Source organism: Trichomycterus rosablanca, chromosome 26 (genome assembly GCF_030014385.1).
Source record: "Trichomycterus rosablanca isolate fTriRos1 chromosome 26, fTriRos1.hap1, whole genome shotgun sequence".
Taxonomy (NCBI): domain Eukaryota; kingdom Metazoa; phylum Chordata; class Actinopteri; order Siluriformes; family Trichomycteridae; genus Trichomycterus; species Trichomycterus rosablanca.
In genome coordinates this window covers 2,593,624-2,662,533 of record NC_086013.1, presented here as the reverse complement: position 1 = coordinate 2,662,533, position 68,910 = coordinate 2,593,624, and the positions used below count along the sequence as shown (strand labels likewise).

Sequence of the window (68,910 nt, the reverse complement as noted above, 5' to 3'; positions counted from 1 at the left end):
GTCCCCCAGAGTCACTGTATCAATCGGCGCTGGTATTGGTGGTTAATCAGCCGTGAGAGTGTGAGAAGGGTCCATCTGGACACGGCCTCGGGGGCCGGGGGGCCGAGTGACTGGCACATGTCGGTGAATGGTGGGTGTGTGAGGGGCAGTGCCCAGCCAGCTGATACAACCCCCAGCTGATTAATGGGGGTCAATTCGTCAAACCGTTGTTTAACAGTCTGAGTTTTTACGACCTTAGAAATTTCAGGGGCAGAAAAATATTCTATCCTAAAAAGAGGACGTCGAATACGATAATGATGCTGTAGAAAATGCAAGACTTGATTGCGAGCAGTTCCAGTTAATCCTGTTAAGTTCCAGTTAAGTCTGGTCTTCTGGTCCATATGAGATGAGCCTGGGCTCAGAGAACTCTGCAAATTGAAGTTTGGCTTTCTCTTTGCATAAACGTAGCTCAGCACCTTAATGGGGAACCCTAAAGAATGTTGTGTATAGTAGAAGACCAGTTACACTGGGGGTGTTTCGGCAAGAAACTGAAACAGCACGCGCACTGGAAATCCCACTGGACACTTTATCCAACGTTTGCTGTAATGAGTGTCTGAACGCTTCTGGTAACCGCTTTGAGCTCCTGTTCTAATTGTAGAATTGTAGAAGTCAAAGGGGACTTAAATTCATCCCTCAATATCACAACTTTTATACAGGTTTTTCTTTTGTTGAAGTGTCTACACATTTTTGGCCCCCTCTGTATCTATCACCTTGATTTTTTCCCAAAAGTCACATCATCTGTATCTGAAATCGTTAAAAAATGCACGATGCAACATAAAGAAAGGTTTGGGTGGCAAAGTGAGGGCGTGTGTCCCGAGACACATGCTGTCGTCGCCTCCTGCTTCAATCAACCCCACAAAAACACCACACACACACTCATGCTGACACATTGTAAGGACTGTTAGTTCCACACAAAGCATCTCAGCTGGCCGCCGCTCCCCTCTCGACAAAGGTCTGACCCCCGTGTGCCCAGGCGTGATTGTGTGTTTTCCTTCACCGCGTCTCCTCCTCCTCCTCCCCGCAGTCTGGCTTTCTCCTCCTGTTCTGCTGGAGGCAGGGCTCAGGCCTCGGGGCTACAGGTCCGCGCTCGCCTCTCCCGGTCAATTAAATTCAGATTGAGGATAAATGATCTGAAAATTATGTCCCCCATAAGTGAGTGAGTGGAGTGTAGTTAGAGACTAGCCGGTCACAGCCGGAGGACGCGGCGTCTGCCGTCGCTCGGTCTGCGGGGATTCGTGAAATAAAACTATCATCGAGGTTGATGAGACAGATCTTTCACAGAGAGCCTTTGGACACTTTTTATTCAGTAATACTGAATTGATTCCTTTTGGTCAGTCAAAGAAAGACACAGACACGCAGTGCAACACAGATTGACATCTACAGTACATCAGTTTCCTTCATGTACTTCCCAAAAAACAGACCAGCACCTCTGATGGTGACCAGCATTTATGTTTTAAAGACATTTTTGCTGCTCACTGACCAGAATCTCTTGTGTTTTAAACACATGCTGGTTTTTGTTGGTAATTGACCAGGTTTTCTTGTGTTTTGAACACTAATGTTGGGGTTTGTTGGCCACCATACAAGATTTGTTGTGTTTTGAGCACTTACGTTGGGTTTTGTTGGCCACCATACAAGATTTGTTGTGTTTTGAGCACTTACGTTGGGTTTTGTTGGCCACCATACAAGATTTGTTGTGTTTTGAACACTTACGTTGGGTTTTGTTGGCCACCATACGAGCTTTGTTGTGTTTTGAACACTTATGTTGGGTTTTGCTGGTCACCATACAAGCTTTGTTGTGTTTTGAACACATATGTTGGTTTTTTGCTGGTCACCATACAAGATTTGTTGTGTTTTGAACACATATGTTGGTTTTTTGCTGGCCACCATACAAGATTTGTTGTGTTTTGAACACTTATGTTGGGTTTTGCTGGCCACCATATGAGCTTTGTTGTGTTTTGAACACTTATGTTGGGTTTTGCTGGCCACCATACAAGATTTGTGGTGTTTTGAACACTTTTGTTGTTTTTTTGCTGGTCATATACTAGAATTTGTTGTGTTTTGAACACTTATGTTGGGTTTTGCTGGTCACCATACAAGCTTTGTTGTGTTTTGAACACATTTGTGTTTTTTTTGCACCAATCAGGGCAAAATATGGAAACCTGTGGGCAGATTTTGTTTACAGTATCTATGACATTATTCACCGCACACATGCTGCCAGCGATAAGAACCACAATTCGAGATTAAATGAGAGGATAATTTGCTTGTTTCTTATAAAATGTGGTCTCATTCTGATGTAGCATGCAAGTGCTAGCCGTTAGCCACATAGTGTTTTTGCCATTTCGGTGCGTATCTGCATATTTCTCCATCTTTGACTGACCATGCGGAGAGAGCCAGAAAGTGAGTGAAAGGCATGTAACGGCTCTCGCCCCTGAGGGTACGATGACACTAAAGAGGTACATGGGGGAAGGGGAAGGGGGAACTCCCTCTGCGCCGTTCTGTCCTTTTACAACCCGGCAAAATAGCCTTTTAATTTCACCCAACGTCTGGGCCGTCTGCAGAGGTGCACGCATCAATCTCCATCATCAACATGCTCCGGGCGCTGGTTCTCCAGGGACCGCGCCCTCTCTCAGTCGTTTACTTTCTCTCTCACTCACCCTCGGTCGCTCTTTCACACTCAGCGCTGCACTCCATAATATTTATGTTTATGTCGCCTACTTTCTCTTCACGGCATGTTGGAACTTTCTTTATTGCCTTTTCTTTACATCTACAGTACCAAAACTTCTACTTCTAGTACCAAAGCATCCTTTTCCACTAACAAAGCTTCCAATTCCAGTACTAGAGCTTTCAGATCCAGTACCAAAGAAATAGAGTCTAATGCAAAACCTTTTTAGTTACAGTATATAAGTATTAATACAGCAACTTCAAACAAATCTAAACATTCCAACACCAAAACATTCAGTATCTAAACTTTAGTTCCAGTACTAGAGCTTTCAGATCCAGTACTAGAGCTTTTACTTCCAGTACCAAAGAGTCTAATGCAAAACCTTTTTAGTTCCAGTATCTAAGTTTCCAACTTTTTCTAGTATTAATACAGCAACTTCAAACGAATCTGAACATTCCAACACCAAAACATTTATTGTCTAAACTTTCAGATCCAGTTCTAAAGCTTTCAGATCCAATAGCAAAGAAAATAGGTTTCTTAATCAAACAGCACTGGATGAATAGCTAATATCTTGACACATCCAGGTTGAAGACATTTACCATACTATTTACCATACATTTACCATAATTTTAAAAGAGAGTATGTCTTTAATCAGTTTCCTCTGGAATGGAACCAGCGCTGTACTGAACAAAGGTGTTGCACTGGACTCACAGGACGTATGAACCCAGACATTCAACGGCAAGACAACGGCGACTCGACTCGGCCACATAATTGAATGAGATAAATCCATGAGCCATCGGCAGGCTAAGACAGGCCGTGTCAATACGGATTACGGTTTAAGCTTCTGCTCTTCTGTGGGGTTGCTCCTAGCATGCGCTAGCTCCTACATGACAAGACAACACAGGGGCTGTAGAATGGAAATCTGTGCTATCTGTAATGTTCAAGGACCAGAGATATCACGATAGAAGTAATTCATTTTTACTAGGTGAATAAATACAAATCTCTGTGCCTAAAAGTGTTTTAAACGTGGCAATCAGTGATAAACTATATACAGTCAATAACTGAATGACTGTAACACTTCTTTGTCCATAGAAACTTTCATTAATTTGACTTATTTGATAAGCTTATTCGGATTTTTCCGATAAAATGCTGGGTAAAAATCTACATAAAGCAAGTTAAAAGAAATAATTTTATTCTAACGTGTTATTTAACTTTGTGGAATAAGGAAAATGGAGTGCACGGCACAGCTAATGACTCCTCTGTACTCATACTAATAATACTCATACTAAGCTTATTTTATTTATGCATTTTTTCCCTTTTTTCTCCCAATTTAGCGAAGCCAGTTTGTCTTCCGCTGCTGGAGTCCCAGATCGCATCCGAGGACGTTATGTTTGGATGCGTGTGCAGTCCACCAACGTCTTATTTGCCCGTACCTCAATGCATTTGCACGTGAGGTCAGTTCAGTGCACGGAGAGTCACACACCGTAAGGAATTATGACATCACAAAATTTCTGCACCACTTGCTGTGTGTATATTTTAACCTGTCAGATTCAAATGTAGCTCATCTGCTGAAGACTATCCTACTCGAGATGCTCCGTACCGTACAGCATAAACCCAAATCCTGTCACCTAAAGCTATTTTATTAAAATTCTATTTCCCTCAGAGATGTGTTACTCATACAGATCAGTAAAGACGTGCCCAGTGGACCGTAATGGACGATGAATTCTTCCTTAAACCGAACGACCCGCGCATATGCCTCTGCCCAGAGCTCGATGGGTTTGTTTGTTAAATGTTAATCAATTGTGTTTTCAGCAAATGAGATCGGCCCCGCTGGGTTTTTCATCTCATCTCGTTAGGAGCAATTAGCAGCAATTAACACATGCTAATGGGATAAAGTGGGATCCAAAAACAAACAGTGGGAGCTCCCGTTTGATTACAGTGCATCGAATGAGAGCGGCAGATGTACAGCGGTGAATATAACGGTGAGTACGGGACGTTTCACCAAACATTCACTGAATTTGTGCACAAGTCATGCAAATAAGTGCATATTTAATGCATATATACACAAATCTGCTGGGTTTAATTGTTAAAGCATTTTAATAAACAGAAACTGGCTCCCGGTGCATCTCAGGTCCCCAAGTTTTTGACAGAGAATGCTAATCTAGGCCATAAGTGGCCTAATGAAAGTGTATCTCTCATGAAATCCTAACTGATCTCCCACAGACGTGTCGTTTCCGATCTAAGAAGCTGCTGGAATGATTTTTTGATGCATTGAAATGTGTTTACATAAAGGCGCTATTACTTTATATGGAAAAAATAATGGACACCATGTATTTATTTCCGACTGCAGTGCTTTGCATATCCACGCAATGTGATCTGGGATGTAGCTGTAGCCGTAATAAACTTTGTGACCCATAAAACTATAAGGAAAACTACTCAAGTCCATCATTTCAATAGCATGCATGTCAAGTGTATGGCGCAGCAATAGTCGTAACCCTCCATCCGTCCATCTATCTCGCGTTGTGTCTGTGCGGCTCTGCGACCCCCTGCTTATGTATATTAGCCATACATTTCATCTGCTCCTCACATTCGGGACATAAAACCCCGATGGACGCCGGTGATCCGTCCATCTATCACTCTCCAGAAAGGAATAAAGCCTCGCCTCCTGTCTGATCTATGGGCTATAAAATGAACCCGGTCCTTCGTCTCGCTATGGCCTGTACGAAACCGGAGCGGACTGGGTTGACAAAGTCGTTTTTCACTCCCGTGATCTCATTTTTACGTGTGTATGGGTCATGCAAACCTGCAGGTTGAAGGAAAACAGTTTATTGTCGTGATTCTGCAGCATTTAAGCAATTTCCATAGTCAGTTGGAAATACTGTCAGACTGTCAAAAATGAAATAAGACTGGAAGAGTAAGAGCAGACCAAGGGTGTCCAAAGTTCAGCCTGTTGCTGGTTTCTTTTGTTTTTAATAAGCATATACATACAGAAATTAACATTATTAAGTTTAAATTTGAACCATGGCATCTTACTTCCTTGTTAGTGATTAGGATTGATTTCTTTGGTGGCTTCTCTGTGCCCATATATGCAGGGCTGGTTTAACTGCACACAATTAAAAAGTATACTGTAGAACTGTGGCCAATTTTCTGAAAGGAATAAAAGTACTCAAAGAAGCACCAAAACTCTGAGTCCATCAGGGTTCCTGAGCTTAACGAGGAACCACTGTTCACTGTTCAAATGTCATTCGATTTTTTAGAGTTGGAAGACGGAAGAAGAACTTCTTACCCTGCCAAATAAAAAACCTAAAAATAAGTGAGCTTTATTCATTTTACAGCACAGCATATTTACACTCATCCACATTGTCACCGGTCCAGTCAAACGTGAGGCTTGCATGGGTCAGGCGGTCTAAACTGCAGCTGCAGCACGACGGGTGCAGCTCTAATCCCCCGAAATCTATCGTGCATTGATATTCACTGATATCTCCAGTGAACAGGACGGGTGCAGCTGATAGTATACAGCTGCGTGCCTTCTGTTCGCCCCCGTCCGCTATCTGCACTCGCTGCTGTGGACACATTTTCTTCATGCTGAGATCATGCTGAGATAAAGTATATACGGGACTGCATGGCCTGATCATTACTGATTCCCTGAAGAGTAATCCTGGAGAGACGCTGCATCCGTCCACGCTGGAAACGCTGTGGGTTTGCTTTTCCCACTGTAATCCACCCATCATCAGATGCATGAATATATAGATAAACAAATGGAGCATGTGTGTGAATGTAAACCTGAATTGTTTATCTGTATGAATCAGCTGTTTGTCTGACACACCAAAAGCAAGACTTATGACCAGAAGAATATTAACCTCATGGTCAAGTGGGTCATTGGTGATCCAGGGATGTTTTCCTGCTACATGAACTGACACACTTGACCATGATGACTGGCATCATGGATTCACATTAATACCAAGGCATTCTGAAATGTAATGTTCTTCCTTCTGCTGTGAAATTGAACCTTGGTAATAATTAGACTTACCAGCAAGACAATGCTCCCCAGCATCACACACTTCAAAGCCTGCGGGAATCAGTCCTGGAATATCCTGGAGTCGCCGTCTTATATCTTCAGATTTAAATCCAATCGAAAATCTTTGGCAGGATTTAAAGACTCTATTGAACCTCAGTGAGCTGAAAGAGTGTGAGTTGAATACTGGTGCACATGGACATTCAAACTCAACTCAATTTTGAAACTTGCTTGGATGCATCAATAATTTGCACATTAGCATAATACATTTTAAGGTCAGGGGGGTGAATAGTTCTAAAACCATTCATTTACTGTCTGTTTTACCTCCAGTTTATCCTATTTAGGTTCGCGGTGGGTCCAATTCACTAGGAAAAAGGTAGGAAACGCCCCCAGACGGGTCGCCAGTCCATCACAAGGCACATACACTCATACCTAGGGTAATTGTATCTCCAGTTAACCTGACTGCATGTCTTTGGACTGTGGGAGGAAACCCTGACAGACATGGGGAGAACATGCAAACTCCACTCAGAAAGGACCTGGCCCGCTCCACCTGGGAATCGAACCCAAGACCTTCTTGCGGTAAAGCCACCTTTATTAAAACCGGAGAATTGCTTTGCTTCATTCATTCATTCTCAGCACTGCAGTGACAATGACATGGTGGTGGTGTGTTAGTGTGTGTTGTGCTGGTATGAGTGGATCAGACACAGCAGCGCTGCTGGAGTTTTTAAATACCATGTCCAGTCACTGTTCACTCTATTAGACAACTACCTAGTTGGTCCACCTTGTAGATGTAAAGTCAGAGACGATCGCTCATCTATTGCTGCTGTTTGAGTCGATCATCTTCTAGACCTTCATCAGTGGTCACAGGATGCTGCCCACGGGGCGCTGTTGGCTGGATATTTTTGGATGGTGGACTATTTTCAGTCCAGCAGTGACAGTAAAAACTCCATCAGCTCTGCTGTGTCTGATCCACTCATACCAGCACAACACACACTAACACACCACCACCATGCCATTGTCACTGCAGTGCTGTGAATGATGAATTTATGAACAACATATAAACATATGAGCGTTTGGATTCCATCCCTGGTCACCTAGACATCTCAGTAATCTTTGTTTCAGTCCTTATTGTTACTCACACGAGTCCAAACCTCTTGACTCTGGACCAGGATGAGACTCTTCTCCTTTAGACCGCTGGGATCTGGTTGGCCAGGGTCTTCGTGACGTCATACAACGATGGTGGGCGGTGTTGTAGAAACTAGCCGGGTTTTCCCGGGCACACATGCCAGTGTGTATCCTGCTGACATCCAGCCAGGGTGGAAAGTGATCTGGTAAAGGGAAAGGGAATCGAACCACTGATAAACTGTCCGGACTGTTCTTGCACTTGTGCGCTGCTGGTTTGGAAATTCTTTGCGCATTTTTGGGGCGCGGCTTGGGCGCATTTATACAACAACGCACATTACTGGAGGAAATGATGCCCTGCTAAAGTTGTGTGTGTTTTCTGTTTGGATAATTTGGTTGATAATTCACTTTGATGAAACCAGGCGCGCTGGAGATGCCATGTCGGATGTCATAACTCTTCTTAAGGACTTCTGATTTACTTGGCCTGAAGAACCGGCTCTTTTTTATTACCTGGGTATACCTGCTTTTTGGACTCTCGGGGTGTAAACATGATCCAGTGTGCTGGATGTGAAAGGCCCATCCTGGACAGGTTCCTCCTAAACGTGCTGGATCGAGCGTGGCACGCAAAGTGCGTCCAGTGCTGCGACTGCAAGTGCAATTTAACGGAGAAATGCTTCTCCAGAGAGGGCAGGCTGTACTGCAAAACAGACTTTTTTAGGTAAGAAGTGCAACAGAAAACGGGGGAATTTGTGCATTAAAATCTTATTGACTTTGTTCTGTGTATTTATAATAAAATTCACTGTGGTATAGTCTGATTAGAAAAGGTGTAGATACGTTTTATTTGAGTGAAAGGTTCATTGTGAAAAATAAAACTCACTTTATCTTACCTTAAGATTGTAGGAAATTATACTGAAAAATATTGTTCTGGTTATTTTTTCTCTTGGGGAAAAAACTATTTTATTGAAGTATTTATTTTACCATTTTGATTGGTAGCACACATATTTTCAACCATCATTATTATGTTTTTTTATTTGCAAATAATTATTCATTAATTTATTTTGGATTTAAACAGGCACACAAATATCCACCCAACCGAAAATCTTCTATAATATGTTGTTATAACCATTCTAGGCTTTATCTTTGGTTTCTTACATGGTCATACATGGTTGTTTATTCATTTTTGTTTGCACTACAAATTTATAAAACAAATTTTATATATATATATATATATATATATATATATATATATATATATATATATATATATATATATATATATATATATATATATATATATATATATTAATATTTGTGTTGTGGGAAATGGTTTTATAAAAGTAATTAATTTTGGTACCAAAAAACAAGACTAATATTTAATAAGAGGTAAAATTTAGTGTCGTTTGTATCATAGGAATCCTTTTCAGTGATTTTTGGCTTATTATTATTATTATTATTATTATTATTATGCACCACTCAAAAGAAAAATGTACTATACTACGTATATAAAACACCAAATATAAACAGGTCTTTAAAAAACTAAAAAGAACAATGCAAAAATTTATATTAATAATAATAATCATTATTATTTATCATTATTATTTTAAAATTAATAGACAAAGCATCAAAAATATCCTGATATTATACTGTAACCAATCCCAAAACACATTTTAGCCTTTTAGAAAACAGAGTCGAAAATTAATTGAAATAAAACATAATAATATATATTATTAATATAAACATAATAATATATATAATAATAATATTAATAATAATAACAACGATAATACTATACTACTACTACTACTAATAATAATAATAATAATGATAATACTAATATTAATAATTATAATAATAATAACAATAATACTAATACTACTACTAATAACAATAATAGTAATAATAATAATAATTATAATTATGATAATATTAATAATAATAATAATAATAATAATAATAGTAATAATAATAATAATAATAATATCTAGGAGTATCAGTGCAAATAGATGCTCGTAAAATCCCAGTGTCATCCAAACAAAACATGAATATTTAGAGTTATAGGATTAAGATAAATTAAAATCTTAATCTGATTTATGGGGTTAAACTGAGCAGTTTAGTTTTACTCTATTTTTTTTGTTTTAGACCCGCTGCTTGTATTAGGAAAAAAAACCCAAAGTGTTTGTTTCTCTCCTGCATTAATCTGCTATTTCTTTATAAACATTCATCCTGTTGTTTCTTGTCTTTAATCGCGTCTGTTCTGCAGAATTCCTGATAAAAGGATTAAAAGAATAACAAAGACTAAATACTTTTCACAAAAAACAATGAGAGTCACAGGATTTTTACTTAAACGAATTCATCAACACTGAGGAAAAATCCTCCTGTATTTTTTCTATATGCGCATCTTCAGAATAAAAGAGCACAATCTGCGCGTATTGGCGCAAAAGAATCGAATGAACCGAATATACAATTAAGAAATGCGCACTGCAGATTTAAATGTAATTGTTTTAAAATAAAAAAGCATATTTATATTCCTAAAATAGGACGTAATTTATTTGTGGTCGTAGTACATAATACAATTGAGAAGAAGCGCAATTTGTTGAAGAATTGTTTTATTTGCGCGTAAAAAAGATCTCGTCTCATTTTTCCACATTTATGCAATGTAACCCGTGCTGATGATTTCACTGCATGTATTTACACATTTTTCTTGAGTCATTTAAATTCTAAAAATGCACAAATTGATTGAAGAAAGTGAAATAATTTAAATCATGCAGTTATTTCAGTTCTGCCTGCAATAGATCATCTTTGGATAATGATTCTTGTGCAAGGTTTTTTTGCCCAATTATAAATAAGTCACTACAATTCTCAGCATGCACAAATACATGTTTATGTCTTTGGTATGCAGGAAATAATTCGTTTTTATTATTATTATTATTATTAGTTTTGTGTTGATTTATGAAATGCATGCAATGCAACCGTGCAGAAATGATGTGTGATGATGGCACTGCATGCATTCTGCACAGTCAGTCAAAGGGACAGAGATTGTTTTAGGTGCCAAAAGAGATACTGAACATAGAGACACTGAAATATCAATTGCAAAAAATATATATGATCAAAAGCACGAAAATGGGATTGTTTCATATATAAAAATGCATACTATGCATTCCCATATGATGGAAATTCTCAGCATGCACAAACGATTTGTGAAAGTAAAATAATTTTCATGTCTTCATTCATTCATTTATTCAGTGCAATATTGTAAATAACCAAGCAAACGATTACATTGCAGGCGTTTGTTAGATTGAATCAGGTGCTCAAATCTAAAATGTCAAGTGCAAACATTTTGTTATGCAGGAAATAATTCGTTTTTATTTTTAGTCGTCCATGTATTTACTGTGTTCTGTTAGTTTTGTGTTGATTTATGAAATGCATGCAATGCAGCCGTGCAGAAATGATGTGTGATGATGGCACGCATGCATTCTGCACAGAGATTGTTTTAGGTGCTAAAAGAGATCGAGTCACTGAAATACCAATTGCAAAAATATATGATTAAAAGCATGAGAATAAGATTGTTTGTTTAAAATATATAAAATTATTTAGGCATTCCCATATAATGGAAAGTCTGCAGGAATCACAAATGCATGCAGTGCACCCCATGCTGATGTGTTATGATCAATCATTTAATTGCATTTTCTCTGTGTGCAGACGATATGGCACTAAATGTGGAGGCTGTTCTCAGGTCATCTCCCCCAATGATCTGGTTCGGAAGGCCAGGAGCAAAGTGTTTCACCTCAACTGCTTCACCTGCATCATGTGTAATAAACAGCTTTCCACGGGAGAAGAGCTCTACATCATGGATGAATATAAATTCATGTGCAAGGAGGATTATCTGAACAGCAGCAATGGAAAGGATGCAAACCTGCTCTCAAGTATGCATGCACTTTTTGCAGTAATATACATTCTGATTAATAACACATGCTTCCAACTGTTAAAGCTAAAATCGTAGGCCTGTGCACACGTCTAGACATCATTTAACAGGTTTTAACAAATCCAGTGGCCTGCACATAGATCTGATTTCAGCCCCATTAAAGATAGGTCAATTGTAACTTTCACTGTGAGCCAGGTCTTCTTGCCTTTTGGCTGAAAAGGCACAAATTCCCACAGATGCATTTGAAAAGAACCTCCCAGAACCTCCCAAAGATGTGTTTATAGGGGGAGGAAAGCATTCCATATTATATTAATGTCTATAGATTTTGAAAAGCAGAGAAAAGCAATGATTTCTTGATTCAATGATTTCTGATTCTGATTGTTTTGTTTGGTACTTTTTGTACTAATAAGTTAGTAAGGCTGTTTATTTTTTATGTATTTACTACTATAGTTATTGTATTGTTACACCATCAAGTGAGGAGAGTCGGTTTTTATATATCATTTATTCATTTATTTTCAGTCATTTGTGTTTGTATTGGTGCGGTGTGTTACACTGTGCAGTGAGGAGAGTCTGATTAATATGTATTCATTGATTTTGTTTTTGTACCAGTTACACCGTGCAGTGAGGGGAGTCTCTCTCCGGCCTCTCAGGAGCAGCAGGATGACGGAGGGAAGGACTCTGAAACCGGGCAGCTCTCAGATAAAGAGACCTGCAGTAATGAGAATGAGGAGCAGAGCGGTGGATCGAAGCGCAGAGGCCCTCGCACCACCATCAAAGCCAAACAGCTCGAGACCCTCAAAGCCGCCTTCGCTGCCACACCCAAACCCACGCGCCACATCCGGGAACAACTCGCCCAGGAGACCGGACTCAACATGCGTGTCATCCAGGTAAGAGAGCAACGGAGGTCAAAGTATCTGCTGGTTTTGCAGACTTTAACTAAGGTCACATGTGCAGTTGGTAGTTCAACTCCTGCACTTTACTACTGATCCTTCAGCTTTCAAAATAAATTATAAATTAAATGAATCAGTAAGGGGTTCCCAAAACCTTCAGCCATTCGGTTTGGGTGGCACGGTGGCTCAGTGGGTAGCACAGTCCCCTCACAGCAAGAAGGTCCTGGGTTAGATCCCCAGCTGTGTGGAGTTTGCATGTTCTCCCCGTGTCTGTCTGGGTTTCCTCCGGGAGCTCCGGTTTCCTCCAACAGCCCAAAGCAGTGCAACTAAGGTGAATTGGAGATAAAAAATTGTCCATGACTGTGTTTGAACTGTTAAATCTTGTGTAACTACCTGTTCTGTCATGAATGGAACCAAAGTGTGTAAAACATGACGTTCAAATCCTAATAAAATAATAAATAAACTGTAAAGCTAAGAGTCGATTCCAAAAAGAGTCGATTCCAGGCATTTCCTGTCATAGAGAATGAAGAATCGACTCTGAAGCTTGTGAATCGATTCGCTACTTTGATTCGGATCAAATGTGCAAAATAAACGTATTATTGACTAAGTGAAAGTTCGCTTTTTAAAAATAATGGGAACAAAGTGTGTAATATGTGAATTTTACTTTTTAAAAACTGCTTATTTACAGGCCTATGCACAGTTATTATTAGGCATAGCAACTTTTCCAATATTTGTTTAGCCATGCTTACTCTTAAACGATTAATAATATATATACTGGGATCCAGTCATATTGGGGCAACAACTAAAGATTAGACACAAAGAAATAAGAATAAAATAGAAGTTAGGTGTGATAAAAATCTATATAAAATGGGTATGAGATGCAGGACCATAGTGTTATGAAGAACCCACACAACCTGGTGTATAAGCTAAGCTAATAAACCATAAAAGCTAATGACATTTCTCTGAAACTGATATAACGTCCAGCGTTTGTCCAATCAACCAAGTTGCTCTATTATACGTATAAATGTATTTTTATAGCACAATATTGGTGCTAATGGTGCAGTAAGACGAACCTACGGGATTAAAATAACTTATGGTCATAACACAATAATGAGAAGTGTGATTCATCAAAACAACAGCTCATTTTTACACACGGATGTGCTAATCACAGCCATATTGGTTTTGTTATTCTTGGACACGCTGTGAATGGCACAATGAGGCAATAAATAAGTAATATGCAAGTTTCCCTAATAAACGGCTAAATATATCAAACGCACGACAATAACAAACGCTTACATTTTTACTTTAGCTTAGCATCATCCATACAACTGATGTAAAAGATGAAACTGCATGTTTTATGTTTGTGTGTGTGTTGTTTTTCTTGTTGCTGTTGTTTTTCTTTTTATATGATGCCATGAAACTTAGTCAACCACCCTCCCTTAGGCACAGCCAATTGTGCAATTGTACTGTACTATGTATGAAGTTTGGGTGCTGATCATATTCCCGAACAGCCCGGTAGCATACTGTTTTTATGTAGCATGTATTCCTGATCTGAACTTGTGCCCTATCGTTGCGTTTTAGGTGTGGTTCCAGAACCGACGCTCGAAGGAGAGAAGGATGAAGCAGCTGAGCGCACTCGGTGCCAGGCGGCATGTGTTGTTCCGCAGTGGGAGGAGGATACGGGCTCTGGGGGAACGAGTGGAACCCGCCGAGCTCATGATGGCTAACGGTCACTTCTCGTATTACGGAGGTGAGATGAAACCTGCACACATGCACTCAGTTGCAATGTAAAGAATTTTTACCATTGCTCAGGGGTCCAGGTTTTGTTTGGTTCCCTTTGGTTAAGGTTTCTGAATGGCCCGGTGCTGTTAAGTAAACTCGAACCGTTTGCTTCCCTCCAGATTATCAAGGTGAATACTACGGACCAGGAAGCAACTACGACTACTTTCCTCATGGCCCTCCGTCCTCACAAGCTCAGACTCCTGGTGACCTGGGCTACGTTCCCTCGTCGGGCCCGGCCGGTACTCCTCTGGGCAACATGGACCATCACCTCTCAGGGCACGCAGAAAGTTACAGCGAGATGGGGCCCGGGGACTCGCCCAGCCCAGAGCACAGTATCTCAGTGGACATGACCGGCACGTTCACCTCCATCACTTCGCTCGGGGCCGGCGGGTACAGCAGTCAGCTCTCTCAGCCGTCGTCGGAAATGAGTGAAGGCACCGTGTGGTAGCCAGGAAGCGGTCAGACGCGACCGAACAGCCTCAGGTTTACTACGGCCTGGAAACGGACCTGATCACAGACTTTTTAATAGGCTGATCTGTCTCTGTATTTATTTATTTATGTATTTATGTATTTATTACTGTATTTATCTATTTATGTCACATGTCTGGACACAGTATTTATAATTATTTATTTATATTCATCTTTGTTTACATGCTAAACACTTTTGTCTAAAAATGAAGCGTTCATTTAAAATGTTAAAAATGGAAGAATAATCTTGTGTATCTGGTGTAAACACATTTATTCACTTATTCACCACTTACAGTAATGATGGAATATTTTTAGAGAAAATTTCTCTAGTAAAACCTCTAAATATAAAGACGCTGAGTCCTTCCTTCTTTATTATTGTTCTTTCTTTCTTTCTTTACTTCTTTCCTCTTTTTTTTCTTTCTGTCTGTCTGTCTTTAATCACCACTGCTTTATTCTGATCAGGGTCACGGTTGGTCTGATTCATTGGGTGAAAACTAGGAAACACACTGGATAGGTTGCCAGTCCATTACAGGGCAAACACACACACACAAAGTCCAGTTATTAGTAGCTTCATTTCATCTGGCTGCATTTCTTTGGAGTTATGGGAGGAAACCAGATCACCCGGAGGAAAACCATGTGGAATGGACTCTACCTACCGTGCCACTATGCCACCTCATAAAAGGACAGGATAAACGATTCCAAAAAATGCATTTCATAAATCAGTTATTTATCATCTGTAAGCACTTCTTCTTGATCAGGGTTGTGATGACCAGGTAGAATGCAGAAGCACATCCTGAAAAGGCCAATGCAGGACACCACACTCTTTTAATTAGTTATTTACTTCTAGGATTAGTTAAGCTAGTCAATTTACTAACCAGGCCACAGTCAACCCCGGATACTAAGACCTTCTGTCTGGCACCAATATAAAGGCTGTGCCACTATGCCACCTGGTTTAAGATTGAGTTAAAAAATAGCACTGTACTTCTTTTATAGGCTTTTATTATTTAGGGCAATAACATACTTTATTTAAAATAATTAAATAATAAATATATAAGTTAAACAAACATACAAATCAATGTGAATAAAATAAATAAGAAAATTTAGTTTAACAAATGTGGGACATAAATAAAATAAGCCAAAATGTGACCCAAAATGTTTATAAAATTTTTAGATTTATTTGTTCGTGTGACTTCAACTTAACAATTATTTAATCATTTATTTGTTCAATTAAATTAAACTCGGTCTGTTATTATGAGCGCTACACCGTACATACAAATCTCAGCCCTCATCAGATGAGGCTACTCCTGTCGCTCAGTTATGAGGTATTACAGAAGGTCGCCAGTTGATGACGCAGGCAGCCGGAACGCATTGAAGGAAACATGGCAGCGTCCATATCGCAGCAGCTAGCGGATTTATTGAATCCTTTACCGAATTTCGCGGATCCGGAGGACGATCAGAATGAAGGTGAGTTAAATGTCGCTCTGAGCCGCCCTGCTGTCAGTTTAATGTCGGTGTTATAACCAGGAACTATACTATTTTAATGTTAATCGGTGGTCACGTTGATAGTGCATGGTTAGCAGGCTGTATCCCAAAACACAATGTGTTCCCTACATATATGCACTACTTGGTGCGTCAAGAAACGACTAATGTATTAGATTTAGTGCCCTATTTATAGTGTTTGAAGCTATTTGAGACACAACGCAAGCTGTAGTTGTTGATAACAGATTTTATAGTACTTCTTTTGTTTGTTTTATATCTGACGTGTTAATACTGCGTTATCAAAACAAACGTTCACATTTAAAGCGTGTATTTGTTATTTAATTTCATTTATATGTTTGAAAAAGCGAAGTATATAACTGTCAGGAACTCGTCCAATCTGACAAGAGCTTGAACCTTCTAATTTACTCATTATGAACTCATTTTATTCCACTTTAAACCAGTTATCAGCCTCTGGTTTGTACCAAACAATCTTTTGGGCTCAAGGGTGACAAGCGTGGGCTTCTTTTTTTGCCTTGCAGCCTTTAAACATAAAGTAAAGCTCTTTTGGCTGTGGACAGTGACACCCATTCATGCTCCAGCAGGAGACCACTGTTCCATGTACTCTGTACCTACAGACAGCTGTTTGTATGAAAGATCTGGTGACCTGAAGTGTGTTTTTGCTCTTGTGCTGTAACTGTCTCTTCTCTCTTTTTTGCAGAAACGAAAGCCAAACTCGTAGACAAATTTGATGAAGGTGGTGATGAAGCTCTTCAGCCTGGAGCTCTGCGAAAACAAAACGCCACATTCCTGGCGGATACAGATAAACGGTACCGTGGCAAAGTGACTTCACGCAAGGAGCTACGCATCGAGTTAGAGGGCTCTGGTATGAAAAAACCCATCTTTATCTCTTCTGTACTTTATTTACTATTAGTGGAGCTCTGTGAAGTATGTTTAGATTTTTTTTATCCTAATTTTTTATCTTTTAGACTTTTATTGTTTTTTATTTGAGATATATGTATTTGTTTTTTTCTTTTTAGATGATTACGAGGATGAAGAAGAAATAGGAAATGAACTGGATAAACTGATGGGCGGCGAGGAAGATGACGGCGAAGACGATGGAAGCGACGACGCTGAGGATGAAGAAGATGACGACGATGAAGACGATCTCTCGGAAGACGCCGACGACGGCTCACAGGTCTCCAGCTTGATCTCGAAGATGAAGAGTGCTGACCTGACGTTCCCTAAAGACACCGACTTTACCAAACTCACCGAGGGGATGGATGACCTGGGAGAAAGCGAGGACGACGACAATGACGATGAGGAGGAGGAGGAAGACAGCAATGATGAAGTAGAGTCTGAAGAAGGCTCGGGAGAGGAGGAGGACGATGACGACTCCGGGGGTGTCATGACCTTCTCAAAGGAAAAGGTGGAGGAAGTGGTTGAGAAGGGCAAAGCCGTGAAAAATCAGCTCGGTAAGTCGACTAATCAAATATGGCTTAGAATGATGCGTTTTCTGATGTTCATAGAGCACTGCGGACCTGACCAGGCTTTTTACTCTTGACTTTTGCGACCCCGCAGCTCTTTGGGACCTGTTACTGGAAGGACGAATCAAAATGCAGAAAGCCCTGCTGACAGCCAATCAGCTTCCGCAACCGGACACCTTTCCAGAGTTCAGGAGTAGAGGAGGTGCGGAGTTCGCCGGGGCGCTGAAGAACAGTAAGTGGATCGCACGAAACCTGACCTCACAGCGTCTGCTCTTTCAACTGAATGGGCACAAATTCCCACGGGTGCATTTCAAAATCTTTATAGGTGTTATAGGTAGCAGGGAATTCCTATCACACCATGGTCAGGTGTCCATATACTTACGGTTACATTATGTTAAATAAATTTTTTATTAATACAGTCAACCCCCTTTTCTTCAGGGAAGGATTTCCAAGATTTTGAAGTGTGACTGTGGGAATATGTGCCCACATTAAATTCTTTATTTCTGGCTTTCCATAGCATTACAGATGTTATAGGTAGCAGGGAATTCCTATCACACTAGGATGGGCAGGATTTTGGGAGGTCAGGTGTCCATAAACTTATGATTATTTTGTATTAATACATTTTTTCTTTGATTCACCGGCCGTCCAGGCGAATTTGCAGCCCGTCAGAATCCTCCGAGCGTCTCTGATCTGAGGCCACACTCTCCGGATCCTTCGCACCGTGGACAATTAATCCATCGGCGGGCTTCCTTTCAGAGACCGGCTGCTCCTCATTTGCATATTTATTGCCTCGCTCGTCTCTCTCCTTTTCTCCGGCGAATGATTGATGGGGGGCCGTCCTCCCGAACGGCGAGCTGAAGGAGGGGGCGGCGGCTTTCGTCGGGCTCGTGTACTTTTGATTAGCGGTGAAGATGATGGAATCCGTGCTCCCGCACCCATCTCCTCTTTCTATCCCTTTACCCATAATAATGGATTACAGGATTGTTTTCTTCTGATGCAAATTAATAACTGTTGACACAGGGACGCGCCGGCGGATCTCTCCCGCGCGATTGCGGGGGATGAATTTGTCAGATTGGCAGCCGCCGAGGGAGGCCGTCCAGACAGGCCAAGTTTCCCCTGACTTGTTCCTTTTGTTTTGAGATTCGCCCTGACGTTTGGTGTTTTTCTGTCCCCCCGGGTTTAAGCGTGCGAGAGGGGTTGAATAGACCGAGCCGACGTTTGAATGAATATTCAGGAGTGGGTTCCTGCTCGGCGAGATGGAAAGTGCGTATCGGAAAGAGACAAAATGTAAATAAAGACGCTGTAGACCAACGGCGGTATTCAAACGCTACTGGTTAACCGTATATGCTGCTAGAAACATTCAGGAGCAACAACAGCTCAGCTAAGTGTTATTCCACATACATGCAGCTACATGCAAGCCTAAGATCAGCTTGTGTAACACCTAGTGTTGGTACCAGCATTTATCGGTATAAAGCACACCACCAGTGGCCTCTGGAGCAGTCTCTGTTTTTGAGGATTCGTGTGGTTAGTTCTGTTTGATCATGATCGTTGCGTCTGTGTTGAACAGGTCACAAAGCCCTGAAAGCTCTGCAGAGATCTTTAGTGGAGCTGCAGGATCTGCTGCTGTATCAGAACCCTGAAACAAGAAGCATCACACTGAACAAAACACCCGGAAAAGAGAGGTAGCGCCCGACTCTGCTCCTGACGTCCAGTTGTATTTTCTCTTCCTTCTCATTCTTTGTTCATTTTAGTTTTTGACATTTTACATTTTACTGTCTATTTCTATTTCCCTCTATTCCATGTCTTTATAATTATATTTTTCTTTATTAGTATCCTTTTATAATTCTTTATTAATGTTTTATTATTATTTTCTGTCTTTGTTTCTTTTGTGCTTTGTTCATTTTATTCTGTTTGTTCTTTATTCCTTTCTTTTGTTCTTTCTTTTTTCTTAATTTTATGTTTCTTCTTTTATTTTATTTTCTTCTTTCATTTTCTTTCTTTTCTTTTTTTCTTTTTTTTCTTTTTAGTGTTTCTCTTTATTTTTTCCATTGTTGTTCTTTCTAGGAATTTTTAAAAAATATTTTCTTAATAATTTCAGCGGTTAAACAGAATTAAATGTGTTCATTTCTTTACGCAGTAAATCAGAACAAGATGAAGAGATAAACAGTGACGATGCGATTGAGGAAGACGACGATGAAGAAAGGCCGGTGGGTAAAAACGCGCCCCCTAAGCGGAAGCTGGACGTGGCTCAGTACCCCGAATTCATGGCCAAGCGCTTTGCAGCATTTCAGCCATATCGAGACGCCACCCTGCAGAAATGGTACGACAAGACACGGCTCACCACCGGCAAAACCAACAAGGTACGAGCGGCACGTCCAACAGTCACATCAGGGGTCAGGGGTCAGATATTATTCAGTGTATTGTATATCCGCTGATGTTTCATCCATCCATGTACATCAGTCTGACTAGATTCCTTTATCTATTTACATCCATTTGTTTATGAATTCACATCCTAATCCATCCATGTTCATTCTCTACCTTCACATGATTTTTATTCACTTCTTTATTTAATTTTAAATGTATTTATTTCTTGATTTTCTCTCTGTGTATCTTTCAGGGTTTCGGCTCATTCGAGAGGAACATCCTGACTCAGGTGGAGCAGGTTCTGATGGATAAGGAGCGACTGTTGAGACGAACACAGACGCGCAGATCTGATTACAGAGTTCTGGGTAAACCAGAGACGACCGCCGTCACCGCACAGTCCAGCACCACAGAGCCTGAGGTACCGGCTACTCCTAAACCAAATCGTTTAACGTTATATACCTGTATATATCTGTAATCTTGCTGAACGGTTGCTGTACTGCTTGTTTTGCATATAGGCAACTGACCAAGCTCTGAAAGCTAATGTTCACCTGAAGGATCTGGATGAGGAGATCTTCGACGACGATGACTTCTATCATCAGGTATGACCGTCTTCCAGTTTCCTTTATCTTCTCTCTCGCTAGTGAGAAATGAAATACAGGAGTGGACGTTACGGCTGGATGAAGGGGAGCTGGTTATAACGACGTAAAAATTCACTATTTGGGAAAAAAAGTATTGGGACGTCCCTTCTAATCAGTGAATTTATGTGTTTCAGCCACAGCAATTGCTACCAGGTGTGATAAATAGGAATAAAGGAAATGCTGTGCTTCCAAAACTGTAGCAACAATTTAGGGAAGGTCCTGTTCTGTTCCAGCATGAAGAAAAGCTCAGTTTAAAGAAATCTCAGCTCTACTGAACAGCTTTGGAATGAATCAGTGCCCAGCCATGCAAATGCTGCCGTCGTTTGACTAAATGGGCTCAAATTCCTACAGATATACTTTATAATCTTGTGAGAAGCCATATCAGAGAAGATTATTTGTTTTTGTCCAACAAGCTAATGGTCAGGTGTCCAAATACTTTTGGTTATATTCTGTATAATGACGCTGTCCAAACTGGTTGACCCCTGAGTGGTCGTTGGTATTAAAAATGTTGTTTTTTCTGTTACAGCTTCTTCGAGAGCTGATCGAGCGCAAGACCAGCGCAGCCGATCCTAACGACCAAGTCGCCATGGGCAGGTATGGACAGAAAGCGGGTGTGCATACGTGGGCGGGCATATTTGTTTTTTGCTGCCCATCTAAATTGTGTCTCTCTTTACAGGCAGTGGCTGGCCATCCAGAAGCTCCGTAGCAAGATCAAGAGGAAAGTGGACACCAAAGCCAGCAAGGGCCGGAAAGTCAGGTACACCCTGTTTTATAATAATAATAATAATAATTTAATAATTCTTGCTTAAAGTGTCGTATTAGGTGACCCGTGTTGCAAATTCGAATGGGAACCACATTGCTAAACGGGTTCACGGACCTGGGTTCGATTCTTTTCTCTGGTCATTCTGTCTCTTAGGGTGTTGGGTTTCATCTGGGTAACATGCAGATAAATGATGTGCCTGGATTAGTGTGTCCAGTGTGTATTAAGTCCTTTTTCTTGCTGTTTTGTGTTATTTTGAGAGTGTTTATGTGACACTGATTCATCTCTGTATGTTTGTGTGTCTTAGATTCCACATCCACAGTAAGCTGGTGAATTTTATGGCACCTATTGACCGCAGTACCATGAGCGACGAAGCCCGGTGAGTTTTACTCTTATCCAGACTGACTTACAGAAAAGCTTCCACAGTTTTCATACTCCAGCATTAGTAAGCACTTGTTGTGTTGGTTCTTAGCTTAAGTGCCTAATAAAGAGGTGATGAGGGTTTTTAATCGTCTTTTGAAGACATTGAGAGACTCAGATGTTCAGACAGACAGAGGACGTTGGTTCCACCACTTGGGTGCGAGTACAGAGAAGAGCTTTGATGCTCGTGTTCCCTGAGTACTGGATGGAGGATCAAGTCGAGCGAGACTAGTGGCTTGGAGGTTGCGTGGCAGGATCCAGTTTTGGCTTTGTAGCTGATGGAAGCTGTGTTGTACTGCCCACAGTCAAACCAGCTTTACGTCATCACAGGTTCAGACTACAGTCTGACTTTAATGCACCGTTTGCATTGTAGTGATATTTGGATGGTTGTGTGTGTGTGTGTGTGTTTAATTGATGCCATTGCTCAGTCTGCTTCTGTCTTTCTCCATCCTGCTGCCTGTCAGCTAACCCTAATCCCCCCTCAAACAGAGCACAGCGCCGGAAAATCAAACAGCTCGCCCCTTCTCTGTAGATATACATTCATTAAGAAACACACACACACACACACACAGTTTTCAGATTCGGGCTTTAATTTGTGTTTTTTTTATTTTATTGTGGTGGCACAAAGAAAGCAATTTAACTCCTCGTGTCTTTTAACTTTCGGGCCTTTGTTGGTGTCTCTTCTCTCTGACAGGTGAAAAATAAAAGATAAAAATAAGAAACAGTAATAAATAAGTTGACAAATCTTGTAAGAAATGGTTTTGTCTGGTCTGGAGGAGCTCATAAACATGTGCATGGTGTTTGTGTTTGGTTTACTTTTGGATACTCACAGAATTAGACCACATGTACACTATAGGGTCAAAAGTATGTGGACACACTTTCTTTCAGTGAACACCCGTTGTTAACAGGTGTACGAGCTAAATGCTTTGTCGTATGGTTTGAACAAGCGCTTTCCTGTTCCAGCATGACTGTCCCTGCGCACAAAACAAGGTCACGAGGTCACAATACACAAAACTTGACTGGCCTGGACAGAGCCCTGACCTCAACCCGCTTGAACACCCTTGAGAGCCAGGCCTGAACTGGCACAAATTTCCATGTACATGTTCTTGTGGCAATAGAGTGGAGGCTGTTATAGCTCACTGGCCACTTTATTAGGAACACCATACTGATACTGGGTAGTCTTTCGCTCCCAGAACAGCCTCAGTTCTTTGTGGAATGGACTTTATGCTGACCGGATGGACAAATGATCCAAGAATCCATGAAAAGAAATCTTCACCTTAAAGCTTGACTGAAGTAGTAGCGAATAAGATGCATTTTAACCCTACAAGACTGTACCTACTGTCAAGTAATACTATAGTAGTATTGTATAAGAGTATGGTAGTGTTATTTTCAAAGGTAGTTTTTTTCTGCCAGTGGAACTGCTAGATGGCAATAATTTAAAACAATAGAGAGAGATTTCCAGTGGAACCCAAAAACAAAAGTCCTGATTGAAACCCTTTAGAGTTGTACCATAGACTTCTTAATGGCTATAAAAAGCTGTTGACTCTATGATTAAAGATTTTTGGGCAAAAGTTTGTCTACTAGTTGTTTAGTCCCAAAATATCCTAAGCCATATTATACATGTACCTGTGTATGCAAACCTTTGATTGCATCTCTGTATGAGCAGTCCAGACACCTTTGGGAACCATCGGTTGCTGAGGGTGAGTCTGATCTGACAGGGTGAGGAGAGTAAAGGTGTTAGTAAAGAAAAAAGAGAAGATGGAGGGATTGGAGGCGAGTTAAGACGGGGATTAGGAGAGGAGGATGGATGTGGGAGCTGAGAGGATTTACAGAGGATGAAGCTACTGATGGATCTGGCCTGGTGGTCACGGTCACACTGCACACATTGTCAAACAGAGAAGAAGGTGGTGGTGGTGGTGTGGGGGGGGGTAGACGAGGAGCGACGGGCGCCTGACGAATCCTCTAGCTTTATCTCCATTCGATCAAAACAGAACAGGGTTCCTCTGTCATGCCATTTACATTGATGGCAGAGATGAGGCCACTAGATCACCCGTATCTGATTTTCTCGACCGTGGGTCTAACGCTTCCCGTGTTTCGTACTACACAGTAAAGATTTTATTTTTGATTAGTAATGCCCCCCTTCTTATTGCATTTCTTATTAACGATTGATTTGGAATCGAAATAATTAAATCATTTTTTAAGGCTCAAGGCCATCCAACTCCCATATCACTCTTGTTAAGAAGTACCTTTTATTGACTAAACCAAATAACAAATTGGAACACAGCCATGCTCTTCTTTAGCGGACACATCAATCCAAAGCTTACATTTTCTATAGGAACACTATACCTTAACCTAAGGATAAAATATTTCCAATAATTGTTAATAACTATTTTTATTAATCTTTACAGAATTTGTGATTAATGACTATTTATCCCTACTTGTACCTTATGTTTAAGGCTCATGCACTGAGACTTAAGAAAAGGAAACTACAAACATTATAGTAGAAGTTCAAGTTCTTCATCTGCCTTAAATTTGACTGCACTGTGGTGGCAACTCAATTAAGTACTACCAATACTTCAACAAAACAAAATTGTTATATTTATTCACCCTTGGCATTGATGCTTTTGTTCCAGGTTAAAAGCTTTGACATCCCCAGTCTTGATTTGACAAATGTTTTGAATTGCAGTTACGTTTGTATGGAAACCTTGTGTGTGTGTGTGTGTGTGTGTGTGTGTGCCGTTTTTCTGTTTGCCACCTGAAAAACAGTAACACACAGCATGACCTTTTACGTTCGCTCACACTCTCGCCGGCCCGCTCTCATTTACATAGCTATCAATGAACTACAGTAATAATAATGATGTATGGTGCTGGCATCAGCTCGCTGACCACTGACCTTTCCAGAAGTGGGAATCTGGCTGACCTTTTCCACACATACACACGCGCGTTCACACTTTTTCAGTTTCTCCCCCATTGCCGTATCAGAACAGTGGCTGCGTAGCCCCCGACACGGACCACTGGCCCCATGAATGTTAATGCGGCGCTATAGTGGAGGAGGGGTGTGCGCACACACACTGTAGGTATTCCATAGGGGCTTGAGATTAACACTCAGTGTTTAGTGTTAATGCTGAAAGGTGGTGCATTTCGGATGGAGTCTGGATGTTACTTTCTTTGCATATTCTCTCTCGTTGTTTGCCGTGCCCCGTCTGAATAAGAATGTAAGCATTATATGATAATCAAGGGCGCCGTAATCCTCCCCACCGCTGGTGCATCTCAAGCAGGGAAAAGGGATTAAATGGCCTGGCCCGAGACCCCTGGGACATTAACTCCCACCTGTATGTGTCTGTGAGGATGAAGAGATGTAGCTAGCAAGTGATGAGGAACGTACAGTGTTTTGAGTGGTCTTGGGTAGTAGTTTAAATGGTACCTAAAGGAAAACAACCCAGAGTCGGGGATGGGCACATAGGGGCATATGTATACATAAGTGTAATGTGAAGAGATTATACAGCTCAACAGCTATATAACAGTATCTGAATTTATCTGTTTGCTTTTTGGCCCATTGGTAATTGACGTTTATACACCATTTGGCCAAAAGTATATGAACACAAGAGGATACAGACACATAAACCCATTGGTAATTGATGTTTTTGGCCAAAAGTATACGAACACAAGAAAGTACAGACACATAAACCTATTGGTTGTTGATGTTTATACACCAGTTGGCCAAAAGTACATGAACACGAGGATGCACACACAAATCCATTGGTAATTGATGTTCATACACCAACTGGCCAAAAGTATATGAACACAGGAGGATACGGACACAAATCAATTGGTAATTAATGTTAATGTGCCATTTGGCCAAAAGTATATAAACATATGAGGATCAGGACATTCAAAGATGTCATATAAAGACGTTTTGATCAATTTTTTTCGAATTATCAATCTAATTCCAATATTATTTGGACCTATACTGATGCTAATCTGATTATGATGCCCTCACATTACTATTCTGTTTATGCTAATTTCTGTCCTGTATTCCTGCAAATAATCTCTTTTTTTATTGAGAAATGTCAGTAAATCTGATATTTACACAGGATATAAGCAATATATGTGTTGTAATATGTCTTAGATTTGTTTAGTTTTATGGCAAATTATGTTTTTAGTTTAATTATGTTAAACGGTGTGGCGGTTCAACCAGGGCTAATCAGTGGCACACTGCCACCTAGTGGCTGTGTTCGGTGTTTGGAACACAGCCATTCAAAATACACACATTACACCAAGAACCGTATGTGTGTGTGTGTGTGTGTGTGTGTGTGTGTGTGTGTGTGTGCGCGTGTGTGCGCGCTTTAAGATTAGCCATTTGAGCTTTGGTCACTCATTCGAAGCATCTTAAATTCTAATGACGCCTGCCCTTATTATGATTAGATTAATACATCATTCAGATTAAGACTGGATCAAAGACAAGAAGTGTAGTCTTAACTCAGTAAGGAATTTTGTGTGTGTGTGTGTGTGTGTGTGGGGGGGTCAAGTATTTGGACACCTGACATTGAGCTTGCTGGACGATCAAGTAGTATTAAAACAGAGTGACCTTAATGTGACGTGTTCAGCTAGAACAACAGCCACTATTCTGAGAGGCTTCTCACAAGACTGGGAATTTGTGGCCATTCGGTTGAAAAGAGCATTTGTATGGCTGGGCACTGATGTTGGTCAAGAAATCCTCACTTGATGTCCCAGTTCCAGTTAAATACAAGTCTGTTTTTTTTTCTTTCATTCTACTGTCCCAACCTTTTTTGGAACTGGGTTTGTATGTGGACCCTCATCTGTATCAGTGCTCCCTTTTAGCATTTTTATCGAGTGTTTCATTTTATTTTTATTCACAGGACGTTGATCAATCGCAGAGCATCGGCGACACCCCCGTTTAGACAGCAATCGCATTATTTATGACTTTTTTTTACATCTAAATATTTAAGGCAGACAAACAGAAGGGGCTCAGGGTCCACAACACTAATTAAAAGTAAAAATCGACAACTTATCACTGTACAATAATGCAATTCTTATTGATGTATTTATTTTTTACACTGTGTACAGGTCGGAGCTGTATCGATCTCTGTTTGTATCTTATCCCGGCTGCTGATACCCATCAGAACCCAGGAGGGACGAATCCTGGATCAACATACCAAGTCCTTCCGTACATCGCAGTGCGAGTGCTGCACATCTGCTGCAAGCCAAAACAATCTGGACTCACAGATTATTGGTTGTTGTTAATGATCGAAAGGATTTGTCATCTCCTTCTGTCGTCTCCTGTCTTCTGTATTTTTTAATCCTGATGCTCAGAATGTCACATTTGAATCTGAATTTTTAATATAAAGTGCCTATTTGTCACCATCTACGAGATCTCGACCCTTCTTGATACTACAGGTCTAGTTCTGACCGCGCAATCTGAACGTAAATCTGATTAATCACGGGTAGTGACATCTCTGTGCCCGTATTATGAGGCTTAGTTAGGCAGCCCAGATTAAACTGAGAGACCAGAATAATGATGTGAAGTCTAGAAAGCTCTAAACTGAATCCCAACAGTGGATTATACATTTAAATTTTCAACATTTAGCAGACGCCTTTATCCGAAGCGACTTACATTGCAGTTACAGTGTACAGTCTGAGCAATTGAGGGTTAAGGGCCTTGCTCGAGGGCCCAACAGCAGCAACCTGGCAGTGGTGGGGCTTGAACCAGCGATCTTTGGATTGCTAGTCCAGTACCTTAACTACTAGGCTTCGTCCTGCCCATGAATAGAATTAAAGAATTTAAACTAGGAAAGTCAGCACGACTTATTATTGTTACAAATTACAAATTATTGTCAGTTAGTACAATGAACACTATGTGGCCAAAAGTATGTGGACACCTCACAATAAGCTTGTAGGGCATCAAGTTCAAAAACAAATGCTATAAAAACAGTGTTTTATATGTGTGATCCTTTCAGATATAGCAACAGCTACTATACTGACAAGGCTTCTCATGGCTGTGGGAATTTGTGCCCTTTTAGTCAAATAGGATTTGTATGGCTGGGCACTTATTTTGGTCAAGGAAAGCATCAAATCCAAAGCTGTTGAGTGAGGCACAGTCACGCTGAAACAAAACAGGACCTTCCATAAACTGTTGCTGCAATATTATAAGCATGTAATTTCCCTCATATAACTGATTTATTACACCTGTTAGTAACTGTAGTGGCTGAAAGTGTCCCAATACTTTGGTCTGTATAGTTTATACAGTGTATTATTGTAGTGTAATAGAAATGTCACACAAAATCATAAATTAATTCGATTTTATTGAGTTACGTTTCATAGCAAGACAAGTTTGCTATTGTAAACACACATTCTGTGTTCAGATCAGTCATCTAGCCGCTCGCTAGTCTTTTCAGTAACACGTTTAAAGATTTACGTTCAACCAACAAGGGACTGAAACAAACAACACAAAAAAAACCGCCTCCAACCGTTCACTTCTTTTTTTTTTACTAAATCATGTAGTGTGTTTTTAATAAAAATAAACAATTAATGACCTGAAATTTGGTCCTACAGTTCGAGCGAGCACTGTGAGAATTTCTACACTATTAGAAGCGTTTGTTACAGTTTAGCTGAACCTTCCTTCATGAAACCGCTCGTGAGTGCTCGTAACCATTATGTCTGATAATATGCGAGTACCAGGCATGACCGTTCTGATTTATTATCATCATTTATTTAATAACTTTGTCATTTCCAATTCCCACTAAAATTAATCTGCTGCTCTCACCACTATCTTTGGATTCTCAAAGAAAACCATACAGCAGACTGAGAGTCACGCTATGCCCTATGTGTTTCTCCACCACTTGATCAGACAGCAGGAGGCGCTGTTGCGGAGGAAAAGAGGAGAAATGATATCCGTTCCTCCCTCCCTGGCACGGCCAAAGGTGTCTACCGAGCTTCAAGACAGTGACTCAAACTGACTGTAACTAAAGTGAGCCCCACATTTTAAGTACGACTGCTAGTAACGTAATGTAGGAAGTTGCGTACTGCAGGTTAGAAAATGTTAATCCTGTGTGCGTAACTAGTAGTGTTACCAAGCGTGGATTTTATCGACACTAGAACCCGGTGTGTGTGGTGCATAGTGACACCTTCTGGCTAAAGATGTGAAATTCAAACGTTCCTGCACTTATATGTACTCAATCAGCAAGCTTAGCACTGAAGCTACAAGACTAATTTAGCCAGAGTAACGTCACCTTGATATTTCTAATTTTTGGGTGGGGGTTGGGGGGGTATTTCCTAAATATATACATAACAACACCTGGGTCAAAAATATACACACAGCTGCTTCTACATTTGTTTAACGCGACACACGGTCGGCTAATTTCACATCGTAATAATGGTTGCCTTTAGCTGGCGACTACACCCATTAAAAAGTACATGCTGTAAAAGTACAAGGTTTATTACTAGCCGTGTTCTGATTGTACTGGCCATAATAGTAGTACTCGCTAGTTGCTAACAGCTGCTACAGCTTGCTTAGCATCATCATCAATTTCTTCCCTGATCAGAATGTGGCTGAACACGAACCCTCCGCTATTAAGTGCTATTTCATGAAGTGCGCTTAGCATTACGAAGCTAAGCTAATGCTAACGCTAACATCACACACACAACAAAGGTCAGGCTCGGCTCGTCTTTACTGAGCATGTGCGTGTTTTTCGGAACCGAGAGAGAGAAAACGATAGCCAGCGCGACGGCCGATCAGTCCAGAATCACAGCCGGTGGATCCGTTGGCCTCGGTGCTCCTTCGGGCGGTTCCTCTCGGGCCCTGGCCGGGCGTGGCGCGATCAGGAAGAATTGGGGGCGTCCATGGTGGAGAGGATGCGCACCACTTCGGCTCGCTGGGTGGGGGAGATGTGCTGCGTCATGTGCACGATGGAGTCCATGGCCACCTCTGGGTTCGCCTGGACCAGACTGGACGAGAAAAAGAACCAAATTTTAGACCTACAGCACCGTATGGTCAAAAGTATGTGGACAGCCAGTTTCGAAACCATTTAACCCTGCCCAAATGGAGTGTGTGAGCATTTGTGAGGTCAGGCACTGGCTTGTGATGGACAGTCCAAAGGTTTTCAGTGTGGTCAAGGTGGAAACGTTTACATTTATGGGCAATTAGTGGACGCTTCTATTCAAAGATACAATTGTGACAGAAAACTGGACAGTCCAAAGGTTTTCAGTGGGGTCAAGGTGGAAACGTTTATTAGTGGACGCTTCTATTCAAAGTAAATTACAATTGTGGCAAAAAACTGGACAGACCAAAGGTTTTCAGTGGGGTCAAGGTGGAAACGGTTACATTTATACCAATTAGTGGACGATTCTATTCAAAGATACTTAAAATTGTGGCAAAAAACTGGACAGTCCAACAGTTTTCAGTAGGGTCAGGATCAAAACGATTACATTTATGCCAATAAGTGGACGATTCTATTCAAAGAAACTTACAATTGTTACAGAAAACTGGACAGTCCAAAGGTTTTCAGTGGGGTCAAGGTGGAAACGTTTACATTTATGGCAAAGTAGCTTACAATTGTGACAGAAAACAACGGTGGCGACTTTTAAACATAACGACCGTGGGATTTACCTGCGGATCTGTTTGAGGATGTGATCTCTGCAGATGTACTTGATGTTCTCGTCGATGACCGACCGCGCCCCTTCCTCCTCCGTCAGCTGCCTCTCCAACCAATCCACCACGTCCTCGTTACTGTCCCACAGATACGCCTGATCCAGACGGACAGAAAAAGCATCTAAATACGCAAAATCTGCTTCAAGCGTTCATGTTCCTGTATGAAAGTACAGTTAAGCTGTTGCAGGATGTTGTACGCAAATAAGGGACAACAGGCTACCACAGAACGGCTGGTTCTAAAGTCTTACACTTAAGCTTTAGAAGAAGTGCTAAAACTGTGAATGTGACTAGAGTAGTATAAAGGAAGTCCCACAGTTCTGTTCTTTGTTCTTCTACTAACATACTGCTGTAAGAACCTAAAATTGTGTTTTAATACAGTAATTCTTCTTTAATCCAGTCTGTTGGCCCAGTTTTACTTCTTTCCTTCTTTTTTTCTCTCACTATATTTCTTCCATGACATCCTCCACCTAAACAGAGGAATCTGTTTGCTCATCAACAGTTCTACTTTTCTGAAATGCTGCTCTTTCTGAATTAGCGCCCTTCAGATAAACCCGGACCGGTACAGGACGGAGCCGGAGCCGGGAAGATTTGTGGCAGCTTTTATTAATCGTGTTTAATCCGTTTGCTTTTAATTAACGAACGGCGTGTTGCCGTGCTATCGGGCCGCGCCAGGGAGCAGATTAATCGCGGCTTTAGATGGACCGGCGTGATCGGACCCGGCGCATTAGCGCTACAGCCACCGCCCACTTTCACCCATCCCGGGTCAGGATGGCACGGTGCCAAAGGCCTGTTGTTCCGCTCTAAACAATATTGAATTTATTTATTTAATTAATTAAAAAATATCTAATTTAGTTACACTGATGGCCCAAAACATTATGACCACCCTTATAAATATGCATGGCAGATTATATATGATATTTTTTATATATTTATTTTATTTTCATGTTTTATTATCGCTCTTTTCTGGTCAGGGTAGCAGTGGGTCTGGTTACCCTGTAATCACCAGGCACAATGCAGTAATACACCCCAGACAGGACGCCAGTCCCTCAACTGGGGATTCAAACCCTAGATCCCAGCTGTGGTGGGTTAGCTTAATTTAAATTTGGGACACCCGAGCATCCTTTACCTTATTTATTATGAAAATATTCAAAATACATTATTTTATTATTATTTAATTTTTATTATTATTTATTTCGGTTTATACGAGTCACGCTAGCCCACGAAGCCCTGCGATGGATTGGCGCCCTGTCCAGGGTATTCCTGCCTTACCCCCAGTGTAACCGGACCCACAGTCGCAACCCTGACCAGAATAAACCAGTGGATGAAAATTAAAAATAAACAAAATACACGCTAATATTCATTTAGGAAAATTGTAATTTTTCATTAACTCAGGTCCCAAACAGTTAAAGAACGTTAATAAACATGCTCCTGTCCCAAATGTTTTGAAAGTAGTCATCAGATTTAGATGATGTGTATATAAACTAGTATATAAACCAACAAAATAAAATGCAGGACAAAACGTATCAGCAAATCATTGCTGTCCAGTAAAAGGACATTTTTTGGGGGACGTGGATGTACAAGTTCACGCACCTTGACGGCTCCTTCAGCCTCCACGAACCAGCGGCGCAGCATGGCCTGAACCTGGCCATCGGTCAGCTCGCTGTTGGCCAACTGGATCTTCTTCATCACCGTGTTCTCCAGCAGGAGGCGCCGCAGTCGCCAGTAGAAGAACTGCCGCGACGTGCTCCACTCCAACACGTCCTGCCCGGGCACAGCAAACCAGCGTCAGCGAAACGTAAAATAATAAACTTCGTACCAGGACGAGAGGCGGTTCTCACCGTGATCACGCCCTTCTCCTGCATGCGCCCCGGCGTATCGTGCAGATCGGCGAACTGGACCGCGACTTGGTGGTAGATGGGTAACAGGAACTCCTCACGCTCCTTCAGTTTGGTCTCCAGCTCTTTATGCTCTGATGGACTCAGCTCTGGTGTGCCTACACACACACACACGTATGAAGACCAGCACACACAACAAGGGACGTGAGGTCAGGCAAATAAAAAAACTGAGATGTCCAGACTGACCCAGCCTCTCAGCCAAGCTCATGTAAATCGGATCCACCCGTCTCATGGTCTTCACCAGGTCTTTCTTCCTAAATTTAATCTCCACTGTTCCCTCTGGCTCCAGCACTCCACCCCTGAATAACATTCACACACACACACACACACACACACACACACACACACACACACACACAGAGTGAGAGTGCAGGAGTTGTGCTGAAATCTGACAGAAATTCTACACTAATAGTGACACACACATATACAGACACACAAACACACACAGACACATAGACACATACATATACACACATACAGTCAAGATACACACAGACACACAAACACATATACCCACACAGGCACATTCAGACACATATATGCACACACACGCTCAGACACACACACACACATACACACACACATATTTATATATATATACAGTGTATCACAAAAGTGAGTACACCCCTCACATTTCTGCAGATATTTAAGTATATCTTTTCATGGGACAACACTGACAAAATGACACTTTGACACAATGAAAAGTAGTCTGTGTGCAGCTTATATAACAGTGTAAATTTATTCTTCCCTCAAAATAACTCAATATACAGCCATTAATGTCTAAACTACCGGCAACAAAAGTGAGTACACCCCTTAGTGAAAGTTCCTGAAGTGTCAATATTTTGTGTGGCCACCATTATTTCCCAGAACTGCCTTAACTCTCCTGGGCATGGAGTTTACCAGAGCTTCACAGGTTGCCACTGGAATGCTTTTCCACTCCTCCATGACGACATCACGGAGCTGGCGGATATTCGAGACTTTGCGCTCCTCCACCTTCCGCTTGAGGATGCCCCAAAGATGTTCTATTGGGTTTAGGTCTGGAGACATGCTTGGCCAGTCCATCACCTTTACCCTCAGCCTCTTCAATAAAGCAGTGGTCGTCTTAGAGGTGTGTTTGGGGTCATTATCATGCTGGAACACTGCCCTGCGACCCAGTTTCCGGAGGGAGGGGATCATGCTCTGCTTCAGTATTTCACAGTACATATTGGAGTTCATGTGTCCCTCAATGAAATGTAACTCCCCAACACCTGCTGCACTCATGCAGCCCCAGACCATGGCATTCCCACCACCATGCTTGACTGTAGGTATGACACACTTATCTTTGTACTCCTCACCTGATTGCCGCCACACATGCTTGAGACCATCTGAACCAAACAAATTAATCTTGGTCTCATCAGACCATAGGACATGGTTCCAGTAATCCATGTCCTTTGTTGACATGTCTTCAGCAAACTGTTTGCAGGCTTTCTTGTGTAGAGACTTCAGAAGAGGCTTCCTTCTGGGGTGACAGCCATGCAGACCAATTTGATGTAGTGTGCGGCGTATGGTCTGAGCACTGACAGGCTGACCCCCCACCTTTTCAATCTCTGCAGCAATGCTGACAGCACTCCTGCGCCTATCTTTCAAAGACAGCAGTTGGATGTGACGCTGAGCACGTGCACTCAGCTTCTTTGGACGACCAACGCGAGGTCTGTTCTGAGTGGACCCTGCTCTTTTAAAACGCTGGATGATCTTGGCCACTGTGCTGCAGCTCAGTTTCAGGGTGTTGGCAATCTTCTTGTAGCCTTGGCCATCTTCATGTAGCGCAACAATTCGTCTTTTAAGATCCTCAGAGAGTTCTTTGCCATGAGGTGCCATGTTGGAACTTTCAGTGACCAGTATGAGAGAGTGTGAGAGCTGTACTACTAAATTGAACACACCTGCTCCCTATGCACACCTGAGACCTAGTAACACTAACAAATCACATGACATTTTGGAGGGAAAATGACAAGCAGTGCTCAATTTGGACATTTAGGGGTGTAGTCTCTTAGGGGTGTACTCACTTTTGTTGCCGGTGGTTTAGACATTAATGGCTGTATATTGAGTTATTTTGAGGGAAGAATAAATTTACACTGTTATATAAGCTGCACACAGACTACTTTTCATTGTGTCAAAGTGTCATTTTGTCAGTGTTGTCCCATGAAAAGATATACTTAAATATCTGCAGAAATGTGAGGGGTGTACTCACTTTTGTGATACACTGTATATATACACACAAAGTCACAGACACACAAAGAAACATGCAAACACAGACACACACACATTCATAAACACATATACAAACACACACACACACACACAGATCTTACCGGCTGTCCTTGTCAGCATACATCTCCATGTGACGTGGGTTGATGGTGGGATCAATCACTACCCACGATCCACCACGGAGCTCAGCCTGTGGCGGGATGTAGACCAGTACGGGCTGCCTGTACTCCCTCAGTCCGTCCACAATGTACGCCCCAAACTTCAGCACCTGGTCGTACATGTCTGAGAACAAAGCATCAACCATTTTCATTGATCGTATTATCCTGGTCAGGGTTGCTTCAGCCACCTCCACCACCATAATTTTCCCTCTGAAATGAACTCAATTTCTGGACTGGAAAACCCCTCTTTTTTCCACTCACCCTTCATGCCTCCAGAGAAGCCTCTCCAGTTGGCGAACACCATGAGAGGAAGTCCCTCCCGGTTCAGGTCTTTAATGGCCTGAGCGGTTTTAAATGCAGAGTCGGGGAACCACACCTGACCCGCCTGCTGGATGATCTGCAGAGAAACACCAATACACTCATACACACTCATAACTGTCACTTCACATCTGTGTGTGTGTGTGTGTGTGTTTTGTGCTTTTCATTTGTTTATGTACCAACACTATGGGGGCATTTGGGAATATTGGGACAGGGCCGTGTCCTCAAGTGTGTTCGTGTGTGTGTGTGTGTGTGTGTGTGTCCTACCTTGGCTTCTGAATCCAGATTGGCCGGATCCGCCGGGATGGACAGCTCAACTGTTCTTGTCTCCACGGCAACCACTCCGACCGGGATCCCACCCAGCCTACGGACCCAACACACACCAGCGGAATGAATTATACACACACATATAAATACACAACTGTAAACATGCACACAATGGCAGCAGGAAGTGTAGGTGCTGCACAGCTCTGGGATTGATGATTGGTACTCATTGCTTGTTAGGTACTCCAGGTTCCTCATTTTTATCATTCGTTTTATTCTGGTCGAGGTTGCTTAAGCCACCCCCCCATGTCAGAGAAAGCCAATCATGTCTGTGTAGACGCCAGGCTGGACGATAGCACCACTGAGATTCGAACCCAGATCTCAGTGGTGATGGGCTAGTGTAATAGACACATCTGCGGCACAAACAGAGCTGAATCTCAATCTCACCTGGCTCTGCCCACTACCACACTCTGTGCCCAGGGCTGCATGATCTCCAGAAATGAACCCTGGTCAAAGAAACCACGGATCCACGCTCCTTTAGGGTCTGCAAAAGAGAGAGAAACGTCGTTGTTTTTCACCGCAGATATAAAAGACTGCGGCTATTCCCTTGGCTACCAAAAATGTGCAATTTACAGCGTCCGTTATGCCTCATGTACTGACTGGTTGGCAGAAAACATGGTAATAAGGACAGTAACAGTACTGATAGTTTTGGGAACGGGGTGTGTTTGTGCTTACTGGGATTGGGTCGTCCTGCCAGCATCCAGCGGGGGTCGTAGGGAGCTTTAGTGGGCACGAACTCCACTGGCCGATCGATGGGGTCCTTGGCTGTTAGAAGAGGCACAGGACTCGAGATGTTCTAAAACAAAACAACTTGTTAAATTAATCATATACACACACACACACACAAACACACACACTATATGACCTAAAGTATATAGACACTCCTTTTAATGAAGGAATTCTGGTGTTCAGCCACACCCATGGGTCCTTGATGAGTTTAGTGTAGAGGAACTGAACTGTCCTGAATTCAACCCCGTTATACACTTTTGGGATGTATTGGAACATCAATTGTGAGCCAAGCCTCCTTGTCCAACAAAAGTGCCTGACCTCTTGACCTCACAAATGACATTTAGTCTGAATGAGCACAAATCCCCACAGACACACTTTAAAATGCCATTAAAATCCTTCCCAGAACGGTTTAGGCTGTTCTAAGTGCAAATGAAACCACCTCTATATTAATGCCCTCTGTTCATGTCGGTTCATGGTCGGGTGTCCACATACTTTTTGACATAATTCTGCTGAAAAAGCCTGACCAATCAGAATCAAACCTTAAGCTGTAATTCATTTCAAACACACGAGGAGGAGAGATCTCACCTTGGGCATGTAGGAAAGCCACTGCAGGAGTGTGTACACGCCCTCAAAGTCATCGCACACGGTGGTGTGTGTTACACCGTTATTGTGCATGATCTGTGTCCCTCCCAGCTGGTTATTAGAGGTGTAAACTTCACGACCCAGCACCTGATGGGAAAACAACACAGACACAATCACATTTACTAGCCTTGATTTTACTGACCTCTACAAAGAAAGCACTGCATTGCAATTCAGCAGTGGAAACTGGATATGACTAAATTGTGGGATTTTGTGCATCTATATGATGGGTGTAGCTTATAAATGATTCAATAAATGCACGCATCGGATATGTGTACCTAATAAAGTGCTCAGTAAGTGGGCATCATAAAGAAACTCCAAAGAAAACTTCAGGCATGCTGGGAAAATGAGTATTTTTCAGAGGGAAGTGGGTATGTTTAATTTGTCAGCAAACAGTTGCTGTAATGGCCAAGTATAATAACGTTCCTATTTTGATTACTAATGGCAAAATCTTAATTTACATAACAAATATACCAGACTAGTAATCAGAAGGTTGCCAGGTCAAGCCCCACCAATTCCCCCATCGGTCAGTCTGAAGACCCCTGTCTGATCAGAAGCGGTTCCAGCAGAGTCAAGCACACTGACCTTGTTGAGAGCGCCGGCCCCTGTGAGGATGATGTGCGAGTTGTCCACCTGGATGGTTCTCTGACCCAGACGCACCAGGTAAGCACCGATACCGATAGCCCTGCAGGTCACCTGTATGAGGACGGACAAACACACTTGCTGGAATGAAAAGGATATGGAACATTAAACAGAACACAAGGCTCTAAAACACGCTCATTGGGTCAATTTCTTAATGGAAATACTGGAAGCAAGACTGGAACACCCTGGACAGGGTGCAGATTCACTGTAGGGTTTCTGTCACCCACCCCTCAGACACAGCCAATCGTGTCTGTATAGATGCCCAGCCGGCTGATAGCGCCGCTGAGATTTGAACCCGGATGCACTAGTGTGTGTGTGTGTGTGTGTGTGTGTGTGTGTGTGTGTTACCAGGTTCATGGTGATGATCTCTTCATAGGCGAGCGACGATTCTCCGGCGATCATCCCTGATCCTCGCAGGTTCTCCACGCCCAGACCGTCCTCCTTCCCGATAATATCCGTGATCTTGTACCTGCACATCGACACGTAAAACAGTCATAACACTCGAATATATATACAGTGTATCACAAAAGTGAGTACACCCCTCACATTTCTGCAGATATTTAAGTATATCTTTTCATGGGACAACACTGACAAAATGACACTTTGACACAATGAAAAGTAGTCTGTGTGCAGCTTATATAACAGTGTAAATTTATTCTTCCCTCAAAATAACTCAATATACAGCCATTAATGTCTAAACCACCGGCAACAAAAGTGAGTACACCCCTTAGTGAAACTTCCTGAAGTGTCAATATTTTGTGTGGCCACCATTATTTCCCAGAACTGCCTTAACTCTCCTGGGCATGGAGTTTACCAGAGCTTCACAGGTTGCCACTGGAATGCTTTTCCACTCCTCCATGACGACATCACGGAGCTGGCGGATATTCGAGACTTTGCGCTCCTCCACCTTCCGCTTGAGGATGCCCCAAAGATGTTCTATTGGGTTTAGGTCTGGAGACATGCTTGGCCAGTCCATCACCTTTACCCTCAGCCTCTTCAATAAAGCAGTGGTCGTCTTAGAGGTGTGTTTGGGGTCATTATCATGCTGGAACACTGCCCTGCGACCCAGTTTCCGGAGGGAGGGGATCATGCTCTGCTTCAGTATTTCACAGTACATATTGGAGTTCATGTGTCCCTCAATGAAATGTAACTCCCCAACACCTGCTGCACTCATGTAGCCCCAGACCATGGCATTCCCACCACCATGCTTGACTGTAGGCATGACACACTTATCTTTGTACTCCTCACCTGATTGCCGCCACACATGCTTGAGACCATCTGAACCAAACAAATTAATCTTGGTCTCATCAGACCATAGGACATGGTTCCAGTAATCCATGTCCTTTGTTGACATGTCTTCAGCAAACTGTTTGCGGGCTTTCTTGTGTAGAGACTTCAGAAGAGGCTTCCTTCTGGGGTGACAGCCATGCAGACCAATTTGATGTAGTGTGCGGCGTATGGTCTGAGCACTGACAGGCTGACCCCCCACCTTTTCAATCTCTGCAGCAATGCTGACAGCACTCCTGCGCCTATCTTTCAAAGACAGCAGTTGGATGTGACGCTGAGCACGTGCACTCAGCTTCTTTGGACGACCAACGCGAGGTCTGTTCTGAGTGGACCCTGCTCTTTTAAAACGCTGGATGATCTTGGCCACTGTGCTGCAGCTCAGTTTCAGGGTGTTGGCAATCTTCTTGTAGCCTTGGCCATCTTCATGTAGCGCAACAATTCGTCTTTTAAGATCCTCAGAGAGTTCTTTGCCATGAGGTGCCATGTTGGAACTTTCAGTGACCAGTATGAGAGAGTGTGAGAGCTGTACTACTAAATTGAACACACCTGCTCCCTATGCACACCTGAGACCTAGTAACACTAACGAGTCACATGACATTTTGGAGGGAAAATGACAAGCAGTGCTCAATTTGGACATTTAGGGGTGTAGTCTCTTAGGGGTGTACTCACTTTTGTTGCCGGTGGTTTAGACATTAATGGCTGTATATTGAGTTATTTTGAGGGAAGAATAAATTTACACTGTTATATAAGCTGCACACAGAGTACTTTTCATTGTGTCAAAGTGTCATTTTGTCAGTGTTGTCCCATGAAAAGATATACTTAAATATCTGCAGAAATGTGAGGGGTGTACTCACTTTTGTGATACACTGTATATATATATATATATATCGCCATGGAAACAAATCAAATAAGGTGACACTATTGAGGTGTGTGTGTGTGTGTAAGTGTTGGTTCCACAATCGCCGGTTTCTTTGCTAACCTGGATTCCCCTTCGTCCTCGATGTGTTCGCAGTGCACCGAGTTGAGCGCTGACACCTTCTTGTAGTCCTGAGGTGTGAGGTAAAGGTACTTAAAGCCCTGCAAGATAAAAACCAAACCAGAATGTGTGTAAGAACGTTTCTGACATTTACAATTGCGGCAGTTTTCAAAAAAGACTGAATAAGCCTTGCTCAGGGGTCCAACAGTGGCAACTGTTGTGCTTTAAACCATCACCCTGACCTCAGCCCAACTGAACAGCTTTGGAATGAACCGGAACATCAACTGAGGCTTTCTTGACCAACATCAGCGCCCAACTACACTCTACAAATGCTCTTTTGATTCAATGGGCACAAATTCACACAGAGGTCACTCTGCTTTGAAATGCTCCAACAAGTCCAACAAGCTCATGGTCAGGCGTCCAAATACTTTCGACAATATGTACATTGATAAATGAAAAGAAGCTTCGGTGTGCCAACAGTTGCGTAAATCAGCCATATCTCACCTTGTAGGGGTCGGCCGGGTCCTGCCAGGCCACGTGGAACATGTGTCTGATCTCCTCCGCCAGCCCGATACGGGCGCCGCTGTTGGCGGCGATGTAGATGCGCGGGATGCCGGCGTCGCGCGCCATCTCCGACGCCTGCTGAAACAGCACGTCCTCCTGCGGCCCGAACGAGCCGATCTTGTGCGTGATGTCGTTGCTGATCACGATGATGTCGCGTCCCGCCGGGTACTCAGGGGTCCGGAGGGTCATTCGCCACGCCACCATGCCAATCTGGAATGAACGTGATTAAACGTTGGCATAGATGCCCAAGATATGACAGCAATTAAATAACGAATCGTAGCAGGCCGTGTTCTGACCTCGTTGCCGCCGGGCAGACGGTTCATCTGCACCAGCTGCCCCTGCTGATCCAGCACCAGCTCGGTGGAGGTCAGAAGCTCGGAGGGCAGCGGGCACTTGGGCAGGTGGGCATACGCATCCATGGACTGCCACAGCTTTTTTAAAGACTGCATAAACAGAAGAAACACACTTGGTTACTATACCTTCATTTTTTCATTTTAATTAAATGTTTTATCCTGTTCAGGGTCGTGGTGGGTCGTCCATGCACACAAAGTAGGAACACCCCAAGTATTGAGACACCCCTTCTAACTATTAAATTCATATGTTTTAGCCACATAGACTGAGGCTTTCTTGACCAACATCAGGGCCCAGCTATGCTATACAAATGCTCTTTTGACTGAATGGGCACAAATTCCCACAGACAGGCTGTTGCAGTACCTGTCGGAACATCTCGGGCAGGTCGTAGACGTAGGTGGTGCCGAGGCTCTGGGCCTGGAAGCGCTTTGACTGCAGCAGATCTTTGGTGACGTACGGAGTGTTGATGAGCATGCCGTGCAGAGGACCTTGCTTATCTCCGTAGGCCTGGAACATGATCTGAAAGAAACAGCCAGGAGTGTCACACAAGCTCTTGTGTAATAAAAAAAAATGCACATTTTATACACACACGGCGATCAGTCAGTCCTGGAATATCCTGCTGAACCAAACAAGAAAATTATTAAGATATTCTGCTAGCACACCAGCGCTGGGGTCTGAGCTCTCCGAGTTTAAATATCAGCTCTGCTACCGGTCAGCAAAAAAAATCAATCAAGTTAAATTATATACAATAAAATAATAGTAAATTATACATACAGTGGGGTTCAAAAGTCTAATACGGCTTTAAATGTATTAAATGAATTAATTAAAATGAATCTTTAAATGAATCAGAATTAAATGAATTTGTAATTGAATCAGAATTAAACGGATCCTTAAATGAATCAGAATTAAATGAATCAAAATTAAATAGATCTTTAAATGAATCAGAATTTAACGAATCCTTAAATGAATCAGAATTAAATGGATCTTTAAATGAATCAGAATGAAAAGGATCTTTAAATGAATCAGAATTAAATGGATCTTTAAATGAATCAGAATTAAATGAATCTTTAAACGAATCAGAATTAAATGAATTTGTAATTGAATCAGAATTAAATGAATCAGAATGAAAAGGATCTTTAAATGAATCAAAATGAAATAGATCTTTAAATTAATCAGAATTAAATGGATCTTTAAATGGATCTTTGAATTAATCAAAATGAAATGGATCTTTAAGTGAATCAGAATGAATTGGATCTTTAAATGAATCAGAATGAAATAGATCTTTAAATGAATCAGAATTTAACAGATCTTTAAATGAATCAAAATTAAATGAATCAGAATTAAATGAATCTTTAAATGAATCAGTTTAATCGGAATAATCCGATGATCCATGTTATCGCAGCGTGATTTTATGCTTGATGGGGTTTTGATCAGGTGACTGTCCCTGACCGTCCTTGCTATTCTTTAGTCTTTAGGTACTTGTGATCTCAGACTTTTGGTCTCCTTAGTACGTAACACCTAACCAGCATCCGGATCTGGGACAAATTTGGCCCTGACGTGTCATTAGTGCTGCCGTGTGTGTGAGTGTGTGTGATCGTGTGTTGCGAGAGAAGTGCGAGCCCCACCTGCCGGTCATTGGGCCCCACCTGTCCCGTGCGCGAGTCCGTGACCTCCTTGTACAGGCTGATGTCCAGGTAGTAGCCGCTCTCGTTGGTGAGGAACAGGCGGATGGGGATCTGTTTTCCGGTGGGCGTGAGTCGGATGTTGATTTTCAGCTCGGCCTGCAGCACGCGCAGCTTCCACAGCCGGCTGCCGTAACGCATCACCATGGAGCGCACCGACTCCTCGATCTGCCACACACACACACAGTCAGTCAGTCTCAGGGAACAGCATCACTATACTTACTTATTCTGCAGGACTCTGAACTGAACGAGCTCTGACCTTGGAGGGGTCCATGATGACGGTGGGGACGAAGTTGAGGAAGATGTGGTTGCAGTCGGTGCGCACTGTGGTGTTGTTAAACGCCACCTCCAGCTCGTCCATGGCCTCCAGCAGGAGCCGCTCGGCCTCGTTGTGCAGGTACTCGAAAGAGGCTTCCTATAGGTAACACATGATAGAACTTAATGGTGTTGTAGAGCCTCGATAGTGCAACGCAAACCCGACGAAACAGCATCTTGGACTCACTCACAGAAGATGAAATGCAGCAAGAACCACTATAACTAGGCCCTACAAAATCCGGTCCCAAGTACTCACCTTGGTGACGAGGTCCGAGTGGCGGATGATGGCCCGGACGAAGAAGCGGTAGTCGGTGACCTCCGCGCCCACTTCCACGCGGGCGGCGCCAAGGTACAGGTGCATCTTGTGGTTGGCGCACGGTATGGCGGTGAGAGCAAAGTTGCGCATGCGGTTCAGCTCTAGCTGGAAGGCCAGCGCCGGCTCCAAGTGCCTGTAGATCCGGTCCTCCTCAAACTGGACACATCATAACAATAGAAAGTTCAAAGTTCAAGTCCATTGTTTGTGCACGTTCACGTTGTGTGTGTGTGTGTGTTTTATTTCATTACCAAGGGGGGCAATAATTCTAGAGGGGGTTCAAACCAGAAACTGAATCAGAGGGGAGTGAAATTGGTTTCACTCCTACACCCACTCAACCCCCGATCAGCGCTAATAGCAGGCTAGATTTAGCAAATGTACGTAATCACAGCTAGCTAATGGACGCCATCCCTCTCAAATGAGCAAAAGAATTAAAAAGTTCATTAAAGTAATGAGCTCTGGTGGAACCATTTTAGAAAACCATCAGAGAGACGAGCCGTTATCGATCGTGATCGAGAGCCCGTCGGAGGAAGGATGAAGACGTCGCCCTGATTATTTCTGTCAGAAGGAAGAACGGCGTTGAAGATAAAAGTTCAACTTTGCTGATAAACGAGCTACGCAGGGGAAGCAAGAACACGTTGTGTTTACAGAATTATTCATCCTTTCTTTAGCAACATAACAGCACTGAGTCTTCACCTATAATCCCCCACTTACATTACAGAATTCTACCAGATCGTCCAGCTCCTCGGTTCTCTCTTGTGGACTCATGTTTTGGTCATCGGGCCGTTTTGTGTGGAACTGGACGACCCGGACGTTGTCCTGCAGACAGATCCGACCCACGGTTTAAGTAAAATCTGGCATGAGACGCTCGGTATTCACAAGGTTTGTAGTTTCGTGTCTCTCTCTGTATGCGGTTCGGCTCTCTGTAATACTCCATCACTGGCAGGTAACGGCGGCTGTTAGTCACAATTGCTATAGGTCAATCAGCAAAGGTCAGCCATCTAGCTGGCACGATAGGCAGTGCCTGCAGCAGACAATAATTGGCCAAAGTGTCTGCTGGGTGGGATGACCGGACTACATGTGTGGGGTCTTCAAACGCTAATTGGAATGCAAGGACCCTAATTAGCAGATAGAGGCGTCTGTACAGAAAGTATGGGTGAAAAGAACACCTCTGAGGAACAGGTCTGAGGAGGCATGAGCAGCAAATATACCGTCCTCAAATGCAATCAGGGATCCCCAGCAGCAGAAGACAGATTGACTATGTTAAATCTAGAGAAAAAGAACACCATCTAGGTCTGTGCTCAACAGTGTAAATGTGTTTTATAGCATCGATTTTATACACCTAGGAGCAATTAGTGTGGCTGAAAACCTTCAGGAGGAACCTGTTCACCATAAAAATAAGTATTTAGATAAAGGGGAATATTTACTCACCTTGTCTCTTGCACGGAATGTGAAAAATTTGGGGAATTCCCTCTGTATGAGGGCAAAAAACAAAACAAAAGAATAATAAATTCCACCATACAGCCAGAAATGATCTCTACCCATTTACTATGTTGACATCTTGACATGTTGATTTTGCATCTGATACGATTTGATTTCAAGCTGCAGCCACATACTAAACGAATAATCATTAATAAAAACGTGTCCTGTACTGAAAATCATCCAGAAATACTCACATGAAACCTCTGGTCCACCTCACAGTTGATCTGTTTCCTGAAATCCTGTTAGTATTGGCGTGGAGAGGCGCAAGAGAGTTGGAGACAGAGACAGAAACATGCAGTGGAACAGCCAAATCTGAGTCGGATCAAGATCTGATTCCTCACTGAACATCATTTTCTAAATTATTATTAAAATTATTATAATTATCATTATTGGATTATTTTAGTTAAGCCGGGGGAGGGATCTGAGCAACGGGACTGTTAATTAAAAATAACAAACACATGCTACATCTAAATAATGATAATAATAATAGTAAACATACCTTCTGAGCCACCAGGAAGGTGAGCCGGCGGATGCCGTGTTCAAACAGAACGGATTTCTGAGGAACGGAGACAGAGTTTTGATTAAACGCAGAGGAAACATGATCATTTTTGATTTAGATCTTGTTCGGGCTGAACACTCGTACCTTGGACTGGGTGAAGTCCCTGAACATGGCCGCCAGACCGTCGTCGTCGATGTCGCTGTCTGTCTTTATAGCCACGTTCAGGATGTGGATGGGTTCGGCCTGAACACTCTGCATACACAATGAATATCATTACTGTATAAAGCAGGGCGAACTCTGGATCAGGCCGAAATTATCTGGACACCACTTCTACTGATGAGTTTAATTGCTGTAGGTATACTCGTTATAAACAGGTGTATACAATTACTGACTGGTTACACTGACTAGTTAAGTGTATTGAGACCAACAGCGTTGGGAAGGGCCGTTTATGTTCCACCAGTGCACAAAGTGACCATAAAAAACACTAAACACCATTGGGATGAATCGGAACACCGATCTAGAATAAATGGTCACAAATTCCTAAAAACTTTTTAATTGTTATCACAGTGGGAGCCAAATCCATATTAATGCCCATGCTTTTGGAAGAGGTTAACCAACAAGCTGATAGTCGAGTGTCCACATAGTATTGGAAAATATGTATTATTTTATGTATTATCGTTTTACCCAGGATGCACCTGGAAACTACACTCACCTTGTTGTCCTCCTCTCCGTACAGCACCGGGTTCCCCCCCTCCGGGAACGAGGGGCTGGCGGGGGGAGAGTCTGAGAAGCAGCTCAGCACCTCGCTTACGTTTCTGCGTGTAAAAAAACAAATGCAAACACACATTTAAAGTGGACACCTGGCAACCCAACAACAAGACTGCGCTGCTTTACTACTGTTTTTGTGAGGTGGAACAAATGACACACAAAACCAGTCACATACAGAACATTTAATGTCTGAACAGTAATTTTTAGTCTGTATTTAATCTCACATGCCCGTTTCATTCATAGACTCAAAGTTTTGTGGGTACAGAATTCAGTGACTTAAGTAAATAAAATGGGCAAATACTGACCTGGTGAACTCCTGGAAGGAGCGGAAGGACACCATGGCTCCCATACGCTGGCATGGCGGGGTGAAGGAGGTATCCAGCAGAACGTCACTCACGCTGGCCACGTGCAACATTCCGTAATGGTTCAGGTTCGAGGAGAAGGACATTCTGTAAGCCCAACACACACACACACACACACACACACACACACACACACACACACACACAGTCAACAAAGGTTGCGACGGGCTTAGTACAAGCTCTTCACCCACGGAGGATTTAACGAATCGGCACTGCATCATCAAGAGCTGCTCAGTGTGACGTGCATAAAGTCCCAAAGCCTCTTCAAACATGGTTTATAATCATTAATAATTAATGAAAGAAATCATAAAATTATGTATTTATTTATTCATTTCATTGACTGCTAGTGCCGGCTTATTTCCTCAGATTCTGTCAGATTTCCAACAAAAGACGTCAAATAATTAGCGAGTCTTTATAATAAAGACGTTTGCCTGGGCTTTATGTATTCGAAACATGGAACAGCTGATGAGGAGGCATTTCAGATGAAGAATGATGTTTCGTTCTTTTCAATTCACCAGTAAAATAAACGTTCTCTCTTTAACCAGAAGAGTTTCTAGTTAAATAAAACAAAACAAAAAACACCTACAGCCGGGTTTACACTGTGCGATTTTTAAGAGCATGATTTGCCACAAAATATGAGATTATTGTGAGCGCTCAGGTGTACAATGTGATTGATAAGAGCTCGAGGTTTGGAGTTTAAATCTCAGTGGCGCTGTTGACCTGGCTGGGCAACAAACAGATGGTCGACAGCTATGCTGGCTGGACGAGGCGGCTGCAGTAGTGGTGGATGACTCACAGAGGGCACAGCGTGACTCTCCGTACACCGGAGAGGCGGCCGTCGAATGCACGTGGGTCAGAGGGGGTTCGGGATAGTCCGACGCTTGTACCCAAAGCGACTTGCAATTGTGGCTGAATACATTTTGAACAATTTGGGTTAAGGGTCTTGCTCAGGGGTCCAACAGTGGCAACTTCGTGGTGAACCAGCAACCTTATTTTTACTAGTCCAGTACCTTAACCATTAAGCTACCACTACTCTCCAATTCATGTTGTGTGTCCCAAGACCACTAATTGTTACCTGCAGCCAATGAAAATTCTTTATGACCCTTAATGGTGGTGTAGATGGTTGCACAGTGTAAAGCCGGAGAAAGAAACCACTCACCACAGCCGAGAGGATCCACCGAACGACTTTAATTTCACCCCCTTGTTAAAGAAAAAATATTTCACCCAAATTCTGATACCAGTAATGGATTAGATTAATAACGGATAACTACTGTTAATAAGCCCAGTGTTTACTAACACACTATACAGTCTTATGCAAAAAAAGATTTATTTTTATGGCACATTTTGTCATTTATATTCTTTTTTTTTAGTTGTGTTGAATTCAAACAGAAATTGTGCATTAAATTTAGAAAACAAAACAAAAACTGTAGTAAAATCTGATTATTATTCGCATAAGTCTGTACGTGAGCACCTCTGCCTGCCCGAATCTGTTAAACACTACCTGTCCTGAGCGTCACTAGCCGCCCTGACCAGGGTCGGGGTAGCCGTATCGCTAGCGACGCTAGCTCTAATTTTGTAGTCCAGTAGCGGCAGAGACAGTTTCCTGAGAGAACATTGGCACACGGTCACACTTCGGCGGGCACCAAGTGCCAATTAAAACCCAATAATTAGACACTTCATTCTGAGCCAGCGTGACGTCTGGACTGTATTAGGGCTCGCTAAATTAGCTTAGCGCTCAGCGAGCGTTTACACAAACACGATTGTAAGGGGGGCAATAAGCCATGCTAATGCTAATTAGCTTTGGATTAATAAAAAACACTCTACACAATGCAGCTCGGTTAAATTACACACTATAAGTGATGGATTTAAAACATTAACACACACACAGATAAACACACACATACATTATAAAAGGTAACAAAAGTTTACATACACTTGAGGGACGTGTCTGTCACAGACTTGCATTTTCAACTATTTCTGTCCTGTTTCTTAATAAATAAATGTTAATTTCTCCCCAAAAATCTATATTTATATGTATTTATTTATGTATACAGTATATATGAGCGTTTTAAAAACATAACAAAACATGCTGGGTCAAAAATACACATACAGCACACACCCATATGTCCTCCTTTTACTTCGATTAGCTTCTCTGAATAGCCATAAAGCTTTCTGCTCATTCTACTTTGCAGAATTGGTATCAATAAACTTGTGATCAATAAGCTTTGTTGGTTATCGGGAACAGACTTGACTCTTCAGTACAGTCCACATTTTCTCTACATGGGTTTAGCCCTTCCAAAAACAGTTCTGACATGCTGTCCAAACACCAAATTACATCCAAGATTCAACCTCCTAACAGAGGGTTAAATTGTGCTAATTATTATTGTTTTATTTTCTAATCTTATTGTATTGCATTTTTCCTCTTTTCCCTCCCAATCTAGTCATATCCAATTCCCCAGGTGTAACCTCCACCACTTCTTCAGACCCCCACACCCCCTGCGACATGCACACAGCCACTAACCGCTTCGTTTTACCTGCCAGAGTAACTATCCTTTACCATACTTGAGTGAATCGCAGTGCCAGCCAGTGTTGTCCGGTAATGTATTGATGATCGGGAATATTGGGTTTTCACACTGCAATGCTTTTTGGCTTAGTTTAATGGGTGCAGCCAAACTAGCCCTGTTTATGTAAGCAGAGAAAAATGGTCAGCAGTAATCAACTGTAATTACTAATTAATAATAAGTTGAGGTGTGTATATTTTTGACCCTGAATGATTTTTATATTTACAATATGTTTCAAATTATATGTAAGTTCCTGCAGCTTCTACAGGCCATTTTTCTGTAAATGTACTGAACAAATTGAGATTAAATTCACTTTTTGCCAAATGTGTTCAATTTTGCAAATAAACAGTAAATATGAGTTAAATTTTAGCATAGGAATTTGACCAGGGCATCCTAACTTTCGTCTGGGTTTTGGGTTTGGACACTGTATGTAAACTTTTGACCTCACTGTCACTTAGTCTGACCATGCTGCTTGTCGAGGCCTAAACTACTCAGCACAGACTAGAGAAAGTGTTAGACAGTAGAAAGAATTTGTACTGTACCTGTTTAGGGTGGGGATGTTCCCTCTGCAATCAAATAACATTGATTACTGATCGGTTAGTGTCAGGCCAGGAGGGGCAGGAAGCGGTCTCCAGTGCTACACAGTGAGGGTTTGATACTGACTGACTGATACTAATGTGATCGCTAGCTAAACGTCACCTAGACATTTTAATAACGCATTTAGATATTAAATGTGTCAATATCAAATACAAAGTCTGACTTGTACAGAAAAATCCATGACCGGAGACCGCTTCCTCCCGAGCACACACATGCAACAGAGCACGAATTTAAATGTGACAGAGTGAAGCATGCAAATAAATAAACAATCATCTGAGAACGAGCTTCGTGCAGCGCAGACAAACATAATCTGAGGAGGCAATTTTGCATAGGAGAGTCAATCAAAAAAAATATATACTGTACATAAATATAAATATGTAGACGGTAGAACACAGAAGTATGACTTTATGTCCATATATGGGCATTACTGTGCATAATTAAAATATACGTTTCTATACATGCGATTGGTCAGCATTAGTTTATATAAGTAACATTTTAAATAAGACTTTTCACAAAGACAAGTTCATGCTAATTTAACCTCAATGGCTAACAAAAACAAACCTGACTAATTTCTAATTAAACAATGTAATAAATATTTATTCATCTTTATAATACTCTATGCTAATAATAGAATTATTAATAATACTAAATTAGAAATGTAATTATTTTATATCATTCTTTATGACACTTAATAACTCCTAACATAAACAAACATGACCAAATTCTAAATAAAAATGCAATTATTACTTATTAAATTTTATAATATTCAATGCTAATAATGTCATGGTGGCTAGCATCAACAACCCCGACTGAATTCTAATGGGAAAATGTAATTAATATTTATTAATCTTTGTACAACTTAATGCTAATAATATCTTAATGGCTAACATGAGCTATCCTAACAAGATTTGTCAGACTGTTTTTATTGTCATATTAATAAATGTGCATAATCTTCATTATTAATTGTAATTTTATGCTATCTGGCTAGCTAGCTGAAGCTGGGATGATGTAAAGTTGGGTGGAACAGAATTGGTATTTAAAAGACCACAAAGTAGATCTTGGGCACCTGTTGGGATGAGACGTGGGCAGCATGAATTGGAACTCCACGATGCACGTGTTGTCCTTCAGCTGCCGGTGCTGCACACTGTTAAGTTCATAAGCGATATAGGCTCGCCGTACGTACACCTGACAGAGGAAATAATGATTGTTTATCTTTTTTATGGTTTTTCAGCATTATTACTAATAGGTTTTGTGGTTACGAGAGAGTCCCCACGTACCTCTAAAGCGGCCATCCGGACCACCTGGTTGCTGTGGTAGAAGAAGTTGGGCAGCACGTCGAAGATGGACGTCTCAGACAAAATGAGTTTCTGGATTATCAAGGTAAAAAGGAGATGGAAAGAAATAAGACAATTAGAAAGTAGATTAATCAACCCTCAAGATTCTGCTCATGGAATTAATTAATTGATTAATTAACGACTTAAAGAGAGGGCTAATGAGATCATTTTCTAATAGGTGTGGCAATTAATCAAAAAATTCATTAATAACTGATTTTCTGCATCTGTTCCCCCAATTTAGTCGTATTTAATTCTGACAGTATTCTGACTGTATTTTATGGCTGGGCGCTGATGTTGGTCAAAAATGCCTCCGTTGACATTCCAGTTCATTCCAGAGCTGTTAAGTGGGGCTGTGGTCAGGGCTTTGTGCACAGAGGCACAATCATGCTGGAAGGAAAGGGCCTTCCCTAAACTGTAGCTGCAAAGTTGGAAGCATATAATTTCCTTTACATAATTGATTAATTACACCTTGATTCATTACGATTGATATTAGAAGGGGTGTCCCAATACTTCTTGCCCATATAGTGTAGTTAGGAAATGAGCTGAGCAGAATATTGACCAGCAGATGGCACCACAGTATTGCATTTTCACCCAAACCGAGCCTGGGCACCGACCTGCAGGTTCTCGATGCAGAACTGGTGTCCGTACATGTCGATGGCAGAGAGGAAGATGGACTCCACCTGGTTGTGCCGCAGTTCATACGATGGCAGGTGAGATGCAATCAGCACCTGAACACAAACGAAACCAACGGTGATTAGCAGCGCTGTGAATGTTCACTGTTGTAGACGTGAACGACACTCATGGCTGAGAACTGCATGATTAAACAGGACAGAGAGATTATACTTGATTTCAGGGATGCATCATTCTGGGAATGTGTTTTAACTGATAACTGAACGTCATTAGTTATCGATTCAGAGAAAACTGACAAGCTCATAGCAACCAATAAAGATATAAAATACATGCTTTATTAATAAATAAGTAGTGTAATGTAGTGAACAGGGCAGTATTGATATGAATGGATGGATGGATAGATGGATGGATGGATTAATGGATAGATGGACAGATGGATGGATGAACGGATGGATAAATGGATGGACAGATGGATGGATGGATGAATGGATTGGTGACTGGATGGATGGATGGATTAATGGATGGATGGATTAATGGATGGATGGATTAATGGATGGATGGATAGATGGATGGATGGATTAATGGATAGATGGACAGATGGATGGATGAACGGATGGATAAATGGATGGACAGATGGATGGATGGATGAATGGATTGGTGACTGGATGGATGGATGGATTAATGGATGGATGGATTAATGGATGGATGGACAGATGGATGGATGAATAGATGGATGGATGTCTGAAAAAATGGACTGATGTCTGAATAGACTGCTGAATGGATTGATGGACCAATGGCTAGACAGATGGACCAGATGGATGGATGGATGGATGGATACATGGATGGATGGATGAATGTTTGGATAAATGGACAGATGTCTGAGTGGATGTCTGGATGAATGGATGGATGGACAAACTTCTGGATAAGTGGACAAATGTCTGAGTGGATGGATGGACAGATAGATGGATGGACGGACAGATGGATGATTTTCATGTTATGGTATTACCCCTCCCAAAGCCTTTGTCACACCTTAACCAGTCCCAGGGATCGCATATCACAGAGGCAGCAAAAAGAAGCCCCATCTGACCTTCCCTTCATCAGACATGACCGATTGTGTATGTCGGACCACTGATTTAATAGCTCGGACACTCATGGCTATCATGGTTGGGGACCTCTGACCATTTGAACTATTAAAACTACACAAAGCACAAATTAGTGCGTGTGTGTGTGTGTGTACCTGGCGGGCACGCAGTGCCACTTTAGCATTGGTGGTCTTGCTAAGCTGTGTGAGCTCAGTAAGTATCGCCATAAGCTCATCGGTCAGTGTGGGGTCTCGTCCACACAGCTGATCCTGCAGACAAACAGAAACACAAACGGAAAAAGGTTCAAGAGATTTAGAAAAAATATATAACAAAATGTCCTAGTCCAAATTTTCCCAGAAATGTAGGGTGCAGTCGTGTCCTCACAATGAGCATGGTGACCAGAGAGTTCTTCTTGGTGACCTTGGCGTGGGAGAAGATGTAGTTGAGGACGTTCGCCATGTCGCCTTTGTTCTCTTCACGCAGAGTGAACACACACTTTTCATAGTGACCTACAGACGACACACACACACACGGAAGGAAAGAATGAAAAAATATTCCTTCCTCTTCCCTAAACTGTTGAATGAATTTGGAAGCGCGTGGAGTGACACCTTACCGTGCTGGAACTGCACCTCCACCTTCAAATACTGCCTGAGCAGATCCATCACCACCGCCCTCATGTGTCCCCGGATACCGCTGCGATACCTTCAGACACGAGAATTACACACACAAGTGAGGGCCTCGGTGTTTTGCCGTAATAACAGTGTATCCTGGTGGTTGGTTTAGGTACTGGACTAGTAATCAAAAGGTTGCTAGTTGAAGCCCCACCACTGCCAGGTTGTCACTGTTCAATTGTTGTAACCATCAATTGCTCAGAGTGTATAAAGTCACTGTACTGTAAGTCGCTTTGGATAAAGTGTCTTGGAGACGTAGGGGGGCAATTACTTATAACACAGGGTAATATATGTGTTGCATAACCCTTGTGTATGTGTGTATGTGTATATGTGTGTGTGTGTGTGTGTGATCGGATTGAAACTGACTTCTGGACGAGCTGCACGATGCTCTGCGTGTTCATGAAGAAGACCTCGCGCTCCGACTTCCTGTTCAACGTAGCCGCATGGCTGTCCAAAATATTGGCGATCTAACAGAAAAAAGATGGGGTATTTAGTGACCGAGGCATTGTGGGAAATCTCTGCATCAGACTGACACGGGGGTGGGCGAGGTGGTTTGTACCTGCTGGCTGGGGAACTGGCAGAGCACAGATGTGATGTTGCTGGCGTACTGCGCCATCTCCTTCTTGATGGCCTTCTCCACGGCGGGCGGGATTCGACCCGACACGCTCGTCATGATGTCCTGTAGTTCCAGCAGGGGCAGGGACGGATCGCGCAGGGTCGTCATCAGCCGCTCCACCCAGTCCTTCAGCTGAAGGAACACAGTTCTGCGTTATAGTACTGGGACCCATCATGGTTTTCCATCATCATATGTGTGTGTGTGTGTGTGTGTGTGTGTGTTACCTTGACACTGAAGAAGGGTTCGGGCAGGCAGAAGCCGTTCATGACGTGAACCAGGTGATCCAGGGTGCTGTGGAAAACACGGTGCAGTTTCTCTCCTCTCAGAGCCACGGCCTGAACGACAGGTAGCGCTCCGGTGTGCAGCTCCGCCTGCAGCCACAAAAACATACATTTACATTTGCCATCTATGTTTTGACTGTTTACACTGTAAGTACAGGGGCACAAATTCCCACAGACATACTTCAAAGTCTTGTGAGAAGCCTTCTCAGAAGAGCGGCTGTTGTTCTAGCTTAAAGATCAGACATACGTCACCCTGTTTTGACAGCATTTGCTTTCAAATGGGCTGTACAGCAAGCTCATGGTCAAGGTGTCCAAATGTTTTGGCTCATCGTACCTGCTGGACTCGGCTGGGATCGTCCAGCTGCAGTTTGGCTATGATGCATCCCGGCTCCAGGACCGCCCCTGCTCGCTTCACGTAGTGAATACACCCCGACTCGGCTGCTGTCAGAGTCATGACCATCTTCATTACCTGCTCATACACACACACACACACACACACACACACACACACGGTCAGTGTCTTCCGAGCCAAACATTTAAGGTGCACCAAGCACATCAAATCACACAGTGAAAGGGCTTAAATTCATTTTTACTGGCAATTCATCCTGGTCAGGGTCGCTGTGGGAGTTGCGCCCATTTTTTCGCAGACCGACACTCACCTGCTTTCTTACTCACTTCTATCAAGGGACAATTTTAAGTGGCCAATCTACCTCCTGCATGCCTTTAAAAGGAGAAAGAATGCCACAGACACAGGGAGAACATGCCGGAGTTGAGGACAGAACCAGGTTCCTGAGTCCCACGTTACTGTACAACACCCACTCGACCAGCTGTTTTCAGTAGACATCAACCTGGTCTTGGTGGTGGTGGGTCCACACCTAGGGACGATTTAGTGCCACCAACCTACCTTCTGCATGGTTTTGGAAGCCACCTGGTCACAGGTGAACATTAAACTCACGTCCTCAGGATCTATAGCGAGTGGATTCCATTCGTATTCCACTCAAAAATGGATCCAAAAATAAATGAATAAATAAATAAATACATAATTCACGCCCACCTCAATTTCAGCGTAGCACTGTCCGGAAAACACGTGACCGCCGTCCTCCACCGTGTACTGGATGAGTTTCCCGGCAGAAGGTGACCGGAGCAGGGACGGATCGTTCTCCTTCTCGAACACGCACGTCTTATTACCGATGGTGATCCGGTACCTGGAAACGCAAGGATGAAAAGATGGTTCGTTGTATGTGATCGCCCCCATTGTGGAGGCTTTACATTACATGTTGTAAACCACAGTGGGACCAGATTGTACAAAGAAAGACAGAGAGAGAATTCGTACCGGTCCACCTCCTCCTTCATGTAGGTGGTGTAGCTGCTGCCGTCGTAGGACAGCAGGAGGCCGCCGTCGCTGAGCCGGTGCACGTCCACCTCCACCGACGAGCCGTTCATGATGAGCACGTAGGAGTTGGGCGACTGGCGGGTCACCTTCAGGACGTACTTGGTGCCCTCGTAGATCAGCTCCACGTCCACCGTGTTCACCAGCGTGTGGGCCGCCAGCACCTGACCCCTGCGGAGAGGAAACGACCCGTTGGTTATTAGGATTATAGACCAAAGCAGGCATCTGAAAGGGACTACTGGCTGTGCCTGAGGGAGGGGTATGGCTGACCTTTCCAGGGAATGCAGGAAGTTGGATACACTGTTCCTGAAGTTCACGTCGGCCACGTGTAGCGCCCCGCTCACTATTCCCAGGATCGTATCCGGCCGCTCCGCCTTAAAATAAGTGAGTGAGTGCACAAAACAACCTTTAACATCAGTATGCAGTAATGTTGTCTCTACAAGCGTGTAACCATTTTAACGGTTGTAATATTAAAGCCGAGGTCGCTGAACGACGTTTACCTGCATTTTCTCAGAGATGAGTCGATCCAGCCAGCCGGTGTCGATACTGTTGTGCTGGAAGCTCTCGGTCTCTAAGAGTTTGATTAGATACTCGACTGTGGTCCTGAAATCTCCTCTGATAGAGAGTTCCTTCAGAGCCACCACCATGTTCCTGTAACGTTCAAATAACAACAATAATGATCATAATAATAATCATAATAATAATAACAATAATAATAACAATCAAAATGATAATAATAATACTGAAAATAATAATATACTATTAATAACATTAATAATAATAATAATCAAAATATTAATAATAGTAATCAGTATGATCATAATAAGATTAAATAAACTATACAATAATGGAAACACCCAATCTAATAATTTAAAGAATATATCATTATATTTTAGACACTAAAAATAAAATATATTAAAAAATATACATAAAAAAACAAGAAATAAATGAGGATTAAATGGATGGTTTATAGTAAAATAAACCTACAGAAACAAGAAAACAAGAAAACATACGGAATTAAAATAAAATAAAAACAGCAAGAAAGTAAATAAATAAAGACAAAAGATGAAAACCTTAAAAAATATTAAAAGAAAATAAACATTTTACATAAAATAGAAACAAAACCAAACCTAAAATAACAAAGTAAAACAAATAAAAATTGATAATAAAGAATAAGAAAGTGTAATAAAAAATAAAATAAAACAAATGAAAATAAAACAACAGATTATGACGTTCATCCGTGTAATACTTGCTTAAAAAGCAAAAAATTATAAAGAAAAATAAAAAGAGAATAAAAGAAAAATCGGGTGTAAAGAAAAAGAAAAATGAAATAATAAAGGAAATAGAAGCAAAACAATGTGTTTTATATCATCCAGACTAAATCATTTGTACGTACGAGATCGCCTCCTCACGATTTTCACCCCAGGAGAAGCAGTGGCCGAACTGGGAGTCGGCGTATTCGTGCAGCCCCCCCGCCGCAGCCACGCTGAAATACCCCCAGACGTTCTTATTACTGCGGAAGTTCAGCTCCTGCACCGTCCCTGAACTCGGCTTGAATCCCTGAAACACAGCGGAATGGGAAAGTCTTTCATCATCACCATGAATTAGCATCAGCGTCCAAAAATATGAGATGAATATACACTGTTAAATGACTGTACATTTAATGTCATGGTCTACACACCTCGTCTGGGTTCTCGCTGGTGATACGGGCCGCGATGACGTGCCCTCGCGGACACGGGGCGGTACAGAGCGCATCGAAGTCGATGGGCGAGTCTCCCCACGGCTGCAGGCCATACAGCATCCGGATGTCCTTGATGCGGTGCAGAGGGATGCCCATGGCGATCTGAAATTTAAGTCAGCGGTGGACTGTGTTAAGTGACAACGGTTTTCCAAAGTACTCCCAACCCCACATGGCTTTTTTTATCAGAGTAGCGTGACGGTTTGTCATTCGCACACACCTGTAGCTGAGCGGCGGGCAGATTGACGTCGGCCACCATCTCGGTACAGGGGTGTTCCACCTGCAGACGGGGGTTCAGCTCCAGGAAGTAGAAGCTTCCGTCCTGACTGTAGAGATACTCCACGGTTCCGGCGCTCACATAGCCCACCATTTTAGCCAGTTCGACCGCACACTGAGAGAAACAACACACACACACACACACACACACACACACACAGTTACTACACAGCAGTAACACAATGCTGATGTGATGTCTATGATCTTTGTAACCATGGTGATAGCTTTGACCAGGACCTTCCTGTGTCTTGTGTGTGTATGTTGTATTTTGTGTGTCTTGTGTGTATGTTTATTGCGTGTGCGTATATATTGTGCTTTGTTTGTGTGTGTGTGTATTGTGTTGTGTGTGTGTATGTGTTTTGAGTGTGTGTATTGCGTTGTGTGTGTGTATGTGTTTTGAGTGTGTGTATGTGTTTGTGTATTGTGTATATGTGTATATTTGTATTGTGTTGTGTGTGTGTATTGTGTTGTGTGTGTGTATTGTGTTGTGTGTGTGTGTATTGTGTTGTGTGTGTGTATTGTGTTGTGTGTGTGTATGTGTTTTGTGTTTGTGTATTGTGTGTATATGTGTATATTTGTATTGTGTTGTGTGTGTATGTGTTTTGTGTGTATATGTGTATATTTGTATTGTGTTGTGTGTGTATGTGTTTTGTGTGTGTGTATTGTGTGTGTATGGGTTTTGTGTGTGTGTATTGTGTGTATATGTGTATATTTGTATTGTGTTGTGTGTGTATTGTGTTGTGTGTGTGTGTGTATGTGTTTTGTGTATGTATTGTGTGTATGTTTATTGCATGTGTGTATGTATTGTGCTTTGTTTGTGTGTGTATGTTTTGTGTGTGTGTATGTGTTGTGTGTGTATTGTGTTGTGTGTGTGTGTGTATTGTGTTGTGTGTGTATGTGTTTTGTGTGTGTGTGTATTGTATGTATATGTGTATATTTGTATTGTGTTGTGTGTGTATGTGTTTTGTGTGTGTGTATTGTGTTGTGTGTGTATGTGTTTTGTGTGTGTGTATTGTATGTATATGTGTATATTTGTATTGTGTTGTGTGTGTATGTGTTTTGTGTGTGTGTATTGTGTTGTGTGTGTATGTGTTTTGTGTGTGTGTATTGTATGTATATGTGTATATTTGTATTGTGTTGTGTGTGTATTGTGTTTTGTGTGTGTGTATTGTGTGTATGTGTATATTTGTATTGTGTTGTGTGTGTATGTGTGTATTGTGTGTATGTGTATGTGTATATTTGTATTGTGTTGTGTGTGTATTGTGTTGTGTGTGTATTGTGTTGTGTGTGTATGTGTTGTGTGTGTATGTGGTGTGTGTATTGTGTTGTGTGTGTGTATTGTGTTGTGTGTGTGTGTTTTGTGTGCGTGTGTGTGTATTGTGTGTGTGTATTGTGTATATGTGTATATTTGTATTGTGTTGTGTGTGTATGTGTTTTGTGTGTGTGTATTGTGTGTATGTGTATATTTGTATTGTGTTGTGTGTTTGTGTTTTGTGTGTATGTGTATTGTGTGTGTTTGTGTGTTGTGTGTGTGTATTGTATTGTGTGTGTGTGTGTATTTTGACCATCACAACCTTTTCCATGTTCTCGAACACGTCGGAGGTGGCGATGGTGGCGGGCGCCTCCTCTATGATCTTCTGGTGTCGGCGCTGGACCGAACAGTCTCTGCCGAACAGCGAGATGGCGTTTCCGTACTGATCAGCCAGGATCTGAACCTCCAGGTGACGAGCGTGTTTGGCGAGCTGCATGACGAAGATGGGCGAGCCGGGCACCTCTGTCTGTACCTGTAAAAGATTATCATGTACAGAATAGTTTAGAATAGTGCAGGGTCGCCAATGTGGCGGCTTGAAGAGGGTTAAGGGCCTTGCTCAAGGGCCCCACAGTGGCTGCATGGCAGAGCTGGGATTCAAACTCCAAAAACCTTTCAACTGACAGCCCAAATACAAGGATTCCACTGCCATTATTTCTTACATTCTATAGGATAAATAGCTTAAATCTTTGTAAGGTCTATCAGTATGGTAGAAATTGCCCAGAGAACAAATCATTATAACCCACACAGCGACTTACGATATCTGTACGAACCGAAATATATCCTGACCTGTCTGAAGAGATTGGGGAAGTCGTCGGCGGTGTTGACCTTGCGGATGCCCTTTCCACCTCCACCCTCCGAAGCCTTGATCATCACCGGGTAGCCCACCTGCTCCGCCGCCTGCCAGACACCACGACACGGCTCAGGTTGGCAAACGGATAACGGCAAAACACAATACAAGGGTGGTTTTCAAGTTGTAAACGGAGCTGGTACCTTCAGACCCTCCTCCACGTCCTGGATGCAGCCCTGCTCGTACAGCTCGTCGGGTACGTTCACGATCCGCTTCTTCTTGTCACTTTCTGACCACGTGACAGTCAGACCTGCACACGCCAGATCGATAATCAGCTTCATTCTGGTACGACACGCTGAATCAGAACTACACGACCGTTTAAATAAAGATTCGTGTCTGGATTGAATCCAAAAAGCTAATTTCATTAATTTAATCACGACGCTGTGTGGTGAACAGACCTGATCCACTCCAGGGTAGAGTGGGAATGCCGGCCGTCTGCGCCACGATGGAGGACGCGATCTTGTCTCCCAGTGCCCACATGGCCTGGCTGGGGGGACCTTAGAGAACAAGATTAAAGAAAATAATAAATAACGACATGGAGCCATATTTCATTATGGTGTTATATATATTCTGTATAACTGATGTCTTGGAAAACAAACCCATGAACGCGATGCCATTCTTGTACAGCAGCTCTGGGAGTTTCGGATTCTCCGAGGCGTGTCCCCATCCGGCCCACACCGCCTGCATAGTGGAGGTTCATATTATTATTTAGTTTCACTTAATTTTCCTGTCTTACCGTCACTTTATCCTGGTCAGGATTGTAATGGGTCTGTTTTTTCCCCCGGAATCACCGGGTACACCCCATACAAAACACCAATCCAGTGAGGGGCCTCAGCCACACATATGTAAACGCCCGACCGACCAAACCCTGGATCCAAGAGGTATTTGACACAATTATTTGTATGTATTAATACTATCAATACGAAACACAAATTGAAATCTTCTTCTTCTTCTTTCGGCTTTTTCCCTTTTTCAGGGCTCGCCACAGCGAGTCATCGCTCATTGATTTGGCACAATTTTTATGCCGGATGCCCTTCCTGACACGACCCTCCCTAATTTATCCGGGCTTGGGACCGGCACTACAATGCACTAGTGCATCTAGCGGCTAGGTATCTATAGGACAATTCAGTGTTTCCAATTAACCTGGGGGCATGTTTTTTGGACTGTGGGAGGAAACCGGAGTACCCGGAGGAAACCCACGCGGACAAGGGGAGAACATGCAAACTCCGCACAGAAAGGACCCGGACCGCCCCACCTGGAGATTGAACCCAGGACCTTCTTGTTGTGAGGCGACAGTGCTACCCACTAAGCCACCGTGCCGCCCTACGAAAGACAAATTGAAATATACTTCATTAATGAAAATGGTGGCATTCTGGTCCCACTGTGGTTAACAAGATGTAATGTAAAGCCTCCACACACACCACAACCCAGTGCTTACAGGAGTATGAAATGTAGCTATCTGGGAAAGGTATTTTCCATTCCTGTGTACAAAGCGAGGGTATGATGCTCTCTGGTTGCACAGAGCCCTCACCTTCATCCCACTGAACATCTCTGGGACGAATCGGAATTTCGACTTTGAAAAGCAGGTCGACTCCCCATTAATGCTACGGTTTTGACAAGGTATGTCCAATAAGCTCATGACCAGGTGTCCACATACTTTTGGCCATACAGTGCATTAGTGTTAAATACCTGTACTGGAATGCGTTTGGCGATGTCTAAAATCAGCTCCACGTTGGCGTAGTTGTTGTTGTTGGTCCCCCCGGGAACGGGTACGTAATGATCAGCCATTTTTATGTACTCTGTAAGAAACGCAAACAAAATTGTTCACATTTCTGATACAGACCCCGTTTTCAGAAGAGCTGGGACACTAGGTGTTCCGCCGTGTTTGTTATGCGCTATACATTTTCAATAGGAGACAGATCTGGACTGCAGGCAGGTCAGTCAAGCACGCGCACTCTGAGTCTGCCAAGCCACGCTGCTGTGGCATGTGCGGTCCTTGGCGTTGAGGGTACCTTCACACGTAAGCGAGTCTTTCATGCCGTGCGTTTTATTAGGTACACAACTGCTACTTACATATGTGGGTCATTATGAGCTACACCTACCAAACAGATAAATCTTATTGGTATACAATTACTGACTGTAGTCTAGCTTTTCTTCTGTACCCTATTGTTCCTCCCTTTATCACTGACCGGGTGTCTTTTGGGCGACTGACCAGTGCAATGACACTAATGATAATAAACAGAAGTGTGTTGTACTGGTGTGAATGAATCAGGCCCCTTGATTAGTGATAAATAAGGTACAACAATGGTGCAACAGTCAGTCATTGTATACCCACAAAGTTCATCTGTATAAAATGTAGCTTATATAATAATTCATGAATGTACACATGAGATGGCCAGATAACAGATACATTTTATTAGGTACACCAGAGCGTCCCGGTTCATCGGCGTCCGGTTCCTCTTTTAGTTACAGTATTTGGTACTGTTCACTCACCCGCGTTGGCCTTCAGATCCTCGGGGGTTACCATGACGACAAAACGGATGGCACGCTCGTTCCGGAACATCTCGTACGCCCAGCGCCGGATGGAGCGCATACACTTCACGGCGGCGATGCCATTGTTGGCGATGAGAACCTGCAAATTATTGGCAAAGTACGAGGACACAGGTTGGTCCTAATGTTTTGGCTCATCTGTGTATCGTCCAGCACACACACACAACGACTTAGATCACCTTTTCGATGACTTTGTTTCCTCCGAATCGGGTGACGAACTCGGCCGGCGAGGCCACGGTGAAGTCCCTCTGCAGATCGAGGCGCCTGCGGTCCCGACCCTGCTTCACCAAGTGCAACCCGGACATACTGGGCCTTAAACCAATAACAACCGGAAATAGATTGTCAATACACAGCAGAAACGTGAATAAAACACACTGTATGGTCAAAAATATATGGACACCCATCACTAACCCACAGCTTTAGGCACAAAAGGCACAGAATTTAGCGGTTGGAATAAGTATGTGCCCCCTCCCCTCTTTTTTTAATGCATCTTAGTGCATATATGATCTTCTCTGTGGTTCATGTCTGCTACAACTGGACAATAAAAAAGCAGGACAGGAAGAATATCGATGTGCTTGGGAGGCGCAGCTGTCCATTCAAGTCCTGAATCTCTGCGGTGCTATCGGCCGGCCGGGCGTCTACACAGACACACAATTGGCTACCTTCATGATTCCTAGAAAGTGCTCAATAGTGAGTCTGGACCATCATGCCAGAAGGAGGAGGTGACGGGTCAGAGCGAGATGAACAGGCCTCTCTGCTCTCATTCTGCTGGAATGTAAGCAGGGGGGGGGGGGGGGGACATCGAATCCTGCATGGCGTGACTCAGCGTCCTTACGTCATCGGCACCGGCGCATGCACGAGGCCACGGAAATGAGGACACAGTGCAATCTTTGGAAGGATCTGTGGCTACTTGTCTTCTTGCTCAATGCAGCTCCTCTTCATGTCCAATAGGAAGGCAGGACAGGACAGGGAGGGTCTCCGTGTCTCTAGGAGTACATTTAAAAGCTACAACACACAGCACAGCTTCCTTAATGGTTGAATGTAAACCTAGAACATCCAGTGATAGTACGAGGCTTCATGTTCTGTCCCATGTTTTGATCCCCTCTTCTGTGTCCACAGAAATGATTGTTAGTTTTCCAAACTCAAGTAGCCAAGTCGTATTTTTAGCGGCTTTAGACTTTGACATCTTGGACATGTTGACTAACCGATTACTAACTGAATTGCCGTAGGATTGCTAGGACGCCTCATAGAGCAGATTAACCAGTAAGCGTGAGGCATCAAGATTCTGGTAGGGCTGTTTTCTGAAGAGTCCTCATCCAGAAGTCGCACTGACCCAAGACTTTTCACACTCGCCCACCAATAAGGGCACCATGCCAAAAAAAGAGACCTCACCAACCTGTTCACAGTCCAGGTATTAAGAATGTGACTCTAGCATCACATTTACATTTTCAGCATTTAGCAGACGCTTTTATCCAAAGCGACTTACAGTATACAGTGTTTAAGCAATGGAGGGTTAAGGGCCCAACAGTGGCAACCCGGCAGTGGTGGGGCCTGAACCAGCAACCTTTCGATTACTAGTCCAGTACTTCAACCACTAGGCTACAACTGTCATAACCAGCGCTGGGACTTTGAACTCTTCGAATATGAATCTTAGCTCTGCTATCGGTCGACTGGGTTCCCCTAGCAGGCACAACTGGGCACTCGATTCCCAGGTGGAGAGGTCCGGGTCCTTTCTGTGTGGAGTTTGCATGTTCTCTCCATGTCTGTGTCGGTTTCCTTCAAGTCTAAAGACATGAAATTAGGTTAACTGTGTGTGTGTGTGTGTGTGTGATAGACAGGCGACCAGTCTGGTGTGTTGCCTGGTGTTCGCCTAGTGAAGTGGACCCACTGGGAACCTGAATAGAATAAAGCGCTGGTAAAACTGACTGAATGAATAGGACAGGTGAGGACCTTTAGGGCAGTTGTAGCCTAGTGGTTAAGGTACAGGACTAGTAATCGAAAGGTCATTGGTTCAAGCCCCACCACTGCCAGGTTGCCACTGTTGGGCCCTCAAGCAAGGCCCTTAACCCTCAATTGCTTAGACTGTATACTGTTAAACTATTGTAAATCACTTTGGATAAAAGCGTCTGCTAAATGCCGTAATTGTAAATTGATTTTACCGACCTGTTAGCAATTAGGATGGGCGTCCACATACTTTTGGCCTGGTGTATTTATAAACAGTGGTTGCAAGTGTTTCCGATTCTGAGCCAGTAATTACAAGGTTCCCACCGCCGAGCCCTTAAGCAAGACGCCCAAAAATTCCTTTAATATCTTTAACACAGTAAAGTAAAGTAAGTGAAAAGTGACTCCAGGATACGGATTGGGAAACGTTTTCCATTTCATAACGTGACTCGACAGACGCGGCGTTATCTAAATGACTCTGATAAGCGACGACACGCACAAACACGTTTCACAACGCGAGAGAGGAGCCAAACACGCGCTGACCTCATGTTGTGCAAAGGCCCGTCCAGGCTTTCGAAAGCGCTGTCCGAGCTGAGCGAGGATGGAGAGATGGAGCTGTCCTTTTCCTCCGCCGAGGGCACCGTCTTGCTCGCCGTCTCGTCCTCAGAGTTGTCCTCCGACACCGAGCCGATGGTGAAGTGAGAAGCGGCCGGGGGTTTCTCCGCCGAGGGGTCCTGCTCCGCCATGGCCGGGCGACACTGGCAGGCTCCGAACACTGAGCGGGAAAAGAGGCAGCATTAAAAATTTTGGCACAATCCTGGAGTGGTTATTCCTGTACTGAAACTGGACTGGATAACTAGCTGTCTTGAAATGCATTTAAGAAGTTAACGAGGTCAGAACCAGAACGCAGGGTCAGCGATTGTACAAAACAATAAAAAATTTGCTTAAGGGTCAAATAGGCAGAGCTAGGATTCAAACCCTCAGGCTTCTGATTTGAGAAGTCTTGTCGGTAGCTGTACGTCGATTCTTTTCAACAAAAAGTAGTTCCCAGTTACCTGCATGACAGACCTAGGTAGATAAAGCACGACCACAGATTACTCCCTTTAAAAAAGTAGTCCCGTTTCCGAAGGAGCAAATTCCAGGCAGAGCTAGGATTCAAACCCGCAAGCTTCTGATTTGAGGCCCAGAGCCTCTGGTGTTACCTGGCTTTTGAACAAAAAGTAGTTCCCAGTTACGTGCATGACAACAAACTACAGATTACTCCCTTTGAAAAAATAGTCCCATTTCCGAAAGTTCTGCATTTTAATAGGGGGTTAATGGGGTCAGAACCAGAACGCAGCAGGGTCATCGATTGTACAAAACGGTTAAGAATTTGCTCAAGGGTCAAACAGGCAGAGCCAGGATTCGAACCCTTAAGCTTCTGATTCGAGGCCCAGAGCCCTGACCAGTACGCTACACAGGAATCTGCTTAAAGCCCAGTAGTGGTACGTCAACTCTTCTCTGGTGTTACCTGGCTTTTTAACAAAAAGTAGTTCCCAGTTCCCTACACGACAGACTACAAGACTAGGTTAAAAAATCACAACTACAGATCACTCCCTTTGAAAAAGTAGTCCCGTTTCCGAAAGAGCGAATTCTAGGCAGAGCTAGAATTCGAACCCTTAACCTTCTGATTTGAGGCCCAGAGCCCTAACCACTAAGCTACAGGATGCTACCATTAAAAGTCTTGCTGGTAGCAGCAGTACGACGATTTCTCTATGCTTTTACCTGGCTTTTTAACAAAAAGTAGTTCCCAGTTACCAAGTACAGATCACTCCCTTTGAAAAAGTAGTCCCGTTTCCGAAAGAGCAAATTCTAGGCAGAGCTAGGATTCGAACCCTTAACCTTCTGATGAGGCCCAGAGCCCTGAGCACTAAGCTACAAGGTGCTACCATTAAAAGTCTTGCCAGTAGTGGTATGTTGATTCTTCTCTGGTTTTCCTGGCTTTTCAACAAAAAGTAGTTCCCAGTTACCTGCACGACAGACCTACAAGACTAGGTTGATAAAGCACAACTACAGCTCACTCCCTTTGAAAAAGTAGTCCCGTTTCTACAGATTTAGTCAACTCAACTCACTAATGAATAAAAGCTTTTGTTTAAAATAATAACATATATGATTTAAATATCTGTCCCTAGACCAGCTTGAACTGGTCTCTGTACTGGTGTATCCCTTTAACATGGACAGACAGAGTTTGACTTAACAGTGCCGTAGAAAGTGGTCCACGCTGTTGGTAGTCCTCCACCCCGATGCTCTCAGGTCCCCGAGGACGTCCGGAGTGTAGATTTTTTGGATCCGACTATGGTAATATCCAGTTGGGTGTGGCTAACAGCAAAAGCTCCGCCTCTTAACTCAACTGTGTAGCTGTGATTGGCTGGAACAATCCCAAGAAAATGATTGTGGTGCACGTGTGGTGACGGTGATTACGTCTGGCTTACATTCAAGGCTATACTCTTGGTCAATCTGTAATGACGATCTGATTGGTCCGAGTTAACCCTCTAACCTTGGCGATCATGGTTATGCACTGACCCTTCTTAAGCAACACTGTCCATCTTCTACAGTAAATTCCACAAAGGTTAAAAAAGGCCAGTGGTAGCTCAGTGGGATCAGAAGGTTGCCGGTTCAAGCCCCACCACCAACAAGTTGCCACTGTTGGGATATGTATTCAGTCATAAATGTAAGTTGCTTTGGATAAAAGCGTCTGCTTTATATAAAATACATTTTGTTTCTAACTTTGTACCTATCCCTGCATGACAAAGATTTGTCCATAAACACTCGGTTTGACAAGTTTGGTGTGGAGAAATTCCAGTGGTCTGCACACCGCCCCCGACCTCGAACCCATTTAAAACCTTTAGGATGAATTGGAATGCCGATCACAAGCCAGGCCTTCTCATTAGACATTGGTTCCTGTCCTCAGAAATGCTAACTGGACGTAATCAAACAAAGCCACAGAAGTTATAGAGAAAATAAAGCTACATTTAATAGAATTAATTAACTTTTAATTTAAAAAACAAGTGCTGTAAAAAATATTAGTAGTTTTTGATATCTGGGAGCCACAATGGCAGGAACATTTGGGACATTTCTAAGTTGTTTATTTGTGATTATTCCCAGATCCTTGCATTGCTTCAGGTAAATGTGTCGCTCTATTTTTTTAAAATTTGACATTTCCGATCATTTATACAAATAAAAAAAAAAAGATTCAACTACAGATACGATCCTGTTTTGGGGGTATTTTAACAGCAGAATTCCTCAGAAATGATCCGACACGTCTCGAGCAGCTCGCTAAACCTGATTCACCAGTCCACACGTGCTACAACCAGTTCAAAACATGCTGCTAAGTCTGTTAGCCTCTGTTAGCCTAGCGAGCTGCTACTGAACAATGAGAAAAGATGATTTTTATGTAAATGTGAGAGTAAATGCTCTTATTTTAAACAGATTACAGAGTCACTCATGTTTACAAGCTTTTCTTTAGTTATTTCAGTAGCACATTTGACTCTGCTTGGCAATTTTTTTAAGCAGAAATGTCAACATTCACAGACCACAGCAGTGCTAATCTAATCTAAAATAAATAAAATCTAAATAAAATTATGCTTCATACAAATTTAATGTGAGAGAAATTAGCAAACGGAAAAAGAAGGAAGATTTTATTCATACAGGACTTAAAGATTGAAGACTTGAGTTTGTAAATGAAAAGTTGCACCATATAAAAGTGTCAATTAGAAATAATATATATAGATATTACGTATAGATCTGCTTTTATATAAAATTACATGTACAGAGATCTAAAATTCTAGCTGTAATGCCCTTGAAAGTGGAAAATAAGATCAATACTGAGGTTATGTCACAATATAGAAATGCTGAAGGTATCACCACATCAGAACTTTTATAACCTGGCTCAACTCCATTATTAGTCAAAGTAATTTAAATATTCAATTAAATAAGTGTGTTTTCTCTTTTTTCCACCCACGTTAAATAATTTATCTTTGTAAATGGGTTGGGCGGTGAGCGTAACATTTCTATCATTTTATAATATTCATTTCTGCTGACGTTTACTAACCAGATGCTAACCAGCTGTTTAATTATAAAAATAATCATATATACGTGTGTGGGTGTCTTTGTGAAAACACATAAAGAAATGATGGAGGGAAATGATCTGGTTAACCGGGTGATTTACACCCAGCAACACAGTACCTACTATGAAGTATGGTGGTGGTAGTACTATGATTACTGCCAGTAGGCAAATATGTAAGTAAAAAAGTTATTATAGTATTAAATGGAGTGGTGCGGTGAACATACAGTGTGAGGTTTACTAACCAGATGCCAATCAACACACAACATCTATGTATATAATACAGTACAAACAACAAGAGGGGAACATTTTGTATAAGTTTAAAAGCAGCACACAGAACTGTCATGGAACACAGGTGTCACAAACGTCCCTTAAATAAATAAATAAATAACTAAAAACATACAGTCAGATTGAAGTGGAGGGGGAAAGGTGATTTACACCCAGCAACACAGTACCTCCTGTGAAGTATGGTGGTGGTAGTATTATGCTCTGGAAGTAGGCAAAACAAGTAAGTAAAACAGTATTATAGTATTACAGTCACTATTATAGATATTTAATATCATTCTTTAACAGCTGATTGGTTTTGTTGCAGTAATAATAAAATGTAGAAGATATAATTGTAGAATGTATTGCAGTATAGTTGTGATTACCCCCTGCCATGTTTATAAATGTGTAATTATAAGCTCAGCATTAGAAATATCGCAATGCATTGAAGTATCGC

General features: G+C 42.5%; 3 protein-coding genes across 7 annotated transcripts; 2 read left to right on the top strand and 1 right to left on the bottom strand.

Annotated features, from left to right (window-relative positions):
- Positions 1-8,386: 8,386 nt before the first annotated feature.
- lhx1b (LIM homeobox 1b) lies at positions 8,387-15,194 on the top strand. Its single transcript, XM_062988819.1, has 5 exons — positions 8,387-8,556; positions 11,538-11,761; positions 12,370-12,647; positions 14,232-14,400; positions 14,552-15,194. The coding sequence occupies exons 1-5, from the start codon at positions 8,387-8,389 to the stop codon at positions 14,878-14,880; spliced, it is 1,170 nt and encodes a 389-aa protein (XP_062844889.1). The 3' UTR covers positions 14,881-15,194.
- A 1,070-nt stretch (positions 15,195-16,264) lies between these two features.
- Positions 16,265-27,423, top strand: aatf (apoptosis antagonizing transcription factor). Its single transcript, XM_062988459.1, has 12 exons — positions 16,265-16,364; positions 17,098-17,262; positions 17,417-17,851; positions 17,958-18,095; positions 19,431-19,545; positions 20,001-20,223; positions 20,481-20,645; positions 20,743-20,826; positions 21,392-21,459; positions 21,542-21,622; positions 21,933-22,004; positions 27,134-27,423. The coding sequence occupies exons 1-12, from the start codon at positions 16,280-16,282 to the stop codon at positions 27,177-27,179; spliced, it is 1,677 nt and encodes a 558-aa protein (XP_062844529.1). The 5' UTR covers positions 16,265-16,279; the 3' UTR covers positions 27,180-27,423.
- A 928-nt stretch (positions 27,424-28,351) lies between these two features.
- acaca (acetyl-CoA carboxylase alpha) lies at positions 28,352-66,388 on the bottom strand. Of its 5 annotated transcripts, XM_062988293.1 has the most exons (55): positions 66,325-66,388; positions 64,631-64,862; positions 62,326-62,458; positions 62,090-62,228; positions 61,286-61,395; positions 60,196-60,277; positions 59,995-60,093; positions 59,740-59,846; positions 59,536-59,646; positions 59,012-59,221; positions 57,382-57,552; positions 57,105-57,266; positions 56,820-56,983; positions 55,924-56,074; positions 55,694-55,797; positions 55,367-55,594; positions 55,088-55,238; positions 54,368-54,502; positions 53,977-54,123; positions 53,696-53,884; positions 53,503-53,603; positions 53,079-53,167; positions 52,850-52,974; positions 52,621-52,734; positions 51,368-51,481; positions 50,697-50,786; positions 50,486-50,604; positions 49,365-49,388; positions 47,763-47,864; positions 46,205-46,348; positions 45,844-45,946; positions 45,276-45,383; positions 45,132-45,188; positions 44,827-44,871; positions 44,582-44,623; positions 43,094-43,309; positions 42,782-42,937; positions 42,466-42,690; positions 41,204-41,359; positions 40,786-40,932; positions 40,430-40,699; positions 39,929-40,026; positions 38,011-38,131; positions 37,606-37,716; positions 36,967-37,110; positions 36,328-36,448; positions 36,040-36,136; positions 35,596-35,692; positions 35,272-35,407; positions 34,957-35,134; positions 32,795-32,907; positions 32,552-32,706; positions 32,304-32,474; positions 30,672-30,808; positions 28,352-30,010 (listed from the first exon to the last, which is right to left on the bottom strand). In XM_062988293.1, the coding sequence occupies exons 2-55, from the start codon at positions 64,831-64,833 to the stop codon at positions 29,884-29,886; spliced, it is 7,149 nt and encodes a 2,382-aa protein (XP_062844363.1). In that variant the 5' UTR covers positions 64,834-64,862; positions 66,325-66,388; the 3' UTR covers positions 28,352-29,883. The 5 variants fall into 5 exon arrangements, with proteins under 5 accessions (XP_062844363.1, XP_062844364.1, XP_062844365.1 ...); XM_062988294.1 differs by lacking the exon at positions 44,827-44,871; XM_062988295.1 differs by lacking the exon at positions 47,763-47,864.
- Between the last annotated feature and the right edge of the window lie 2,522 nt (positions 66,389-68,910).

Excerpts from the sequence above, each read along its gene's own strand:
- lhx1b (XM_062988819.1), top strand. The coding sequence starts at position 8,387 with ATGATCCAGTGTGCTGGATGTGAAAGGCCCATCCTGGACAGGTTCCTC. Across the intron at positions 8,557-11,537 it reads TGCAAAACAGACTTTTTTAG|ACGATATGGCACTAAATGTG; the intron begins GTAAGAAGTGCA and ends CTCTGTGTGCAG. Across the intron at positions 11,762-12,369 it reads GGATGCAAACCTGCTCTCAA|TTACACCGTGCAGTGAGGGG; the intron begins GTATGCATGCAC and ends TTTTTGTACCAG.
- aatf (XM_062988459.1), top strand. The coding sequence starts at position 16,280 with ATGGCAGCGTCCATATCGCAGCAGCTAGCGGATTTATTGAATCCTTTA. Across the intron at positions 18,096-19,430 it reads CGCCGGGGCGCTGAAGAACA|GTCACAAAGCCCTGAAAGCT; the intron begins GTAAGTGGATCG and ends TGTGTTGAACAG. Across the intron at positions 20,224-20,480 it reads CCACCGGCAAAACCAACAAG|GGTTTCGGCTCATTCGAGAG; the intron begins GTACGAGCGGCA and ends TGTATCTTTCAG.
- acaca (XM_062988293.1), bottom strand. The coding sequence starts at position 64,833 with ATGGCGGAGCAGGACCCCTCGGCGGAGAAACCCCCGGCCGCTTCTCAC. Across the intron at positions 62,229-62,325 it reads GAAACAAAGTCATCGAAAAG|GTTCTCATCGCCAACAATGG; the intron begins GTGATCTAAGTC and ends AATAATTTGCAG. Across the intron at positions 38,132-39,928 it reads GAGGACGAAGGGGAATCCAG|GTACAAGATCACGGATATTA; the intron begins GTTAGCAAAGAA and ends GTCGATGTGCAG.